The 56,023-nt window shown below is 47.6% G+C and overlaps 3 protein-coding genes across 4 annotated transcripts; all 3 read left to right on the top strand.

Moving 5' to 3' along the window:
- The first annotated feature begins 12,028 nt into the window (after positions 1–12,028).
- On the top strand, positions 12,029–17,582 carry Psme3 (proteasome activator subunit 3). 2 transcript variants are annotated; one of them, XM_021176734.3, is made up of 11 exons: positions 12,029–12,304; positions 12,999–13,031; positions 13,147–13,209; positions 13,440–13,544; positions 15,037–15,085; positions 15,506–15,618; positions 15,808–15,876; positions 15,994–16,061; positions 16,161–16,215; positions 16,321–16,407; positions 17,354–17,582. In XM_021176734.3, the coding sequence occupies exons 1-11, from the start codon at positions 12,263–12,265 to the stop codon at positions 17,432–17,434; spliced, it is 765 nt and encodes a 254-aa protein (XP_021032393.1). In that variant the 5' UTR covers positions 12,029–12,262; the 3' UTR covers positions 17,435–17,582. The 2 variants fall into 2 exon arrangements, with proteins under 2 accessions (XP_021032393.1, XP_021032392.1); XM_021176733.3 differs by lacking the exon at positions 12,029–12,304 and adding an exon at positions 12,778–12,913.
- Positions 17,583–19,277: 1,695 nt separating this feature from the next.
- Aoc2 (amine oxidase copper containing 2) lies at positions 19,278–25,392 on the top strand. The gene is made up of 4 exons (XM_021177782.3): positions 19,278–22,163; positions 24,153–24,438; positions 24,631–24,760; positions 25,003–25,392. Exons 1-4 carry the CDS (start codon positions 20,537–20,539, stop codon positions 25,267–25,269), a joined length of 2,310 nt encoding a protein of 769 aa, XP_021033441.2. The 5' UTR covers positions 19,278–20,536; the 3' UTR covers positions 25,270–25,392.
- Positions 25,393–26,605: 1,213 nt separating this feature from the next.
- Positions 26,606–35,274, top strand: Aoc3 (amine oxidase copper containing 3). Its single transcript, XM_021177637.3, has 4 exons — positions 26,606–28,339; positions 31,507–31,792; positions 32,158–32,287; positions 33,197–35,274. The coding sequence occupies exons 1-4, from the start codon at positions 26,740–26,742 to the stop codon at positions 33,470–33,472; spliced, it is 2,292 nt and encodes a 763-aa protein (XP_021033296.1). The 5' UTR covers positions 26,606–26,739; the 3' UTR covers positions 33,473–35,274.
- Positions 35,275–56,023: the final 20,749 nt, after the last annotated feature.

Genomic DNA, 56,023 nt, shown 5'->3' with positions numbered 1-56,023 from the left:
TTTGACCTTCCTGCCTCTCTCTATCTTCTGAGTGCTGGATTAACAATTACATGACCCAGGCTTTCATAACTCAACCACCTGAGATACAGCCACAGCTATTTTCTTTCTTTCTTTCTTTCTTTCTTTCTTTCTTTCTTTCTTTCTTTCTTTCTTTCTTTCTTTCTTTCTTCTTTCCTTCCTTCCTTCCTTCCTTTCTTTTTTTTGGTTTGGTTTGGTTTGGTTTGGTTTGTTTTTTTTCGAGACAGAGTTTCTCTGTGTAGCCCTGGCTGTCCTGGACTCACTCTGTAGACCAGGCTGGCCTCAAACTCAGAAATCCACCTGCCTCTGCCTCCCGAGTGCTGGGATTAAAGATGTGCACCACCACCACCCGCCCCTAAGTTATTTTCTAAATGTGCAGAAATTTTTTATGTTTCATTTTTTTTTTTTGTGGAAACAAGATCTTGTGTACCTCAAAGTATTCTCAAAATTGCTCTCTGGAGCTAGAGAGAATAATAAAATGCTTACTCTTGGGCTGGAGAGATGGCTCAGTGGTTAAGAGCACTGACTGCTCTTCCGAAGGTTCTGAGTTCAATTCCCAGCAACCACATGGTAGCTCACAACCATCCTTAATGAGATCTGATGCCCTCTTGTGGTGTGTCTGAAGACAGATACAGTGTACTTACATACATAAAATAAATAAATAAAACTTAAAAAATATAATAAAATGCTTACTCCTGTTGAGAGGGGGCCCATGTTTAATTCCCACCACCATCTATAACTCCATATGTTAAGTGACATTTTCTGGACACTAGGCACATGGGTGGTGCACATACATCAATGCAGGCAAAATAACCACACAAAAAATAAAATAAATAAATATAACAATAGAATTTTGTTTTGTTTTGTTTTGTTTTGTTTTGTTTTTGAGACAGGATTTCACTGTGGAGCCCTGAATGTCCTGAAACTCACTCTGTAGATAAGGTTGGCCTTGAACTCACAGAGATCTGCCTCTGCCTTCCAAGTGCTGTGCCATGCACAACCCTCATCCTGTGGAAAGAATGTTTTGTTTTTAATTTTTATTCCTGTATTTTATATATGAATGCCTTTTCTGTATATATACCTACATGCCAGAAGTGAGCATCAGCCACCATGTAGTTGCTGAGAATTGAAGTCAGGACCTCTGGAAAAGCACCGTTCACCACATAGCCATCTCTCCAGCCCTAATTTTTTTTTAGCTTTATCTATATTTATGTTTATGGATGTTTTACCTGCATGTATGCACACCACAGGCGTGCCTGGTGTCCACAGAAGTCAGAAAAGTGTGTCAGATCTGGAGTCACAGAAGATTGCTAGCCAGGATGTGGGAGCTGGGAATCAAGCCCAGCTCCTCTGGGGGAGCAGCCAGTGCTCTTTCATACTGAGCCATCTCTCCAGCCTCTGAAAAACAATTCTTATAAAGTTGCCATGTTACCGGTTCCGGAGATTACAAATACTACCACGTCCAGCTTTAGATGATTTTAAATTTTTATAAAGTCAAATATATCTATTTATTGACTGGCTGACTGGCTGCTTGACTGATGGGTTGAGGGAAGGTCTCAGTTTGTAGTCCTGTATGGCCTGGGACTCTCTACATAGACAGGCCAGGCTAGCCTCAAAGAGACAGAGATAGATACCCCTGCCTCTGTCTCCTAAGCACTGGAATTAAATGTGTGCACCACCACATCTAGTGTATTTCTCTGTTACTTGTATCACTTAAAAAGTTATTCTGCAGAGGCAGGCGGATTTCTGAGTTCGAGGCCAGCCTGGTCTACAAAGTGAGTTCCAGGACAGCCAGGACTATACAGAGAAACCCTGTCTCGAAAAAAACCAAAAAAAAAAAAAAAAAAAGTTATTCTGCTCCTTCTCAAGGCACCTTCTAGGTCAGCAGTTCTCAACCTGTAGGTCATAACCCCTTTGTAGGGGTCAAATGACCCTTTCACAGGACTCACACACACACATCAGGTGTTTATGTTACATTTCATAATAGTAGCAAAATTACAGTTCTAAAGCAGTAAGAAAACAATGTTATGGTTTGGGGTCATCACAACAGGAGGAACCGTATTAAAGGGCCACAGTCATAGGAATATTGAGAACCGCTGTCCTCGGTGATCAGCTAGATAAGCCACCAGCTGTCAGAAACTCATCGAAGTAGGTGATTAACTAAAGTTTCATACTCTCATGAGAAGTTCATGCCACAGGAGTAGCCACCGAAGCCCTGTGCGAAGAGTTGAAGGTTTGTGGTCTTGATCAGAAGTGGAAATGACAAAGTTTTCGCATGAAACCAGTGTTTTTGCCCCACGGCACAGAGCATGTGCAGTTCAGTATGGGTAATTCTGGTTGTAGACCAAGGAGAACTGGGGACAGGCATCCTAGTTGGTTCATGGATGCTTTGTGGACGTTAATCTGAGTGTTCTCAACTTGGTTATTTGTAAGGAGCCAGGGGAGGATATTCCTAGATGGACAGATACTACCGTGCCTTGAAGGTTGGTGTCCCCAAAAGATAAGAGCATCCGGAAGCTTTTCAGTCTCACTGAAGAAGATGGTGTCCAGCAATATGTTGTCAGGAAATTAAGAAGCAAAACACCAAGATTCAGCATCCTGCAACATAAACATTGCTCTGATTAAAAAAATGAGGCCGCTACACAATGTGGCCAAGAGAATGAGGGAAGCCAAAGAAAAACAGCAAGAAGAGAGATCACCAAGAGACATAGGTTGTCCTTGCTGAGAGCTTCTAAGTCTGAGTGCAGTCAAAAATAAGTCTTAAAGAGCCGGGCATCGGTGGCACACACCTTTAATCCCAGCACTCGGGAGGCAGAGGCAGGTGGATTTCTGAGTTCCAGGCCAGCCTGGTCTACAGAGTGAGTTCCAGGACAGCCAGGGCTATACAGAGAAACTGTCTTGAAAACAAAACAAAAAAGTCTTAAAGAATGACTGGTGATTGGGTCCTTGCAAAACAAAACAAGTTATTCTGACTTCCATGCTCTTCTGTTATTTCACAAGGATGTTATCCCCCTGTGGTGGTGCTGGATATCATAAGTCAAATTCCTTGACATTTTTTTTTTCTTTCTGCTAACTAAAAAGTCTTCATACAACTCCTTTCTCTCGGATCTTTCAGCATTTAAGACCCTCACTCCTCGAGGAGACAGAGTCATATCCAAAGAATTCTCACTTGGAGCTAGTGTGTCTGGTTACATCTAATATTTCTTTCTCCTTGGCTGCCATCAAAAAGGCATAGAAAATTAACCAGGTTCTAGACAGGTAAGGGCTCAAGCAGTTATTCGGCCACACCGTAGGGCTCAACAGGGCTCACCATGATGTTGTTGTGCCCTGTGTAAAGATTATCCTTGAATGATTCAAATGCTGATTTCTGTGCCCCCGTCTGGTTGCAAGGTGCACAAGACATTGCAGTGCTTGAGAATGTGCTGTCTCAATGTTGTGTAAACTTCGCTCCCCAGTTATCTCTGATCAGTGAGTAAAAAGCTGATTACCAATGACTGGGTAGAGGACATAATAGGACTGGCCTTTCAATCCCAGCCAGGAGGAAAGAGGGAGAAAGAGAGTTTTCACCATGAGGTGAGGGACCAGGAGTGACCATGAGAACACACATGGAACAGAGAGAGGCAGAGCAATACAAAAATGCAACTATCTCAGGAATTTTGGCTGCGGAGTAGCTAGATTAAATTTGAGGATTAGACTAGGTTAATAACTTGTGAGTTAAAGCTTGTTTTAAAAAAGTCTAATAGTCTCTGTCTCAATTATTTTGGAGCTAGCAGGGTTATAGAAAAATTTTTTACTTTTTTTTTTTTTTTTCGAGACACAGTTTCTCTGTGTAGCCCTGGCTGTCCTGGAACTCACTTTGTAGAGCAGGCTGGCCTCAAACTCAGAAATCTGCCTGCCTCTGCCTCCCAAGTGCTGGGATTAAAGGTGTGCGCCACTAACACCCAGCAAAATTTTACTTTTAAATTTGCACTAACCTAGGGCTTGAAAATCTCTTGTTCCTATACAACCCTGGGACCTGAAACAAGTCATTCAATTGTTCTGTGCCTTGTTTTGAAATCCCCCTTGTTGCATAAAATGTCATATAATAGTCTATATCACACAGGACAACATGGTGATGAAATAAGTGGATATGAGTGAGCCATGGACAGCGAGGCCTGGCACATAGAAAGTGCCCAGTGTGCTGGTGCTGGGGAATTACTTGATTGCCTTTACACGCAATGTGAATCAATATGCCCTAATTCATCAATTCAACTAAGATTTCTTTTTTTTTTTTTTTTTTTTTTTTTTTTTTGGTTTTTCGAGACAGGGTTTCTCTGTGTAGCCCTGGCTGTCCTGGCACTCACTTTGTAGACCAGGCTGGCCTCGAACTCAGAAATCCGCCTGCCTCTGCCTCCCGAGTGCTGGGATTAAAGGCGTGCGCCACCACGCCCGGCTGTCAACTAAGATTTCTTGATGACATATTATGTTCCCATCACTGTTCTAGATCTGGGAGGACACATTAGTAAACTGCTCTAATAGTTTATTTTCTAGAGGAGGAAATTTGACAACAGCCATGTAAAAAGATCATTTCAGATAATGGTGGATGTAATGGGTTGAATTTTGTCCCCCGCAGAACCTACTGAATGGAAATCAATGGTGTGGAAATCATGTCTGCAGCTGATTGAGTTTTAGTGAGTGTATCAGGTTGAGACCTGTGATGCTTGAATAAGAGTGACACCATCCTCCCGCCCCTAGTAAATTCATATATTTGATGTTTGGTCATCAGCAAGTGGCACTGCTTGAGATGGCTTAGGAGGTGTGGCCTTGTTGGAATGGGTATGGCCTTATTGGAGTAGGTGTGGCCTTGTTGGAGAAAATGTCTCACTAGGAGTGAGCTTTGGGGTTTCAAAACCCTAAACCAGTACCAGTGTCTCTGCTTGTGGATCCAGATGTAGAACCCTCAGTTACTACTCCAGCACAGTCTACCTGCATGTCACCATCCTCCCTGCCATGATGACAGTGAAATAATCCTCTGAAATTATAAGCCTGTCCCAACCTGTAGTCATGATGTCTCTTTTGAGTAATAGAACATTGACTAACATAATCCCTAATGCAATATGACTGGTGTCCTTATTTAAAGGGGGGCAATCTGATGACAGAGACAGATACACTCAGAGGGAAGATGATGTGGAGAAACACAAGGCCATCTCCAAGCCCAGGAGCCCCAGAAGTTCTCCAAAGCTAAGCAACTCTCTCAAATAAATGCTTCCCTTCAGCCTTCAGAGCAGGCATGGATTCCCTTGAGACCCTCATTTTGGACTAATGGCCCCTGCAAGTGTGAGACAATACATTTCTCTCTTTCTAGGCAATCCAGCTGGTAGTACTTTGTGCAGCAGTTCTAGCAAATGGATAGATCAGGTACCGTGCATATCAAAGATGAGGCAAGAGGAGTAAGTGAATCCAGGGGCAAGTGAAACTGCCCACTGGGAAGGTCAGGAGGGCTCTATTGTCTGGGAGACCATCCAAATAACACAAAGGAAAGAGATAGGACTGGCTGGCTTAAAAAAAAAAAAGCAGAGCATAGTGGCACATGCTTAGAATCTCAGCACTTGGGAGGCAAAGGCAGAAAGAGTGCTATAAGTTTTAGACCAGCCTGGGCATCATGGAAAGTTCCAGTTTTCCCCAGGCTGTCTAATGAGACTTGTCTCAGGAACAAAAAGCAAAATATTATTTACTCAAAAACAGACTACAAAGAGGAAACTGGAAAAGCAGAGGCAGGAAGTTCATGAGGTATAGGCTAGCCTGAGCTATATCAAGACCTTATCCTCTTCTCACCAAATATGTTTATCTATCCTATGTTGAAGGGCATTTGGTAGCTTCCAGTTAGGGCTACTGTGAATAGCGCTGCTGGGAACACTCTTGTTTGTGTCTTTGGGTGAGCATATTTTGGGGGGTATGTCCCTAGAGAAGAGATTTCTGGGGCACAGATATGTCTATTTAGTTTGGATAGATACAGCCACATCCAAGGATAGTCTGGAACTTGCACACACACACCCCCATGCCCTGTCTAAGCCTCTCCCAAGTTTTCTTAGATAAATTACAGCCGTGGTTATTATATTCAAAGATGACTTTATATGTAATTGTTGTCTTAGTTATGGTTACTACTGATATGATGAAATGCCATGATCAAAAGCAACTTGGGGAGGAACGGGTTTCTTTCACTCACAGTTCTGTATAACAGTTCATCATCAAAAGCAGGGAGGGCAGGAACTCAAGCAGGGTAGGAAGCTGGAGGTGTGGCGCTGATGCAGAGGCCATGGAGGGGTGCTGCTTATTAGCTTGCTCCTCATGGCTTGCTCAGCCTGCCTTCTTATAGAACTTAGAATTATAAGCCCAGGGGTGACCCCAACAACAGAGTTCCCAAGTGCTAGAACTAAAGGTATGCACCTCTACACTTAGTCTAACTTTGTGTTGACTTACTTTATTTGTTTGTTTGTTTGTTTGTTTGTTTGTTGAGACAGGGTTTTTCTGTGTAGCCCCGGCTGTCCTGGAACTCACTCTGTAGAGCAGGCTGGTCTCGAACTCAGAAATCCTCCTGCCTCTGCCTCCCAAATGCTGGGATTAAAGGCATGCACCACCACCGCCTGGCTTGTGTTGACTTACTTTTAAAAGATTTTTTATTTTTTATTTTTAGGTGTGTTTTGCCTGCATGTATGTGTACTATGTATGACTGTATACCATACACATACCTGGTGGCAAGTGGAGGCCAGAAGAGGATGTTGGATCCTGTGGAACTAGAGTTACAGACAGTTGTGAGCCACCGTATGGGTGCTGGTAATTGAACCCAGGTACTCTGGGAGAGAAGCCAGTGTTCTTAACCACTGAACAATCTCTTCAGTCCCCTACTTCCTGTTTTGTGAGAGAAGGGCTCCCTATATCACTGATGCTTGCCTCAAACTCACTGTCTTTCTACCTCAGCCTCCGAAGTACACTGACACCTGCACCCCACCCCATATGTATACAGAGGGCAAACACGCATATCCATACACATGATAACAAGAAATACAATTCTCAAGAGGAAAATGTAAAGTCAGGCATGGTGACAGATGCCTTATTTCCCAAACTCAGGATGCAGAGGTAGTCAGATCTCTATGAGTTCAAGGCCAGCCTGATCTACATAGCAAACTCAAGGACAGCCAGGAAAGATCTTGCTTCAAAAAAAAAAATCTGATGAAATAAAGTTACATATGAAGATGTAGATTTTGACTGAAAGCTAATATCAGGGTTTGGGCAAAGTGGCTCAGTTGTCAAATATTCACTGAGTGTGTATGAGCCCTGAGTTTAATCCTCAGAATTCACATAGTGGAAAGAGAAAACCAGGTCCTGCAAACTGTCCTCCAACCTTTGTGCGCGCACTGTGGCATACAACTGGGTCAGCAATGAATAAATACATACTTTAAATGATTTTAAAAACATAAGTTCGCCTTTAATCCCAGCACTTGTTCAGGCAGAGGCAGGTGGATTTCTGAGTTTGAGGCCAGCCTGGTCTACAGAGTGAGTTCCAGGACAGCCAGGGCTATACAGAGAAACCCTGTCTCGAAAAACCAAAAAACAAACAAACAAAAAAACAACCTAAGTTATCCAGCTGAGGGATAAGGCTCTTCCTGGAGGCGTTTTGTCATTAGGCAACAGGATGTTCTCATCGCCAGCACGCCTGTGAGATTTCCTGGAGAAATTCTAGTTTTATGAGCTACCTTTCCCATATTTTAGGGTCCCTTTACAACTGTCAGATTTGGTTGGTTTTTGATACGGAGTCTTACTTTGTTACTGTTAGCCTGGCCTTGAACTCCTGGGTTCTAGAGATCTTCCTGTTTCACCTCCCAAGCAGCTGTTTTCCTGATCAGGCACAAGGCCCACAGATCCAGCCACAGGCCTGCCTTAGTTTGTAGTTAAGCCAAGATATCTATGTTGGCTCAACTCTCAGTGGAAGACTCAGAACAGGGAGTGCTCTCGTCAGAAGGAGGAAGGGCTAGAAGGGCTAGAAGAGCTAGGGTAATTGTAGGAATGGCCAACCTCAAGTTAACTGTGTTTATTTTTGTCCTTTGGTAACTATATATTTTAGGTTATGTTCTCAGTTGCTTACATATAGCAGAGACCAACCCCCATCAGGCTAGACCAATGAATTCTTGACTTAAAAATTAAAAGTAGCAGCACTTGGGAGGCAGAGGCAGGCAGATTTCTGAGTTCGAGGCCAGCCTGGTCTACAAAGTGAGTTCCAGGACAGCCAGAGCTACACAGAGAAACCCTGTCTCGAAAAAAACCACACACAAAAAAAACCAAAAACCAACAACAACAAAAAAAGTAGGGCTGACTGTAACTCTGGAATCTGACACCCTTAAGTAGACATACACATAGGCAAAACACCCATGTACGTAAATAAAATCAATTATTTTATTTTTTATTTTTAAGTTTTCTTTAAAAATTAAAAGTATAGTACAATTTTGCAGTACATGTGGTCTACCAGTTTGCTCTAAAACACAAACATTAACTCCATTAAATGTGGTCATTCACTCCTTCATAAATTATAATCATCAAATGAGTGGTTTCTCTCCCTTGCCGCGATATACTCTAGGGCCAGAGCTCTGGTTCTGATCTTGGCATACTTCAGAGTTATTAGGAAAAATTCCATTTAATTCATTCAAAACAATTATATTTTGTACAGTAGTTGTTAGAGGGAAAGAGGCAAAGAGAACCACACCAGGTATTGTTAAAGCCCAGTTATTTGCAGCTATGCATGGCAGTGCATATGTGTAAAGCCAACCCTGAGGAGGTGGAGGCAAGACGATGGGGAGTTCAAGACTAGCTTAGTCTACGTAGTGAGTTGGAGGTCACCCCGTCACTACACACAAGCCCTGACTGGTGGTGGTGGTGGTGGTGGGGACGACGGAGCAAGAAATAAAAAGAAAGAGGAGAAGATGCTGAAGTATTTCCTCAAGAACTGGAAGAGGACGGATGCAAAAGGAAGGATGGGCTTCCTCAGGAAGAGAGATGTTTCCTCCAGTGAGAGAATATGAGGCAAGACAGGAAGTATTGGTAGGTTGGCAATTCAGTGCTAAGGTGCTACCTTAGTCCCTTTCTGCTGCTGAAATCAAAGCCATGAATGAAAGCAATTAGGGGAGGAAAGGGTCTATTTCATCTTTCAGCCTAACAGGAAGGAAAGTTAGAGCAGGAACTCAAGGCAGGAACCTGAAGGCGGTGCTTCTGGGTCTCTCCTCTTGGAGTGCTCAGTTTGCTTTCTTATAAACCCTAGGACTACCTTTGCTGGTTCTTTTCATATCAATCATCAATCAAGAAAGTGCCCCCATGGGGTTGCCTACTGGTCAATCTAGAGGAAACACTTTCTCAATTGAAGTTCCCTGTTCCTAGATGACCCTGGTTATGTTGGGTTAACAAAATTAATAATAATAATAATGGTGATGATGATGATAATCTAGCCAGGTCAAGTGATAAGGAACACCCCATTTGCTTCTGTCTTTTCAATGGCACATGATCCAAGACCATAAACTGGAGTTGAAAGGGAAGGAATTGTGAAGGTCTTAGGAAAGGAGAAAGCATGGACTGGAGAGACAGCTCAGTGGTTAAGAGCACTAACTGCTCTTCCAGAGGTCCTGAGTTCAATTCCCAGCAACCACATGGTAGCTTACAACCATCTGTAATGGGATCTGATGTCCTCTTCTGGTGCGTCTGAAGAGAGCAATGGTGTACTCATATACATAAAATAAATACATAAATCCTTAAAAAAAAAAGCATGGCAGTCATTCTGCATATGAGGAAAACTTGTTAAGAGCACAGAGAAAGAGCTCATGAGTTATCGTACATTTGATTGAGATTTATGGACATGAATTTAAAGTAAGGCCAGCCATTCTGGAGCACACAAAAACAAGTGGCATTTACAATTGTTTTCTCAGTAAGTTGATGGATCACTGCCTACAACTTTCAGGAAAAGTATGTCTGCCTTCTTACAATGTACCTGAAGACAACACAAGTTTTTGAGCATGAAGCCATTATTTCAATAAGCACAAACACTAGTTTTGAAGTTAGAATGCTGAAAGACGCACAGAATAGTGGCCCATTTACAGTAGAAGGAAGTTAATTTGGGAGCGAATTCTGATGTTAAGCATCCTGTAGAATGGAAAGTTACTACAGATTCCTGTTAACAGGATGTAGTGTGAAAGGTGAACTGGTAGGAGTGGACAAGGTGTGTGTGTGTGTGTGTGTGTGTGTGATATTTCCACTTGAGTAAGTGGGAAGGACTATCTTAGACTCCTGCTACTGCCTGCCTGCAGTTTCTTTGCATTATGGTCACTTTATTTTCTGGCATTTTTTTCCCAATATGAAGCACCAGTGACAACCAGAAACTTTAAACAGATTATTTATTGTCTATTATCTCAGAGCTGTTGCATTCCATAGAGGAGTCATTGGCTATAAGTGGCTATTGAGTACTACAGTGTATCACACTTCCTGTTGTTGGTTGTTGTTTTTTCTTCCTTTTTAAAAGATGTATTTATTTATTGTGTATACAGTGTTGTGCCTGTGTACATGCCTGCACACCAGAAGAGGGCACCAGACTGCATTATAGGTGGTTATGGGCCACCAAGTGGTTGCTGGGAATTGAACTTAGGACTTCTGAAAGAGTGGCCAGTGCTCTTAACCTTTGAGCCATCTCTCCAGCCTATTTGGTTGTTTTGTTACTTTTTAGATATGGCCTTACTCCAAAGCTCAGGCATTTAAAGTCATTATTTACTGTGTCTACTTGCTTACTTTCTAATGTGTGTGCAGAGGTAATAGGACCACTTGCAGGGGTTCTTTCTCACACTGTATGTGTCTAAGGATTGAATTTACATAGCTAGGCTTACAGGCGAGTACCTTAATTCCCACTATGTCATCCATCTTTTAGGTCCTTGTAGTTCAAGTTTCCTGAATATTTTCCATTTAGTTGGTTGACCCGGTGAATTGGAAATCTAGATACAAAGGGCTGACTGTATTGTAATATAAATTTTATTGAAAGTGGCTACGCCGGGCAGTGGTGGCACACGCCTTTAATCCCAGCACTCGGGAGGCAGAGGCAGGAGGATTTCTGAGTTCGAGTTCGAGGCCAGGCCTGGTCTAAAAAGTGAGTTCCAGGACAGCCAGAGCTATACAGAGAAAACCTGTCTCAAAAAACCAAAAACCAAAACAAAACAAAACAAAAAAACCCAAAGTGGCTATTTAATTTTATGTGGTTATTTAATTTTTTAAAAAAATGTGTCTGCTAGAAGACTTTACCCTATATACATGATGCGCACATTTCTAGTCTCTCCAGAATACTTTTCTGGGGTCTAGCACATACCCCTACTCCATTTGATTGCATGAAATAACACATACTAAAAGATACACTGCCTAATTGTTGAAAGAGGAGATGCTGTCTCAGACTTGCGTTAGGAAAATGGTAACCTTTTCCCCTAGAACTGGGAAGATTTGATTCTAGTCAAGTCATTGGAAGCAACGTGTTGTGTCTTAGATAAACCACGAGGCTGTTTTGGGCGTGAATTTGTCCCTCAGGTATTTGGTATCTGAGGTCTGCACGTTTATGATAACTGTACCAGGAAAGCACGGTGCAATGGAACGCGTCTTCGGTTTGACACTAGCCCTAAGGACGGGAGGCAGGAGTCAGCAGTCACAGCCCGGAACCTTAAACTAGGGACCCGGGCCGCGGGCTTCTCCAGCTCACGTCACTAGGGCGCGACGCCTACTCTTCCAGAAGCCCCGGCACATGAGGTCCCGCGGTGAAGTCGAGTTCCGGGACAATAAGACACATCACTCTTGAGTCTTCGGGAGGTTTGGATCTCAGCATCCCTGTCCTAGGTTGACCACTACAGGGCACAAGAGCCGGGAGCTACAACAGCCCCTCCAGGAACCTGTAGAACTGAGTATCAGAGCGGCTGCGCAGGGCACGTGCTCGTCCTCCCGGGAGTGCCGGCGATTGGCTGTGACGCAACTTCCGGCGTGAGCGGCGAAAGCCGGGAGGGCGAGCGAGAGAGCAAGCTGCCAGCAGGCGGGCGGGTGGCCGGCCGGCACGGAGGGAGGGAACGAGCAAGCGGTGAGCAAGCCAGCGAGGGCGCCCGGGTTCCGAGGGCAGCGGAGATTCCTCAGGCCCCTCCGGTGCCCTCCCCGGAGCCCACAGCACCTCCGGCACCCAGCGGAGCGGACACGGCCCGGCCTGGCCATGGCCTCGTTGCTGAAGGTGGATCAGGAAGTGAAGCTCAAGGTAGCGGCACAGCTCCGGCCTCCTCATCTCTCCCTTCGAACCCCCAGCAGTCGGATCTGCTCCCCACTCCCCATGTCGTCTTTGTCTCCCTGGGGACATCAGCTCTTGAGCTTCCGCCTGGCTCAACCCAGCCCCCCCACGCCTGGAGACGGCATTGGAGAGGACGGTATAGGGTGGCTTTCTGTCCTGCTTCTGGTGATGGAGTGCACCAGGGACTCCTCCGGGGACACGTGTTAAACTCAGTGCTTTAGGCTAGTGACAGGTGGAAGTCCCCTGGCCCGGCCACGTCCCCGCCCCCGGACGCTGCCACTGACCCTGCCCTTGGAGGCTGGCTTACTGCGTAGGATGGGGCCAGGTCTGGGTGGGAGTTGGCACGTTTGTGAGCTCACTTCTTCCAGTCTGGCTTTTGTCTGCCTATGAAATTGAGAGGGTTTCAGACAACTGGAGGGAGGGACAAAGGGAGGTGAGGGGTGGGTAGAAAGGGAGAGAAGGGGAGACAGGTGCTGGCCTGTAACCCGAACATCCTCTCCCGAGATGGAGAAATGGATCTTGAAAAAAATGAAGTATTTGCAGTCTGGGGGCCTCTCACCTTCTAATTATAATTTGAAGGTGAGGGCGAGACAGCTGGATTTGGGGTTCCCCATCCATGCCCTTGTATCACTGGGTGTTAAGTTGCTCTCTCTGTTAATTGTAGGTTGATTCTTTCAGAGAGCGGATCACAAGTGAGGTGAGTGTTGTAAAGGAGAAAAGGGGTGATGGTTAATAGCTGGGGGTGTCCCAAAAAGATTTGTAGGGAGGGACTGTTCCACGTTTATTAATTCAGGTGTATTTTCTCTGTCTAGGCAGAAGACTTGGTGGCAAATTTTTTCCCAAAGAAATTACTAGAACTTGATAGTTTTTTGAAGGTGCGAGACACTTTTATTTCTTAAAATTACTTCTTTGGTCCCTGTCTTTGTGACAGATGGGGCAGATTGTGTGTTGATTCTGTTCTCTTGTGTACTATAAAGCATTCTTTTTTTCTTTGCTTTCACAAGAAATACTCCCTTCTTTCTCCTCCCCACCCCCCCCTCCTTGTTTTTGTTTTTGTTTTAAACTTAACACTAATACTGTTTTGGGGTGAATGCCTCTCTTTCAGGAACCAATCCTAAATATCCATGACCTAACTCAGATCCACTCAGACATGAACCTCCCAGTCCCTGACCCTATTCTCCTCACCAATAGCCACGATGGACTGGATGGTGTGAGTGTCTTGCATTTATGTTTGTGTTCTTAGTATTTTATGTTTTGGTAAGCTTGGGGATGTACGGAGTATGTGGGATTTGCCTGTGGGGTCTGGGGTTCTGTCATAGGTGTGGTGACTGTAGTATGCTACTTTTTGGACCATTAGTTTCAGTTTTGGCAAGGTGAGTTCTGATAGTGAGGCTCTCAATGTTAGCCCAGGTTTTAATTAGTTCTAAACTAGCCACAGGCTTCCTTCAGCTACCTGGCTTTCCACCTGCGTGGGAAAAAGCCTTTTCTGTTCAGTGTGCTGTGCTCACAGATGGGAAGAACAGCTGGTTTTGCTGCACAGCTGCAGTCTCTGTCTTTACTTGCTCTTTGCTTTGTTTTTGAGACAGCATCTGACTATGTAGCCCTTGGCTAGCCTGGAACTCCTTATGCAGGCTAGGTAGACCAGGTTGGCTTCAGACTCATTAAGATTTGCCTGCCCCTGCCATCTAAATGCTAGGCTGTTGCCAGCCAGCACTGATAGTGTATTCGTTGCATGTCTGTATTGTGTTAGAACGCCGCCGATGCTATAGTTTGATCTAGATTCCTGTGGCTTGGTATTTTGTTGCTGTTGCTTGTTGTTTTTTGTTTTTTGTTTTTTTGTTTTTTCTGTCCTAGAAGTTGAGCCTAGGGTCTTGTGCATGCTATATAAATGCTGTACCACTGGTTTCTATTCCTAGCTTTCAGGACTTTCTTAATTATAACTAATTGAGCTGAGTATGGTGGCTGAGCATTCAGCTTGCCTGGGAAAGGAGAGTTGTGTGTTCATGACCAGCCTGGGATACATAGGAAATTGAAGGCTAGCTGGGACACATACAAGATAAACCTGCAGTCAGGAGACACCTTAGTAGTCTGAATCCTTAGCTCCCAACATTACGTCTACCATCAGAAGGTAATGGGCTGCGTGTGCTGAGTGAGGAATTCCTTCATGTTAGAGCCAAAGGATCCATGCATACTCCCTCAGTTATCCCTACCTGCCTTGATTGCTTTCTTCTTATTTTTGAAATGGAACTTTCCCCGATTCTCCATTACTTGAAAAAGTATTTATTTAGTGTGTGGGTAGGGAGTGCTTTCCTTCTGCTGCATTGAACCCAGGGATCAAACTTGGGTCGTCAGGGTTGGCAGCAAGTGCCTCTACCTGCTGAGCCAACCTACTGGCCATTTCAGTGGCTTTTTAGATGTGTTCTTTTAGTTGTAACTTTGGCCTTCCCAACTAGAATACAAGTTTCTTTTTGACAAGAACCTCTTTTAAAAGCTTTGTGTGTGTGTGTGTGTGTGTGTGCGCGCGCGCGCGCACAGAAATTCATATGATAATCTATGGGGTCCAGGAAGGAATTAAACTAGTTTGTATAGTATCTTGTAATGGCCGTGCATGTTGAATGCAAAAATTAAACTTGCTTGTATAGTATCTTGTAATGGGCATGTGTGTTGAGTGCAGACTAATTCTTGCTTCTTCATACTTCTAGCCCACTTACAAGAAGCGCAGGTTGGATGAATGTGAAGAGGCCTTTCAAGGTAAGAGCTGCCGTCTAATCAGTTCACTTCATCTGCTGACTAGCAGCCCTGAGAAGTAGGATGGATCTGGTTTTCACCAGCTCAGGAGGTAAGGTCTGATTTAATTCCCTAGGTCAACACTTAGCAAATCCTCCTGGCTCAGTCATTATTTAGTCTTCTGGAATGCCAGGAGGGTCTGGTTGGATACCAGGGAGGATGCTTAGAGGCAGAAGCCATGCCTCACACTTGTCACAGAGGCCCATATTCTGTGCCTCAGTTCCCCCCTGTAGTAGTTGCTACCTGATACATTAGGGGGTGGTGGAGTCACTTAGAATTGTGACAGAGAAGAGGTTATTACATCTATGTCTAGGGAAGAGGAAAAAGATGGAGGGCGCTCGCACTTGCACTGTCCTGAACTTGTGACCTTGACATATCTTCCAGGAACCAAGGTGTTTGTGATGCCCAATGGGATGTTGAAAAGCAACCAGCAGCTTGTGGACATTATTGAGAAAGTAAAACCCGAGATTCGGCTGCTGATCGAGAAATGTAACACGGTGAGGCAGGGGTTCACGACCCAAAGAGTGGCACTAGAACTATGGAATGATGGGAGGGTTGGCAGGCTAAGGCCCTTGGTTCCTTTGTCTTGGCATCAGTCCCCACCAGCAAGAATCATGTACTTCAAAGCTTAAGTAGGAAAGACCAACGTCCTTCTACATATATTTTGTCTTCTCATTCTCATACAGGTCAAAATGTGGGTTCAGCTGTTGATTCCCAGAATAGAAGATGGGAACAACTTCGGGGTATCAATTCAGGTAGTGTGCCCACACTGCAAACTGGGAGCTCCTTCCCTGCTTTGTCTCTGCCCTCGGTCTGTGCTGCTGCTGTAGGCTGATGGGGAAGTAACTTGACTCTCCTGTTCACCTCCCCAGGAAGAAACAGTTGCCGAGCTAAGAACTGTGGAGAGTGAAGCCGCATCTTACCTGGACCAGATTTCTAGGTAGGGCAGCTTGGGCCGGACCCAGAAACTTGGGCTGGTGACGTGGGAGGCTTGTTCAGGGTCCTTTCAGCTGCTTTTTTTTTTTTTTTTCCCTTCCAGATATTATATTACAAGAGCCAAATTGGTTTCTAAAATAGCTAAATATCCCCATGTGGTAAGTAGGGTTTTGTGATCTGAGGTGGTGTGGCAAGGTAGAGTAGATTCTAGGAATGAGCTGTCTGTGGGCTTTGGAAGACTCGCCTCCCTACTTCCCATGCAGGAGGATTATCGCCGCACTGTCACAGAGATTGATGAGAAAGAATACATCAGCCTCCGGCTTATCATCTCAGAGCTGAGGAATCAGTATGTGAGTAAAACCAGTTCCTGCCCACAGTTGTCCTGCTTCTCCTAGGCCTGTGGTACTAGGAGTCCCCGATGATTGTGTGGTGTCTGCCTATAGTCTCTCTGGAGGCTGCACAGTGGGAAGCTGGCCCAGGGTACAGAGAGCTGTTCATCAGCACGGAGTAGAGAACATGAAGTCACTGAGGGAGTCTAGATGGATGTGTCTGTTCTAGCCAGGTAGGAGCGATAATACCACACATGGATGCTTAAGCCTGGGCCTTGGAGTCAGAGAGATGGCTCTGTAACCAAAGTACTCATGCAGTGAGTGACTGGATTGTTTGATTCATCTTATTTGTCCTTATACAAGGTCTCACTTTGTATCCCTGGCTGGCCTGCAACTCACTATGTTGGTGACAGACTTACAGCTCCATGACTGTCTTTCAAGTGCTGGGATAAACGATGTGCCACCGTACCCAGCCTGATTGTTTCTGTTTTTAATTATGTCTGTGTGTGTCAGTGTGTGCACATCTGAGAAGTGCGGGCACCGTGGTCACCAGATTCCCTGGAGCTGCAGTTAGTGGCCGTGAGAGTTGCCTGCCATGGGTGCTAGGAACTCAGTTGTGAACTCTTGCTCCTGGCTGATGACCCAGCTCTTCAGCTGGAAACTGTGATCTTGATCTTCTTTAAGCTCAGACTTGACTTCAATTTTTTTCTAAAATAGAGTTTGATTCTGAGTAAAAAAACCTAGACTTTTAACATCGAGGCAGCATTATTAAAAGACTTTCTCGTGCTTCTCAGTGTGATCAATGCTTGAGCCAGCTCAGGGGTGTAGGGGGTGGGGGTGCGCCCCACCCCCCAACTGGGTTAAGTGATGAGCGTTGGGTAAGGTGAGCGATTGCTTGGAGCATCTCGCTCTCTTGGTGAGGTAGAGGTTGAGCAGATGAGTGATCTCCTGATCCTTCCTGTCCTAGGTCACTCTCCATGACATGATCCTGAAAAACATTGAGAAGATCAAACGGCCCCGGAGCAGCAATGCAGAGACACTGTACTGAGGCCAGGGCCAGGGGACTTTGTGAGTCTGGCTCAAGACCGACATTGCCTTGGTTTGTTACATGACTATCGTGATGGGGAAACTGGCTGGAAATAGTAATCACACCTCTCTGTTTTTAGTTAGAGTCTAATGAAACTCTCATCTAGTTCTGTGACGTGTTTACCTCTTTTTTCAGGCCTCAGGAACTCTTCTATCTCCTTCCCCAACACCCCCCACCCAGCCTGTCCTAATTTCTGGAGAACTCCAGGTTTGTGCAACATACTGGCACAAGAGTAATTGTGGGTTTTTGTTTTTTCTTCCTTTCTCTCCCTCTTCCCCTGTTTTAGGTTTTGTATTTTCTTCCTTTTGATGATTAGTTGGTTAAAAGCTGGAGGAACTATAGGGAAAGTGTTAGGTGTCTTTTAGGAGCAGGGGGAGTGGAGGTGGAAGGGACATCTCTTGTCACAAGGCTAGTGTCTCCTTTCTGTGGGACTTTGGGTCCTCCCTGCCTGCCCAGGTGATGCCTTAGGGCTTTCCACCTACATCCATCCCGCTCTGAGCCTGACCGTGGCGAGGGATCCCCTAGACCTTCACCTGCATCCCTGCAGCTTCTTTGGATGTTTTTATAACTGGGGTTTTCACATACACATGTGTACACATGTAAACACGCATAGGGACATGCATACATGCTTCCTGCTCCATTATAGAACATACCTTCCTTCCTGCACCACCACTCCCTCAAGCCCTTCACATACAAACATCTCAGCAGGTGATAGTTGTCTTAGTCATCCACCCAGGCAAAAGTCCCAGACCCACCCTCTTCTGATAATGTAGCCGTTGGTGCCAGGGTAAGTTGAAGGAGAACCGAGAGCCGAGCAGCAGAGGGCTCATGAAGGCCTTCCCTCTGTGGCTCAGGTTCTTTTTGGTGTTATGCAAAAGTTGGCCCTCTGGCCCGCACTTGTCTTCTCCTAAGCCAGCATGTGCACTGGCTAGGGAGCGGCCAGCTGTGAGGTCCAGAGGCTGCTGCTCCTCGCTGTGCTTTCCCTTTGGGAAATGTTTCTCGTATTTATAGTATTGTGCTTCCAGGGAAAGCAGTAATTCATGTGTATGTGTGTGTGTGTGTGCACATACACACGTGCACATGTGTGTGTGTGTTCGTGTGTGTGTGTGTGTGTATTAATATGCTGCGAAGGTCAAACCCATAGAACAGTTGCCTCCTCTCTTGAATCTTCCAGAGGTACCACTTGTTAAAGCGTTTGTATTAATCGCACTAGCCCCCAGCTTTTTAAGTGAGAGTTGGTCTCTGCAGTTAGCCTGCAGTGACTGACTCTCAGTGTCTGTTTGACTTTTATTCCTCTCCGTCTTCCAATCCCAAATCATATTTCCACCTGGGATGCATCACTTTCACTCCCAGCATTCTGTAGGAAAGGAGGCGGGATGCTCTCTTCCCATGAATAGTGCTCAGTAACAAACCAATCGCATTTTCGTTGGGCAGTGCACCTATCCACCCTCAGATCCCTTCCAGCTGAGCCCCTTCCCTCCCCCCACCTTGTGTTTCTTGGTTTTCCTTTTGTTTGATTGTCCCTCTGCCCCTCCTTCCTTGGATTGTAATGTAAAATTCTTTTACCATGTCAAGAAATTATTAAAAATACAGGTACTTTGACCTCTTTCTAAAGCTGCAGATCCTGGTGCTGTACTCTGGTGACTGAGGGACATAAGGGTCACACATGAGCATTCAGACACCCATCTTCACAGACACTCTGGCCGCCCTGTCATGTGTGAACTTCGCAGTGCAAGAACTAATGGGAGGTGGTTCCTGCTGTGTGTTGAAGCTCAATTGTGTGAAAGCTGCCTGTCTTCACCAGATTCCAGGTCCTTCCTGGTGATACCCTGAGCTGCCAGCAGAGGCTGCTGTGGTTATGCGTAGGACCAGCAGCTCGGGCTGACCCTGTCTATCCAGTCCTTTTCCTCCATACTAGCTTGCCTCTACCTACATACATTCATACATACATACTTACTTCATACATACTTTTTTGAGGGAACTCCTGGTATTGGTTTATACTGACCCACAGTGCTCATAGGAGGCTTACATCCCTCTAAAATAACATGTCCTCACTTCCCTCCTGACAGTGAGACTCTTCATTGTCTATAGAGGTTTAAGGTCCCAGTAGGGGAGGGGCATCTACTCTATTCTATCCCAGAGCTTAGAGCCACTAGCTACCTGCTCTGCCGGCTGGCCTCCCTCCCTCCAGGGTTACTAAGCACTTGCTGTGTATGGCTACATTTTAATCAAAAGCACTCCACAGAGTACTTTTATGCTGTTTATACATTTATTCAGTTTTTTTGTTTTGTTTTGTTTTTTCAAGACCTTTCTCTGTGTAGCCTTGGCTGTCCTAAGACTGCTCTATAGACCAGGCTGGCCTCAAACTCAAGAGAGATCGGCTTGTCTCCTGAGTGCTGGGATTGAAGGCATGTAGTACCTCTCCCTGGCCGTGCTTTTTATTTTTTAAGGCAGAGTATCACCTAGGTTGACCTATAATTCACTATGTAGCTTAGTTGAACTCACAGCACTCCTCTGGAGCGTTGGTATTATCAGTATAAATGACCATGCCTCGTGTGCCTTCATAGGGGAGAAATTCAGGATATGTAGCTCCTTTAAGGCTACATAACTGGTCTGGATTATTGTATCGACCTGAACATAGCTCAAACTCAACCAGTCTTTTCTCTGACTGCATAGAATAAGGCCTGGGTCTCCCAAGTCAGGGAACTGGGAGTGTAATTCTGCTAAGAGGGGTTTTGTTTTGTTTTGTTAGTACTTGTGTGTTAGACAGGGAAAGGAAGGAGTGTGTATCAAAACTGCCTTCTCAGGTAGTTGAGCACCATCACCCACCCCATCCCTCTCATCTGTTGTAAATGATGACACCTAGTAGTTAGTGACCATTGGCAGTCAAAGTTTAGGGACAGGAGCAAGCTATGTAATGTCTTGAGCCAGAGCACAGGACAGAAAATTGGAACAGAACTACATAAAGCACGATCAGAGGTTTCCTGTCCAGCCCACAGGGTGGAGTTTAGTCCATTTCTCTCCATCATCCTGAATATAAGCCTGCCACAATGTCAGACACGGATGAGCTCTCAGGACTGGGGGAGCTCAGCGCCAGCCATGAATCTCAAGGTGCTGCTGCTGCTTCTGGGGCTGTCTTTCCTCACTGTCTTTGCTCTGGCCTATGTCCTGCTGACCAGGCAAGACAGTTTCAGCCAGTCTCCTCGATGCCCTTCCATACCTCCCAGAATTCATCCCTGGACACACCCTAGCCAGAGCCAGCTGTTTGCAGACCTGAGCCCAGAGGAGCTGACAGCTGTGATGAGCTTTCTGACCAAACACCTGGGGCCAGGGCTGGTGGATGCAGCCCAGGCTCGACCCTCAGACAACTGTGTCTTCTCAGTAGAGTTGCAGCTGCCTGCCAAGGCTGCAGCCCTGGCCCACCTGGACAGAGGGGGGCCCCCACCTGTGCGAGAGGCATTGGCCATCATCTTCTTTGGTGGACAACCCAAACCCAATGTGAGTGAGCTGGTGGTGGGGCCCCTGCCTCACCCCTCCTACATGCGGGATGTGACTGTGGAGCGTCACGGCGGCCCCGTGCCCTATTACCGACGCCCCATGCAGAAAACTGAGTTTGTTCAGATATGGAGGCATTTGAAAGAAGTGGAGCTACCAAAGGCATCCACCTTTCTGGCTTCTGTCTTGGACTACAATGGCTCCACCTTGGCACCTTTGCATTCTACTGCTAGTGGTTTCCATGCAGGCGATCGAGCTACCTGGATAGCCCTCTACCATAACATCTCAGGTCTTGGAGTGTTCCTTCACCCTGTGGGGCTGGAGCTACTGTTGGACCACGGGGCCCTGGACCCTGCCTACTGGGTAGTCCAACAGGTCTTCTACCTTGGGCATTACTATGCAGACTTGGCCCAGTTGGAATGGGAGTTTAAAGCTGGCCGTCTAGAAGTGATTCGGGTCCCTCTACCCACACCAGGTGGAGCTTCCTCCTTGAGGCCTAGAGTCACTCCAGACCCTCCTCTTCCCCCTCTTCAGTTCTCACTCCAGGGTCCCCAGTATAACATACAGGGAAACTCGGTGACCTCTCCCCTCTGGACATTTACCTTTGGTCATGGGGTGTTCAGTGGCTTAAGAATTTTTGATATTCGGTTCAAGGGTGAGCGTGTGGCTTATGAAGTCAGTGTCCAGGAGTGTCTGACAGTTTATGGTGCCGATTCCCCCAAAACAATGACAATCCGGTACTTGGACAGCAGTTATGGGCTTGGTCTAAACAGCCGAGCTTTGGTTCGGGGGGTGGATTGCCCCTATCAAGCCACAATGGTGGACATCCATGTACTGGTGGGCACTGGGTCAGTCCAGCTGCTTCCAGGGGCTGTGTGTGTATTTGAGGAGGCTCAGAGACTGCCCCTTCGAAGGCATCACAATGGCATCGGGGGTCATTTCTATGGTGGTTTGGCCAGCTCAAGCCTTGTGATCAGGTCGGTGTCATCAGTGGGCAACTATGATTACATCTGGGACTTTATGCTACACCCAAATGGGGCCCTTGAAGCTCGTGTCCATGCCACGGGCTATATCAACACAGCCTTCATGAGCGGAGGAGCTGAAAGTCTCCTCTTTGGGAACCGTGTGGGAGAAAGAGTGCTGGGAGCGGTGCACACACACGCTTTCCACTTCAAACTGGACCTTGATGTAGCAGGTGAGTTCTTAGCCTGAGCCTTGAAGGCTGGGAATGGGCACAGGGCAGGAAGTCCCCAAATCAAGGAGTGAGCTCAGAAAGGTTCAGGGGGCATTCGAACCCCTCTGGGTATGGGAAGGGAGAAAGGATTGAGTGCAGCTGCACACTCAACTGGGTGTCTGGCCAAAGGTGAAAGGGGTTCTCCTGCTAATTCCTACCCGCTGAGCCCCTCCCCCCCCCCCCCCCCCCCCAGATTTGCAGTTGTAAAGCTAGTTTAAGTATAATGGCTGGGCCTGGCTGCTTTAGCCTTGAGGGACTCTCTGGGGAATGGACCCTGAGGGAACTGAATGGAGCTGGGGCCCCAGTACTTATTGAGCTTAGGGTGGGTGGAGAGGCAGGGAACTGAGCAGAAGGAACCAGAAGTCCAGCTGAAGAGCTCTCAGCAGGGCAGGGAGGTGAGTTGTACTCGGGGAGGGAGGGAGGGTGTCAGGGCTGGGGTATCTCTGCAGTTAGTGCTGCCTAAGCGGTATGGGGAAGGTCGCCCTACCCTTCCATTGCTATGAACTGTCTACTATTATGGCAACCTGTGATAGGCTGGCTGCAAGAATGGAGGGCAGGAAACAAGTTCATAAAAGCACAGACATGGACCCAGAAAGAAGCAAAATCCAGCAGACCTCCATTTTACACTTGGGGAAACTAAGGCAAGGGAGATGGGGTAGGAAGTGGGGGCCCATGTGTGATGTCTCTGTTGTCTTGTGAAATTCTGTCTTGAGTATGGAAGTCCTGGCATGTGCACATTGCACACTCTACTTGTGCTTGCTTGCTTTTTTTGTTTTTTTTGGTGAGGGTAGAGGAGGTTAGGAAAAATAAGACTAACAGAGTGGCAATAGATTCTAGTCTGACCTGTGTACTGTGAATCTCCAATTGGAAAATTTTCTTCAACAGCTCTGGGCATTAAAGTCACTAGGTTTATAGTGTGAGCATCATGGTCACATTTAAGGGAACCAAATGTCCTGAATCCTCAAGAATGTGATGAGCTGTGTTGGATGATGTAGGGTTTGGATGCAGTGGGATTTAAGAAGCTCCTGTGTGATGGAAAGCTATGAATCATACTTTTGAAAGAGACTGTCACTAGTGTCCCCTGTGCTGAGGGCTGGAGTCCTAGAACTGGGAGGAGTCTACAGGGACTGTGGAAGGGGCTTGAGTTTTCCAGGTGAGTTCAAGACAAATCTCTCAGTAGTCGGTAGTGTTTCCGTCAGCATGTGTGCTTTTCCGTGTATTGAGCAGAGCCATAAAACAGCATTAGTTATATTTGCTGTAGACATTTAGAGAGTGGGAATCAGAAGCACTGTTCTAAGGCCTACTGGGTAGGCTGATGTTAGTAGAACCTTCCACAAGAGCAGAAACATTTTGTATTTAGCCATATGTGGCTGCCAAGCAGCTAGCTAGCTCGCTTTATTTATTTATTTATTTATTTAAGGCTGTAACATTTGGTATCTAGCTGTATGTGCTTCCAAGCAGTTTGTTTGTTTGCTTATTTGTTTGTTTATTTATTTGAGGATGGGTTTCACTCTATATTAAACAGTCTTTTATTTTATTTCCCTGTCTATTTATTTACTTTAAGACAGAGTCTCCTTGTTTAGCCCTGATCACCTTGGAGCTCTCTATGTAGATCAGTTTGGCCTTGACTTTGCAGTCATCTCCTGCCCCTGCCTCCCAAGGGCTAGATTGCAGGTATGTACAATTATCTCTAGCAATACTGAGCTCTTTAAGGACAACTACTGTGATTGGAGAACCACATTTTTAATACACATAGCCACACATGCCTGATGGTTATCCTATTGAAATATGGTAGGTTGAAAAAAGCCAGGCTAGCACTTGCTCAGGCTCATGTCTCCGAGCACAGGTGTTCCCTGCTGCCTTTGGCCAGACCAGTGCTATAGGCAACCCAGGGATCCTGTCTCAACAACCTCACCTAATGTAGAGCTCTCCCTTTCCTTAACCTGACAGGTTTGAAAAACTGGGTGATAGCTGAAGATGCGGTCTTTAAGCCTGTAGCAGCCCCCTGGAACCCAGAGCTTCAGCTACAGCGCCCACAGCTGACCAGGCAGGTCCTGAGCAGAGAGGACCTGGCTGCATTTCCCTGGGGGAGCCCTCTTCCTCGATACCTTTACCTGGCTACCAACCAGACCAATGCCTGGGGTCACCAGCGAGGGTACCGAATCCAGATCCACAGCCCTCCTGGTGTGCATGTGCCTTTGGAGAGCAACGTGGAGAGGGCTCTCAGCTGGGGGAGGTGAGGAGGGCCCTGAGAACCGGGGTAAGGGAAGACCTGTCCCCCTTCAGCACTCACACATCCTGGACCTGCCTTCAAATTCAAAAGGATAACTGGATGGGAAATGGTATCAATCTGATCCAAGGGATTCTAGGCTTGTAAAGCGCTTTGATTTTTTTCCCCCAACACTGCCTTTCTACAATTCCTGGCCAGGTACCAGCTTGTAGTGACCCAGAGGAAGGAGGCAGAGCCTCACAGCAGCAGCATCTATTACCAGAATGACATGCGGAGCCCAACTACGGTCTTTGCTGACTTCATCAACAATGAAACCCTCTTAGGGGAGGTTGGTTGGTTTAGAGATAATGGGAAAAGCCATCTCTTCCTGATGTCTTGGCTGTCCGGCCTCTGTCCAATACAGGTTATCCCTACTAGGCAGAAATTAGTCACAGCAGTGGCACCCTGCTCAGGTTATTAGATATTCGGTGTAGGAATGTGGCTGGCAGATGCAGAAGCCAGGCTGAGGCTGGAGGCTGGGAAATGGCAGCTAAGAGGTGATTCTTAGCCTCCCATTCTCTCCTCCTACAGGATCTGGTGGCTTGGGTGACAGCCAGTTTCCTGCACATCCCCCATGCTGAGGACATCCCCAACACAGTGACTGTGGGAAACAGAGTGGGCTTCTTGCTCCGACCCTACAATTTCTTCAATGAAGATCCCTCTATCTTCTCCCCTGGCAGTGTGTACTTTGAGAGGGACCAGGATGCCGGGCTCTGCAGCATCAACCCTGTGGCCTGCACCCAACAGCTGGCAGACTGTGTCCCCAACTTACCCTCCTTTTCCTATGAAGGCTTATAGGCCTGAGGCTATGCTGAGGCCCCAGGATAGGAGGGATGGAATGTGGAGTGGAGAAATGGCTCAGCGATTAAGAGCACTTGACTGTTATTCCAGAGGTCCTGAATTCAATTCCCTGCAACCACATGGTGGCTCACAACTATCTAATGGGATCTGATGCTCTCTTCTGGTGTGTCTGAAGACAGAGACAGTGTACCCATATACATAAAATAAATCTTTAAAAATTTTTTTTAAAAAGGATGGAATGTACACACTCCTCTGTTCTGTTCCTGAATTTTGGGGTTTTTTTTGTTTTGTTTTTGTTTTTCAAGACGGGGTCTCTCTGTATAGCCCTGGCTGTCCTGAAACTCACTTTGTAGACCAGGGTATCCTCGAACTCAGAAATACCTGCCTCTGCCTTCCAAGTGCCGGGATTAAAGGTGTGCACCACCACCATCTGGCTCTGTTCCTGTATTTTTATCAGCCCCCCCCCCCCGCCCCCAGGTTCCCATCCTCTGTTCCTTAGCAGCCTTTCTGCACTAAAGACCTGGGTATCCCTGTGGGCTAATTCTTGCTTCCTGCCTGTCTTTTGTATCTGTTTCTATTTGAGACAGTGTCTTTCTGTGTGGCCCTGGCTGTCCTGGAACTTGCTATGAGGACAAGGCTGGCTTCACCTCACAGAGATCTGCCTACCTCTGCCTCCAGACTACTGGGATTAAAGATATACACTACTACCCCTGGCTTCTGCTATTGAAATGATAATCTATAAAAAAAAATGTTTTGGAATACTCAAACACCACAAGTTCTATCATTTCAAAACTCACTGGTGTTCACAACATCAAATCAGGCTTCTTACGTGTATGTATCTAAAAGGAATTATGTGGCTATGTATAAAACTGCCAAATTTTTATTCGAGTTTATTCTGCTTGGCTTTTTAAAGTATGTAGAACTTTATCCCAGGAGAATATTAAGGACTCTGGCCAAGGAAATTAGTAACAGTAAGAGCCACAAGGCGGGGCTGGGAGGGTAGGTAGATCTGGCCAAGGAATCTTTCTTGGAAAAGAGGCTGGAAGTGGGGGTTTCCTTGGCAAGACAATACTTCACACTGAATGTAAAGAAAACACCCGGCCCTCATAAGGTGGGAGTTGGGGGAGAAGTTAGTCTGTGGGGCAGACCCGGCTACTTTCTGGCAGTGGATTTCCGTACACAGACCAGGTCCCTCCCCCTTCCCCTTCCCCCAACCCCAGCTCTCCCCCAATCCCAACCCTGACCCAGAGAGCACTCTGATGTGGAAACTGGAGGACAAAGCCATGTAAGGTCTGTGGATATCACTGCAGCCAGCTCAGACCCGCCTCCCAACCCTGGCTCCGGCTTCCCTGCTCCTTCCCACCCTGGCAAAAGCAGACTACAAAGAAGCTCTGCTATTGCCTAGCGCCTGGGAGACCCCAGCCAAAAGGAGTCCATTTCTGGTAGAAGCCTGTCCATCAAGAAGCAATGACCCAGAAGACCACCCTAGTGCTCCTGGCTCTGGCTGTCATCACCATCTTTGCTTTGGTTTGTGTCTTGCTAGCCGGCAGGAGCGGAGATGGGGGCGGACTGAGCCAACCTCTTCATTGCCCCTCTGTTCTTCCTAGTGTCCAGCCCCGGACACACCCTAGCCAGAGCCAGCTGTTTGCAGACCTGAGCCCAGAGGAGCTAACAGCTGTGATGAGCTTTCTGACCAAACACCTGGGGCCAGGGCTGGTGGATGCAGCCCAGGCTCGACCCTCAGACAACTGTGTCTTCTCAGTAGAGTTGCAGCTGCCTGCCAAGGCTGCAGCCCTGGCCCACCTGGACAGAGGGGGGCCCCCACCTGTGCGAGAGGCATTGGCCATCATCTTCTTTGGTGGACAACCCAAGCCCAACGTGAGTGAGCTGGTGGTGGGGCCCCTGCCTCACCCCTCCTACATGCGGGATGTGACTGTGGAGCGTCACGGCGGCCCCATGCCCTATTACCGGCGTCCTGTGTTGGAGAGAGAGTATCAGGATATCGAGGAGATGATCTTCCACAGAGAGCTGCCCCGAGCTTCTGGACTCCTCCATCACTGTTGCTTCTACAAACACCAGGGACAGAACCTGCTAACAATGACTACAGCCCCCCGTGGTTTGCAATCAGGGGACCGGGCCACCTGGTTTGGCTTGTATTACAATCTCTCAGGGGCTGGGTTTTACCTTCACCCCATTGGCTTGGAGCTTCTGATAGATCATAAGGCCCTGGATCCTGCCCTGTGGACCATCCAGAAGGTATTCTATCAAGGCCGTTACTATGAGAGTCTCACTCAGCTGGAGGACCAGTTTGAGGCTGGCCTGGTGAATGTGGTATTGGTCCCAAACAATGGTACAGGTGGGTCCTGGTCTCTAAAGTCCTCAGTGCCACCAGGCCCAGCTCCCCCTCTGCAGTTCCATCCCCAGGGACCCCGGTTCAGTGTTCAGGGGAGCCAAGTGACTTCTTCCTTGTGGGCTTTTTCTTTTGGCCTTGGAGCTTTCAGTGGCCCAAGGATCTTTGATATCCGCTTTCAAGGGCAGAGGGTGGCCTATGAAATTAGTGTCCAGGAGGCCATAGCCCTCTACGGTGGAAATTCCCCAGCATCAATGTCGACCTGCTACGTGGACGGTAGCTTTGGCATTGGCAAATACTCTACCCCCCTGATTCGCGGGGTAGACTGTCCTTACCTTGCCACCTATGTGGACTGGCACTTCCTTCTGGAATCTCAGGCTCCCAAGACACTACGTGATGCATTCTGTGTGTTTGAACAGAACCAGGGCCTCCCACTCCGGCGGCACCACTCAGATTTCTACTCCCATTATTTTGGGGGTGTTGTGGAGACTGTGCTTGTGGTCAGATCCGTGTCTACCTTGCTCAATTATGACTACATATGGGACATGGTCTTCCACCCCAACGGGGCCATAGAAGTCAAATTCCACGCCACGGGCTATATCAGCTCAGCTTTCTTCTTCGGTGCTGGTGAGAAGTTTGGGAACCGAGTTGGGGCGCACACGCTGGGCACGGTACACACCCACAGCGCTCACTTCAAAGTGGATCTGGATGTGGCAGGTGAGACATCATGTAGGTTCCTCACCAAACAAAGATTGGGGTAGGGGGCTATGCTTTCTTTCAGTCTGGCTGGGAGAGGAGGGGCTGTTGAGTTTCATTTGGATCTTAGCTTCCTGCAAAGCTGCCAGATTCTATACATGTGACCTCCTTACAACATCTTGGGAAATGGCTAACCCCAGGGAGAAGGCTAGATCCCTGGGGTCTACGTGGGCCTCCGTTCAAGCAAGCAGTTGCTTGCTTTCCAACTCAGCTCTGTCCGACCTGTGGTGCAGCACTGGAAGACATTTTGGGTCTGCAGAGTCCCTGTGCATGCAAGTCAGTCTTGGAAGAAGTATTGTTCTCCATTTCCTTGGGAGAGAGTCTCTCCTCTTCCCTGATCTCTTTCTGGGCACCGTTCACTTCAGGGCAGGGTACCTGGATACAGTGGAGAGTGGAGAGTTACAGATGGCTGCTGGAGTTTGTGATCACAGAGACAGCCAAGGCTCTGAGATTTCCTGAAGATCATTTCTCTCTTTTTTCTTCCCTACATTGAGCCATCACCCAGTTGGGGTTTTGTTTGTGTGTTTGTTTTCTATTCTGACTATGAAATCTCTCAAAACTCTCAGTAGGTCACAGTGTTACCCTCTGTCCCTGTTAGGCCACTTTTTTTTTTTTTTTTTTAAAGGATTTTCGAGACAGGGTTTCTCTGTGTAGCCCTGGCTGTCCTGGAATTTACTCTGCAGATCAGGCTGGCCTCAAACTCACAGAGATCTATCTGCCCTCTTCTGCCTCCAACATTAAAGATTAAAGATGTGCGCCACCACTGCCTATTGGTAGACCATCCCGGATGCTCTCAGTTCCAGGGTCCACTGTGTACAGAGAGCTGTCCCACACATGCTAGCATGCTGTTTCCACATACCACAGCTGCTGACTTCCCAACACCTGCAGGATGTCATCTCCAGAAGGTCTTTCCTTCTGCTAGCTCTAGTCCACCCTGAGAGCTTCTCTAGTGCACTGCGGTGGCACTGTGGTAGCAGGACCAACATGCTCCCAGGTCCTGGACACACAACCCATGGCATCTCTTTTTTAACATGGGCTTCACTCCTAACTAGAATGGCCTTCCAGGACTTGTCTTGATGATATCCTTTAAGGGTAGACAGAAATGGTGTCTTAGGAGTTGGGAAGGTCCTGTTCTGTGGGCAGGAACGGGGTCCCATGTCCGCTCGGGGCGCTAGGGTTGCTGGGCAAGGCAGGACTCAGAAAGTTTTGACTGTGCACACCCCCTGGAACCGCCAGGTGGACGTTGGTCTGTGAGAAGCTGCAGGACCCCGCTCCGGGGTTGGGAAAAGATGCAATCTGGGATCCCTGTGGAACTGCTGGAGTTGGGCTCCAACTCTTGGGCACCATGGGCACCACTGGGTTCCAATGGAAGAGCCAGTTTTGGGATTCCCTGGGCTGCACGGAGGCCAGGAATGTCAGGTTCTCCCTCTCGAACGCCACTGTATGTCATGGAAGAGCTGAGAACAGAGTGGGGACCCTCGGGCAGTCTCTGGCCTGGGGGCCGAAGGGAAAGGGGCAGGGAGTAGAGAGCTCAGGCCGGTTATGAGAATGCTAGGCTCGCAGCGGCTTAGTGGTGAGCAGCTTGGCTGGCTGGCTGGCGGCTGTGGTGCAGGGAGGCCTCCCACTGGGAGGTTAGACGCGTGCAACTCATTAGGGGAAGATCTGCTCCATTGCTCCAGCATGGCGGATCCCAATGAGCAGAGATGGTCCATGGTTTTAAGGTGTTTATTGTAGAAAGGCAGAGGGAGAGAGTAGGGAAGTAGAGGCCAGCCATAGCCACGTGGAGAGAGGGAGGAAGGGAAGGCGGAGAAAGGTGGTAGAAGGGAACAAGAGTAAGAGCAAGAAAATAAGAAGGGGGGGTGGTGGAGCAAGCAGCTCCTTTTATAGTGGGCTGGGGTATCCTGGCTGCTGCCCGGTAACTGTGGGGGTTGAGTTCAGACAGATTACCAGGAGCTTGGGGCATTGCCTATGTGACTGATGGCCACACACCTCTCTGCAGGGGGCTGTGGGAGGCTGTAGCTGCAACCAGGAGCCTGGGAGCCAGGAGGTGTGGCCGAACACCTGTCTTCCCTTAAGGTCACCAGGGTCACCAGGGTTCCGTGCCTGTGCTCCAATGGAAACCAGGCTATCTGAGCACAGCTCACAGCCCCACACTATCCCTGCCTGTGCTATATTCCTGGAATGCTGTCCCTGTCTCACCTAGACCTCCTCACCATGCAGGCCTAGGCTGTGTCTTCTCTGACCCCTGTGTGCCTGTGAGAGCCTGAGGGGAGGGAGGGCATTTATTCAGCTCTGTTCTCCAAGAAAGAAAGATGGATGGAGCCTGGTGTGGTGGCACACTCCTTTAATCCCAGCACTCGGGAGGCAGAGGCAGGCAGATTTCTGAGTTCGAGGCCAGCCTGGTCTACAAAGTGAGTTCCAAGACAGCCTCGCCAGGGCTATACAGAGAAACCCTGTCTCGAAAAAAAAAAAAAAAAAAGAAAGAAGGAAGGAAGGAGAAAAATAAGTAATAAAAACAATGATTGAATTACATGAATTACATCTCAGAGTCTTTTTCTTTAAAAATAAAAATTATTTTTGGCCAGGCAGTGATGACACACACCTTTGATTCCAGCACTCAGGAGGCAGAGGCAGGCAGATCTCTGAGTCTGAGGCCAGCCTGATTTACAGTGTGAATTGCAGGACAGCCAGGGCTACATAGACAAACCCTGTCTCAAAACAAAAACAGAACAGAAGGATTTATTTTTCATTTTACTTGCGTGTCTGTATGTATGTGCGCATCAGTTGTGCAGGCCACTGGGAACAGAGGTGTTGGACCCTCCTGGAGCTGGAGTTCACAAGCTAGAGCCTGTGAGTGGCCCAGCGTGGGTTCTGGGGCATGATCCCAGCCCGTGGAAGAACAGTAGGTACTCTTTTTGTTTGGTTGTTTGGTTACAATTTATAGGTTAATAGTTTTGCCTAAAGGATTGGGGAGATCTTAGGACTGGGAGGGAAGCAAAGAACACAGTCAGTCTTGGGCTGTCACTCTTAGGGCTGTCACAGTCAGCCTTTGGTCTCACTCTGCAGTCAGGTAGATGGCAGAAATTCCCACAGTGGTGGAATGACTAGAGCTTATACACTTTACCCAGGGCTGAAGAACTGGGCCTGGGCCGAGGATATGGCTTTTGTCCCCATGAATGTACCTTGGCGACCGGAGTACCAGATGCAGAGGCTGCAGGTGACTCGGAAGCTGCTGGAGACAGAGGAGGAGGCTGCCTTCCCACTGGGGGGCGCCACCCCACGCTACCTGTACCTGGCCAGTAACCACAGCAACAAGTGGGGTCATAGGCGGGGCTACCGCATCCAGATACTCAGCTTTGCTGGAAAGCCCTTGCCCCAGGAAAGTCCCATAGAGAAAGCCTTCACCTGGGGGAGGTGAGTGGTGGGTGATCAGAGGGCGTGGGGAAGTGAGCACGTGGTCGGAGCAGGAGCGAGGGAGGGATACTTAGAAACAGTTCAATTGGCTCTGTGGATGCTGGGGTTAGGGTAGGGATGTCATTTCCCCTTGGAGAACTAAAGCCAGGAAAGAACTCTTTTCCCGTTCAGGGCTGCGGATGTGGGTTGTACCATGAAATGGCGGGGGTGTGACATGGCCCTCCAGGGTGGTGACAGGAATTCTACAGCCCGGTATTACTCTGTGAGGAGCTATGAAAGCTGGGGTCAGAGCATTAAGCCTGCTTCCATCATGAACTGACATCACGGGCTTAGAGACAATGGAGACCTAACCAGTGCTCCTCTAGGTATCACTTGGCTGTGACCCAGAGGAAGGAGGAGGAGCCTAGCAGCTCTAGCATCTTCAACCAGAACGACCCGTGGACCCCCACTGTGGACTTCACGGACTTCATCAGCAATGAGACCATTGCTGGAGAGGTGAGCTGATGATGGGATGGGCAGAGATGGACCGCCATGATGAACTTCACTTTCTCACGGGTGGGTCCTCGAAAGCCATCGGAACTCCACAGAGGTGGAGCTGACTCCTTGCCTTTTATACTTTAGCAGATGTGACCATTTCCTTTAGGGCAGTGGTTCTCAGCCTTCTTAACACTTCGATCCTTTAATACAGTTCCTCATGTTGGGCTGACCCCCACCCCCCCAACCATAAAATTATTTGGTTGTTACTTCATAACTGTAATTTTGCTACTGTTATGAATTGTAATGTAAATATCTGATAGGCAGGATATCTAACATGCCATCCTGTGGAGTCAAGACCCTTGGGTTGGGAACCAGTGTTCTAGAGAGACTCTTCTAGAGTAGAGAAGTCATGTGCAAACAACTGCATCCTTCAGACCTACAGCCCTCAAAGTGCCAGCTTTGGAAATTGAGTCCTTTTCAGGCTTGAGGATTCATACAGGGCTGGAAGTTATCAGAGAAAACCACAGACCACAGCTCCCATCCCTGCCTTGATGGGTGTATTATCCTTCTAAGTCTTGGCCATCCCTGCTCCACAATTCTCTGTGTTACACTTTGAGGACTCTTAGAGAATGAGGGAAGGAAAGCTGAAGTGGCCTGTAGTGAGCGCCCTCTGGGGTGGGTGGGTGAAAGGTGTCAGTAATGGGAAGCACGAGAGATGGAGATGCAAGCCAGCCTCCCTCTGGGAGACAGTGGTTGTTTCCAATATGCAATGAGCTTTTAATGTTTATCCTTCTGGGACATCCAAAAGAGACACTGTTTAGAAAGATCCAAGATCTATGGGCTTGTGAATAGATTCCCTGGGAGGCGGCTGTGTAGAGAGGGTGTGTCTGGCCAACCTCACCATCCTCATTTCCTCTCTCCTGCTAGGACTTGGTAGCCTGGGTGACGGCTGGCTTTTTGCACATCCCTCATGCAGAAGACATCCCCAACACGGTGACCGCGGGGAACGCAGTAGGCTTCTTCCTCCGGCCGTATAACTTCTTTGACGAGGACCCCTCCGTCCACTCTGCTGACTCCATCTATTTCCGGGAGGGCCAGGATGCCACGGCCTGTGAGGTTAACCCCTTGGCTTGCCTGTCCCAGACTGCCACCTGTGCCCCCGAAATTCCTGCCTTCTCCCATGGGGGCTTTGCTTACAAATAAGTGTCCCCAAGATGGACAATCTAGCCAAGTGCTGGGAAGTAACGCAACAGCCGGGCAGTACACAGAGCAATCCGATCGAAGGTCTGGTTCCTTCTGTCCCCATATCTTTGATGTCCCCTCTCTCTTCTGCTGCCCTCCTTGTCTCTCCCTCTCTGCTTGGAGCATCCTGAGCCCATGGAAACCTGATACATAGGGACACTGAACTTTGTTGATTGTGCCTGTACTGAGTTCCTGCCTTGGGAGAATAGCCTTGTTGGAGCCTGGAGTAATGGCTATGTTTTGTTTTGTTTTGAATATGGCTCCTTTTCCCCACCCCACCGCACCCCCTATTTGGCTTTCATTAAAAGCTTATGATAGCTTTGAGGACTCTGCAATGAGGATAACTCTCTAGAGACCCCAAAGTAGGGTCTCTCTGAGTCTCTCACATCCACAGATTCTTCATCTACATTCCTTTCCACTTAAGCCTCTTTCATTTCCAATCTCCCTCTCCCTCCCCACCCCCTCTCCTTCCCTCCCTCCCCCCTCCCTCCCCTCTTCCTGGAGTTCCTGCTTGCTCATACATGCTAGGATTCCTACTCAGTCCAAAAGCGATGTCCGATGTCCGTTCTAAGAGTTCTCTGAGCCCTCATTCTCAAACTGCAGTCCCTTCTCCTGGACCCGAGTCTGTGGAAATCTCAAAGAGGTAATGCAAAGCCTCATGGGAGAGGACCAGGGTTTTCTATCTTCTAACGTTCGTCACATATCAGGAAGGAGTAGGGCTGGTCCCTGCTGTAGCCCTGCTTTGCCCTGCTTTGCCCTTTTTACAAGAAGATGGAGGTGCTATGATTATGACGAATGGTTATTTTATTCTATGGCTCTGCTCCACTCTGGCTCTGGTCTCTGTGCAGTAGCCTGCAGGAGCCAGCTCGGGACAGTGAGATAGGTAGGGTCCATGTGTGGGCATCAAAGGTGAGAAACAGAAAACTCTGGGAAACACCCCCACCTCCTACCCACCACCCCCAGGCGCCTATCACGGGGTCTGCCCAATCAGAAGCAGGCATGCAAATGAGCCTGAGTCTGATCTGCCTTGGTGGGACCTGTTTCAGGGTTTCTCTTTGCTGCTTGTCTTTGCTGAGCTCTGGACAGGGGGTGGTACACATGTGACTCAAAACAACAGATACATCATTCCCTAGCAGTCTGGCCAGCCCCATGGTTAACTAATGTTATTACTGTTGTTAATGGAAGAAAGGCTGGAAGGATGGCTCAGAAGGCTGGAAAGTGTGTGCACTGTTCTCGCAAGGGGCCCAAATTCCGTTCCTAGCATCCTTATTAGGTGCTCACGACAATCTATAACTCTAGCTCCAGGAGAGCCGATGCCCTCTTCAGGGGCACCTACACTTAATGCACATACCTTCACACAGACACATACATATAAATAAAAAATAAAAGGACTCAGCCTGGCACGGTGACACATGACTTTAATCCCAGCATTGGAAGTCAGAGGTAGACAGATCTCTGAGCTTGAGGCCAGCCTGGTCTACAGAGTGAGTTCCAGGACAGCCATGGCTATGCAGAGAAACCCTGTCTTGTAAAACAAAAACAAACAAACAAAAAGAGAGTTCTTTAAAGACAAAAGAAAAGCTAAAAATGAGTAGGCTATATATAAGTGTACATTTGTTTATTTCTGTTGCATTCTTTGAGAACTGAGTAAGACCAGTGACCTCTGAGGAGGAAGACGGGTGAGAGGGAATCCGGTTCTGTATGCCCTTCTGAACATCATGGATTGGAACCATGTGATCATATTGCCCCGTCAAAATAAATAAGTGGGCTATACACTAACTGTCTTGTCTTGTCTTTTAAACATGCTGTGTGTGACAAGGGTGTGGATTGCCTGAGTTTTTGAGACCTAGAGAAGTAGGTGGCCTGCTGTACAGTCCTGGTCTTTCCTTTCTTGTATAAATTCGGGAGCAATAGCTTCCTCCATCCCCATTCTTTCTCTCAAAGGAGAGAATAATGAGAAGCAATGGAAATGGGGGCTTCTGATTGGCCAGATGCCCAGGCTAAACCAAGAGGTGAAGTGGCAGAAACAGTGTTGGGTGCTGCTCAGTTTCTGACCAGAGAGGCGACACATTCAAGAGATCAGACACCTGGAACATTTCCCGGACTTCTCTCTGTCCCGCTCCAATCTAATGTTCTCCTAGAGGTTGATGTGGAACCATGGTTGGGGAGGGAGTCAGTCAGCGGAAAGAAAGCAGACTCCAAAGATCAAGGAGGAAATCTTCAGTAAGGAGCAGGGCTAACAGTGGCTGGCTTCATTTATAACATGGTCTGGGGTGGGTAGAGAAGAATGAAGGACAAGCAGATGCTGCGGTGAGGTGGGAGCCAAAGGGCATGTGCGCTCAGTTGTGAGTTCTGACTTCACTACACCACATCCTTCCAACCTAAAGAATTCAAGTCTCCTTTATAAGCACATCTTTTTGTTCCCACCAGGGCTGGCTAGTTTTATGTCAACCCTACATAAGCTAGAATCGTTGGAGCCTCAAATAAGAAAATGTCTCCATAAGTCTAGGCTGTAGGCAAGCCTTTAGGACATTTTCTTAATTTGTGACTTATAGGGGAGAGCCCACTGAGGGTGGTACCATTACTGGGCTGGGTCTGTAAGAAAGGCTGAGCAAGCCGTGGGAAGCAAGCCAGCAAGCAGCACCCCTCCATGGCCTCTGCATCAGCTCCTGCCTCCAGGTCCTGCTCTGTTTGCGTTCCTGTCCTGACTTCCTTCTATGAGGGGCTGTGCTGTGAACCTGTGAGCCAAAAAAAAAAAATCGTTCCCTCTCAGCAATGTTATCCCTAATAAAGACACCGTTCTTTTTTGGCCCCTTCTCAAAGCTGGTGGTAGCATCTGGGCTGGTGAGAAAGGAAACAGAGGAACACTACTTGCCACCACCAAGTTCACTTGAAACTCATTCCCAGGATGCCCAGCTCTAGACTGAAGAGCTAGAGCATCTATAGGTGGTAGTGTGGATGTGTATGTATGAGCAAGCACACAGTTCTATTAAAAAATATGATCCATGTGTCTATGTCTCACCACCTTCCTGAGCTCACCGATGGCGGTGGGGGTGGTGGGAGCAGACATCTAGGTCATTGGAACCTCAGCCCAACTCAAGCCAGGAGGGTTACAATGAGCCTCCAGTTTCGCTGGGTGTGGTGGCACACGCCTTTGATCCCAGCACTCAGGAGGCAGAGGCAGGCTGACTTCTGAGTTCGAGGCCAGCCTGGTCTACAAAGTGAGTTCCAGGACAGCCAGGGCTACACAGAGAAACCCTGTCTCGAAACAAACAAACAAACAAACAAACAAACAAAAAAGACTCCAGTTTCCTGCTATATCTGGTCTCTTCTGTAGACCACTGCCATTGTCTATAGTGTTGGCCTTAGATTCATCAGATAGCAAGGAGTGAAGAGCAAGAGGAGTTTGACATCCTGGTGGATTGAATGAACCAAGCAACGTTCAGAGCTTTAGGATGGAGGCCTGTGGTCCTGAGAGGAAGTTGGGCAAGGGGATCCCCGAGACTGAACAGGGAGAATGGCTAGACCTTCTCTGGTGTCTTAGTCAGGGTTTCTATTCCTGCACAAACATCATGACCAAGAAGCAAGTTGCAGAGGAAAGGGTTTATTCTGCTTACACTTCCACATTGCTGATCATCACCAAAGGAAGTCATGACTGGAACTCCTGGAAGCAGGAGCTGATGCAGAGACCATGGAGGGATGCTACTTACTGGCTTGCTTCCTCTGGCTTGCTCAGCTTGCTTTCTTTTAGAACTCAAGATTACTATCCCAGGGATGGCACCACCCACAGTGGGCTGGGCCCTCCTACCCTTGATAACTAATTGAGAAAATGCCTTACAGCTGGATCTCATGGAGGAATTTTCTCAAGGGAGGCTCCTTTCTCTGTGACAACTCCAGCTTGGGGCAAGTTGACCCACAGAGCCAGCCAGCACATCTGGGAATGAAGACTCAGACACCCACTGCGGGGCATACAAGAGAGGTCTGAAAACTCCAGCTTGGGGCAAGTTGACCCACAAAGCCAGCCAGCACATCTGGGAATGAAGACTCAGACACCCACTGTGGGGCATACAAGAGAGGCCTGACAACTCCAGCTTGGGGCAAGGTGACCCACAAAGCCAGCCAGCACATCTGGGAATGAAGACTCAGACACCCACTGCGGGGCATACAAGAGAGGCCAGATGCCTCTCCCCCAAGTTCAGTTCCAGACTCCAGCTCCATGCACCTAAAGGGATTCTTTCTTGCAGTAAAGAGTTTCACAGAAGTCAAGCATAGTGGTTTATACCTATAATCTCAGCACTGAAGAATCAATGGTTATTAAAGGATCTTGAGTTTAAGACTAGGCAGAGCTACTGTTAGGATTTGAATATATAATGCAACCCCATGAATTAGTGATTTGAATATTTGGTCTCTAAAATGGTGGTGCTGTTTTGGGAGGCTCTAGAAACTTAGAATATGATGTCAAACTGGAGGAAGGAGGCCACGGGGTGAGCCCTTGGAAACTCTAGTCTCTGGCTGCTTCCAGTCTTGCTCCCTCTGCTTTCTGGTCCACCGTGATTCACAGTGCTATGCTTCACCACACTGTCCTCACCACGAGAGACAGAACCTTCTGAAGCCAGGAACTAAAATAAGTCTTTCCTCCTTACATCGATTTTGTAAGGTCTTTTCTATCATGCTCCCCCCTCCCAGTCTCTTGCACATATGAACGCTCTTGCCCACGCGCACACACAAGTGCAACAATTACAAACCTGTCTTTTTTTTTTAAAGATTTATTTATTATATGTAAATACACTGTAGCTGTCTTCAAACACACCAGAAGAGGGAGTCAGATCTCATTACGAGATGGTTGTGAGCCACCATGTGGTTGCTGGAATTTGAACTCAGGACCTTCAGAAGTGCAGTCGGGTACTCTTACCTGCTGAGCATCTCACCAGTCCCCAACAAACCTGTCTTAGTTAGGGTTTCTATTGCTGTATAAAGTACCATGACCAAAAGCAACTTGGGGGAAGAAAAGGGTTGTTTTAGCTTATTGTTCTTAGCTTATCATCCAGAGAAGTCAAGGAACTCAAGATAGGAACATGGAGGCAAGAACTGATGCAAAGCCTGTGACAGACACGTGCTTACTGGCTTCCCCCCCCCCACCCTCCCCGCCATCAGAAAACACAGACATTTACACTAAGATTCATACCAGTACCAAAACTGACAGCTATCAATTAGTGATGAAAATAACTTTCCTGTTGGGAGTCCCCATAACATGAGGAACTGTATAAAAGGGGTGCAGCCCTAGGAAGAAGGCTGAGGACCACGGTCCTAGAGGATGGGATGTCTACATTGATCTCACAGAGAACTAAAGGTTGCCTGGAGTGGAGGGGTGAGAGTGTGAAGACACTCGAGGACAGACAGCAGTGTGTTCAGTTGCTGATCAAAGGATGACCCTTCCCACCAATCAATCCCCTTTCTAGGAAGCTGACTTCCCAGTAAGTGGTCAGATCGCTCGTGTACACTTACACAATGCTCAGGGTGAGTTGGAAAAAAACATAATAAGCCCTGGAACGTGTAGAGAAGCCCCTCCCCAACCAGTTTTTTAATTTTTATTTTTGACAGGCTCTCGCTATGTAACACTGAATGGCCTACAACTTACCACATCAAACAGACTGGCCTTGACCTTACAGAGATCCACCTGCCTCTGCCTCCCGAGGACTGGGATTAAAGGTGGAAGCCATTATGCCCACTGGTTTCTTTTCATTAATTCACACCGCCCCTGTCTGTGGAGGCAAAGCCTCCACTTCAGCAACTCAGGGATATTCTGCTGTCTTCTCGCTGTGTTTGTTTACTCATTTAGGTTTTTGAGAAAAGGTCTCAATATGTAGCTCAGGGTGGCCTGGCTTGCTACACAGCCCTGCCTAGCCTCGAATGTGTGGTTCTCTCTTCTTAGCCTCCTGAGCCAGCTGGAAATCTGTTCTTCAGTCTCCAGATACTGACAGGCTCTTCCCTGGGGACCTGCATCTTGTCAAGCCTCGCCTGGCCACGCAGCTCCAGTGGGCCGGAGTAGCTCTGTCTTCACCTGCACACACCCCTTCCTCCAAAGGGTCCTATACTGCATGGGTCTGGTTGCTGTTCTCAGGAAATCACCCTTCAACCCACTGCCCTTCCAGTGGTGATCAGGGGCCATGGGTCCTACTTTGGCAAATGTCAGCATGACATCTTCAATGGGAAATTGGGGAACGCTTCCTGCTGCTTCCGGAGCCCCTTCCTGCCTCCCAGTCCCACAGTCCCTCCTCCTCTGCCTTTGTTCTTTCTTTCTTTTTTTTTTTTTTTTTTTTTTTTAAAGATTTATTTATTGATTATATGTAAGTACACTGTAGCTGTCTTCAGACACTCCAGAAGAGGGAGTCAGATCTCTGTTACAGATGGTTGTGAGCCACCATGTGGTTGCCGGGATTTGAACTCTGGACCTTCGGAAGAACAGTCGGGTGTTCTTACCCACTGAGCCATCTCACCAGCCCAGCCTTTGTTCTTTCTAAGAAGAATTTCCAGGGATTTCTAGACGCTCTTCCCAGGTCTGTTCTCTTGGCCTTCCATTTTTTCCAGATATGGTCCTGTGTACTTCAAACTGTGGATATGAGGTGTTGGCTTTCTTAGGTGTCTTTGTATTAAAACTATCCTGTTTCACAACAGCACGTTGCCTTAACCTCCTTACACGTGCTCATATACACACATGCACACACATACATCCACCTACATGCACACCAGGCATGTCCTGGTATGAGCACACAAATACAAGCCTATACACACTCACACACACACACACACACAAACATGTGTGCACATGTATCTATGAATACATGCATGTATAAGCACACATATGTATAAATAAACACACACAGATGCAAAGATAAATATGGGACCAAGCATACACACATGCATGTACACACAAAAAATGCAATACACACTGTGAACAAATGGCCAGAAATATAAATGTATATGGTATATACACAGACATACTTATGCATACAAAATACAAGTGTACACACACAAACTAACATAATCACACAAAAACATGCACATACATGCTCACAGATGTACACACATATTTTTACTCACACATGAACACACAGATATACATGCACATTAAACACAAGTGCATGCACTCACATAAACCCATAAACACATACACAAATACACTTACACGTACACATGCATACCCTCAAACACTAACATACACAAACATACATGTATGAACACACATAGACACAGAGTCATAACACACAAACACACACATGTTCACACACATAACCACAGATATACAAGCATGTACATGCACACACAAATACATGCCTGAACAAACATGCACAATCTCACACACACACAAACACACACACACATTTTCTTTCTAAATCTCTTTTGCTTTTCTTTCCTTCCTTTCTTTCCTTCTTTGTTTCTTTTTTTTTCTTCTCTCTCTCTCTCTCTCTCTCTTTAAAAAAAAACAGGGTTTCTCTATGTAGCCCTGGCTGCCTTAGAACTTCCTATGTAGACTAGGCTGGTCTCAAACACACAGGGATTCTGCCTCTGCCTCCCAAGTGCTGGGATTACAGGTGTGCACCACCATGCTCAGCCACTTTCTTTCTTTCTTTCTTTCTTTCTTTCTTTCTTTCTTTCTTTCTTTCTAAGAATAAAAAAACACAGCCGGGCAGTGGTGGCGCATGCCTTTAATCCCAGCACTCGGGAGGCAGAAGCAGGCAGATTTCTGAGTTCGAGACCAGCCTGGTCTACAAAGTGAGTTCCAGGACAACCAGGGCTACACAGAGAAACCCTATCTCGAAAAAAACAAAACAAAAAGAATAAAAAGATATGGGCTGGAGAGACTGCTCAATGGTTAAGAGCACTGACTGCTCTTCTAGGGATCCTGAGTTCAATCCCAGCAACCACATGGTAGCTCACAACCATCTGTAACGGGATGCAGTGCCCTCTTTTGGTGTGTCTGAAGACAGCTACAGTGTACTCATATACATAAAATAAATACATCTTAAAAAAAAAAAGAATAAAAAAATACAAAGTAAAATAGGTTCTTACCCTGAAGCTCAGACAAGCCTAGAGCTGATGGCGTCACCCAGACTGTCTGGAAGCCTTAGTGCTGGGATTACAGACATGCACCCTAACTCCCAGCTCCAAAACCTGCTGCTGCTGCTGCTGCTGTTGTTGTTGTAGTTGGTGGTAGTGGTGTGTGTGTGTGCAGGTTTATTCAGAGACCAGAAGAGGGTGTCTGACCCTTGGAGGTGGAGAACAGGCAGGCGTGAGCTGCTGTGTGGTGCTGGAACCAGGGTTCTCTGCAAGGGCAACCAGTGCTATTAGCTGCTGAGTCTGTCCCTTCAGCCCCTAACAGTTTTCTCAATAAACGCCAACTCTGCTTCAGAAGCACCCATCCTGATGTTGCTTTCCAAGGCACTGTGATGGTTTGAATGCAAAATGTGTCGTCGTCGTCCCCCCACCCCACCCCCCACCCCACCCCCCACCCCCCACCCCCGCCCCAAATAGTCTCTGGCATTTCAGCCCTTGCTCACTAGGTGGCCCTGTCTGGGGAGGCTAAGGGGTGAGGCCTTACTGGAGGAAGTTTGTCACTGGGGCATGGGTTTTGAGAACATAAAGACTTGTGTCATTTAGAGTCTATTCTGCTTCCTGTGTGTGCTCAAGATGTGAGCTCCAGCCACCATGTCTGCCACCGGTTGCCATGGTGACCCCATCATTATGGACCCCAACTCTCTGGAACCATATCTTAAAGTAAAACCCTTCTATAATTTACCTCGGTCATGGTGTTTTATCATAATAGAAAAGGCACTAACACAGGGATTTAAGTCACTAGTGATGGCTTCTTCTGGTGCAGAAATTCCCGGGGAGCGGGGGTGGGGGGTGGGGAGTGGGTGGGGGGCGGAGCCACGGCTAGGTTAAAGATTCTACAGAATTGACTAATTAGAATGTTATGGTGTGGAGGGAGAGTTAGAATGTTGCAGATCCAGAGTTAAGTTATCCTGGGCGGCCTTCAGTTTCTTTAATAGACACTTTTGTGTCTGACCTAACATCTTTGCAACTGTAAGGCAAACCCTTTTGAATAGTAGTATGGTTGCTTGATCCAGTAATCCCAGCACGTGAAGGGTGGAAGCAAGAACTTCAGGAGCTCAAGGTCATTGTCCATCACACAGTGAATGCAGTACCAGCCTGGGATACCTGAGACCCTGCCTCAAAACAGAAGCCACCCAGTCAACCAAACAAGCGAACAAACTCTTTTAGCAAACCACTGGCATCCAGCTACTCAAAAGCTAAGAACAGTATCGGGGGGGGATAACATCTGAAACCTGTACCAGAGATCCCCTTACTTTGCTGAATCCCCCACACCTGAGACTTCCACCAGTGTATTTGACAATGTCCTGGCTTATGACTTTTCTTAGGTCGGAAACTCCGTGAAATGGTTTCCGAGTTGGGATATGCTACTTGAGGCAACCTAAACTTGTGCTCGGCAGCAGGGTCACGCATATTTGGCCCAGGAATAAACTCTTCTTCTTTTGATATGTTTTGTATTCACACCTAAAGAGAGGTCTCTGATAAAAGAACCCGGGCTGCCACAGGGGCAGCGTGAGGCTTCATCTAGATGACAAAAGGAAGGGCCCTTTCCCAGGTCTTGATGGCTGGGTGGTGGAGGGTGGTGGAGGGTGGGCGGGGCTACAGGCTCCTCCCTGAAGCTGGCCCTTCACCAAGCTTTGGGTGGGTGGGAAGAAGGCAGAGTTTCTCCTCCGCCAGGGAATGGGCACACACACTCAGTCTTTACTTGGGAATCCCATGGAATTCCCCAGTGAGTTGCTTTTCCTGTGTTGGAAAAGCGTTTTCCCCCACCCCTCCCATCAACCCTTACCCTCTTTTCTCTACGGCTCCAGTTCTCTGACCACATCTGTCCTCCAGACCCACTCGGGACTTCTCTGGAAGGAGAAACAAGAGGAGTCAAAGAATTGCTCATCAGAGATGACAGAATCTGTCACGTACACTCATCCTGTCTAGGACACTTGGATTTTTTTGTGAAGACCAAGTCTTCTCGAGCTCAGGCTTGCCTTGAGTACTCTAGGTAGCAGAGAATGGCTTGGAACTCCTCATTCTCCTGAGGGCTTGGGTTACAGGTGTGCACCGCCATGCGGGGTTTTGTTTTGTTTTGTGCTGTGCTGTTAGGGAAGGTACCCAAGTTTCGATCATGCTAGGCAAACGCTGCACTAACTAGGCTACACCCTCAGCCATGTTTCTAAACCACTTATGGAATGATTTCTTTGTTTGCCACATGCTCACCAGAATGTTCCAAAAATGTGTTTTCAATTAACAATATTTATCATATAGTCCTAACCCCCTACCCTCCGCCCCACATAGCTGCTTCAGAAGACAGAAGTGACGTGAGAAAGACAGAAACCAGGTCTCAGCTTCCTGAAGGACAGGGAGGGCTGCTATGTGGAGAGGGGGGTGGGGGGGACTGTGTGGAAATCCCATCCCATTTGAAGTTTCTGTTTCTAACAGCCTTGAAAGGAACTCATGCCCACAGCTCTTAAGAGCAAGGGAGAGGATCTGCCAACAAAGTTCCAAAAGTCCAGCTAGAGGCATAGGCTTCCGGGAAGCCTTATCTCTAGAGGAATTTTAATCCAACAACATGGCTGCCTGGCAAGGGATCACATCCAAAGACCTAGGCTTGTGTGATCCGGCAGGAATGCAGACACATCGCACACCTTTAGTTCCTCTGGCTGAGATGTAGACATGCCCTTAGTGTACATCTTTAAAGTAAAATTAGTTTGTAGGAGGAATCGCCATGTTTGAAAGTGATGTCGAATTGAGAGGTAGACAAAGAGACAAATCAGAAAGATTTAACAGGAGGAGTCAGAGATGGGATGCACCTAGCTCTCACAAAATAGTAGAGGAAGCCGGGCGTGGTGGCGCACGCCTTTAATCCCAGCACACGGGAGGCAGAGGCAGGCGGATTTCTGAGTTCGAGGCCAGCCTGGTGTACAAAGTGAGTTCCAGGACAGCCAGGGTTATACAGAGAAACCCTGTCTCAAAAAACAAAAACAAATTAGTAGAGGAAAGAGAAGCTATTTAAAAGAACAGACAGGAAAGCGAAGATATTTGAGAACAGCGCAGGGAGAGTCCGTGGGGAAGCAGTTCATTCATGAGTTCTGTTCAGTTTGTGGAGTTCAGTGCAGGTCAGCAGAGGCAGTGGGAGCCAGAGAATAAGGAGCCAGAAGACTGGAACAGCTTGCCAGATTTAGTTTGAGGGCAAGCAGAGCAAATCAGTGAGAAGCTGAGAGAAGCCAGATTGAATCAGTCAGCTTGGAGAAGAGTTTGAGCCAGAGCAGCTGAGTTGAACCAACCAGCCAGAGTTCAGAAAGAGCTAGAAAGGGTGAGCTTATTCAGCAGTAAGCCGCAACATTTACATCTGGTTATTTAAAAAGTTACTTTTACACTTATTCTCCACACTGAGATGCAGGCCCTCATCTTCCAGCAACAAGGCTTTGAAGAAACAAGCATCCATGAAGGCTTCCCATGGTCTTATGTCTTCTGGCCTCTCCTGCCCTGCCCACTTCACAGCAATTAGGTTGATCTCTTGCCTTTGACTAGAACAGTCTCCCATTCTGTGTCAGTGAGACACATTATATTTAAGGTTCCCCTCGACATCTTTTCCTGGACATGTTACCAGGTCAAAAATGAGGACCACCCCTCCCCAGTATGTGAGGAAATTAGGTCCCATCTCTGGAACCCTCAGCCCCTTTGTCCAGGATGTGGCTGTCCAGTTAACAGGGATGGTGGAGCTAAATTTGAGATCCAGGGACAGAGGGCAGAGATTAAAAAAGATGCAGGGGTTTGCTGGCAGATGAGACATACTTCATTCCTTTGATAAGCACATGCCCCCTTGATTCCATTTTGTAGAATATTACACAAAACATTGGCAGGCTCTTGAAGCACAGCAATTTGGATACCTTGGTCACAAGGTATCCGCCGGGCGTGGTGGCACACGCCTTTAATCCCAGTACTTGGGAGGCAGAGGCAGGCGGATTTCTGAGTTCGAGGCCAGCCTGGTCTACAAAGTGAGTTCCAGGACAGCCAGGGCTATACAGAGAAACCCTGTCTCGAAAAACCAACAAAACAAAACAAAACAAAACAAAACAAAACAAAACAAAACAAACAAACAAACACCCAAGGTATCCAAAGTCAGAAAGCAGCAAGAAAAAAAAAAAAAAGGATGCTGGTGCTTGACCCTCCTCTTATTTCTATGTAGTCCAGAACCCAAATCCAGGTAGGAAGTCCCGGGGGTGGTGCCCGGGTCTTCCCACCTCAATCAAAGCACCCTTTCACAAGACTGCCCCGAAGCTGGATAATCCCTCACCGCTGTATCTGGCTTATCTCCTAGGTAATTTCAGATCTGTCAAATTGAAAGGAACATTAACCCTCAAAGAGGATTTTCTGATCAAAAGCACTGGCTAGTATGTTGTTAACCTGGAGGTCAGTGGCCCAGCCACATCTGACCTGTGACCTGTGACCTGTAACCTGGCCTGCTTGTCAACCATGCTCAAGAGGACAGGAGGGTTACAGTTACCTAGTGCATCATGCCTGATCCTCATCAAGGAAGTAGCCAGCGTCAAAGTTGCTTAGCATTTCACATGCGCCTATCCAACGCTCCCCCAAGCCTCCACGAATGGACATGGCTCAGCCTTACATACAGCTCAGCTCCTCCCAGGCTTCTGCTCATCCTGTGTGTGAGTCACTGAAAGTCACTGGAGGATTGTGATGGCTGGGGACAAGGACCAGGAGCGGGGAGCCAGGGGTAGTGGTGGAAGGACAGGACTGCGGGGGCAGAAATGTCAGAGAGGGCTTGAAGTGCTTCTAACTCGAGGAAGAAAGGAGGGGGTGACGGAATCCAGCTGTGTGCTGCAGTCAGCTAGCTCCCAGCTGTTCTCCAGAACACACCTGGCACACATGTGGCTCCCCACCCCTCCGAGTGTGTGGCTTGATTTGGAACAGGACATAAATGACCTCTATGAGTCACTTGAAGTCAAGGTTCCTCCCCCAACCCCACCTGCACCTGTCCTGACCCCAGTGCTTGCGTGCTTTGTCTATTCTGGCTAGGGCTTTTTTTTTTTTTTTTTTTTTTTTGCCATCCAGAGGCCAGAAGAGAGGCATCCTTGCCAAAGTCCTTTCTGTCCCTCACCCTTGCTCTTTCCTATTCAGAACCAGAGCCTGAGGTGGCTGGAGTCTAGCTACGCATGTCTTCAATCTTTCTACCTATTGAGGTTTCTGGTGAGAGGCCTAGGAGAAGGAAGAGTAAGGGAAAGAATTGAGAGGGAGTCAGGTGGGCCTCTGTCCTTGTGGCCCCTTCACACTTCCTACTCTCCAGCCCTGGACACCCCCTAGCCAGAGCCAGCTGTTTGCAGACCTGAGCCCCGAGGAGCTGACAGCTGTGATGAGGTTTCTGACCAAGCACCTGGGGCCAGGGCTGGTGGATGCAGCCCAGGCTCAACCCTCGGACAACTGTGTCTTCTCAGTAGAGTTGCAGCTGCCTGTCAAGGCTGCAGCCCTGGCCCACCTGGACAAAGCTTCCCTACCGCTGCTGCCCACCCTACCCCCATCCCCCCGCCTTCGTCTGAGAGGTGCTCTTTTATCAATGGAGTTTAATAAACTCTCATAATATGACCCAGCCAGGCCCCCAGTAACAGCAGCAGAGCAGCAGAGTCCTATGGATTTATTTTATCAGCAGTTGCACAATTACTGGAATTCTCCTAGTCTATTTTTCTAACGCTAGACTGTTGTCTACTTCCCAACTGTGCTACCCAAGGACTTGCAGTTTGAATCGTGTTATTTCTGCTCCATCAGTCCGTCCTCAGGGGGCATTCCACTCAGGCCCATGCTCCTGGTCCATCCCGCCTAATGGAGACCTGCCCTTTCCATCTTCTTTCTCCTATGCTCCTTTTTCATCTTCTCGCCTCTCCTTCCTCGTGGTCCCTACCTGCAACCACCAGCCCAGTAACTGAAACTCTGCCTCATTCTATTCTCCCCAGTAATTGGCTGTAGCTATTTTTTATTTAACCAACAGCTTTAAATTGGGCAACGAAGCTCACAAAGCGTCACCTGGTGCATCTGAGGATCTGGTTGTCGGGGGCAAGCAGCTCCTGGGCGCTGGTATTTAGCTAAAATTTGAATATAGAACAGCATCAGACCAAATCCAAATACTCTTTGGTGCACATCCCAAGCCCAGTGTGAGTGAGCTAGTGGTGTGTGTATGTGTGTGTGTGTGTATGTGTGTGTGTGTGCGCGCGCATGCGCACGCGTGCGCATGTATATATGCCATAGTGTACGTGGACTCAGAGGAAAACTCCACAGAGTTGATTCTCTCCTACTTTTTTTTTTTTTTAACATAAATAACCCGTTTATTGCAGGCTAGGCAAGTCTCAGATGGCAAGGCTTCTACTGGTCTTTCAGTTCCTTCAGTCTTCTGATGGCAGACTTCAGTGTGACTGCAGAGGTGGGGGTGTAGGTCCAGGCCCCGCTGGCCACAGTTTTCATGCATGAACCCCAGTGCCAGATTCCGACGCCTCGGCTCTTCATCTTGGTCTTGCCACAGAAGGAGCAAGAGTACTTGGCGTGCTGGCTGATTTCAGTTTTCTTTACCATTTTTCCGGAGGGAGGCACCATAGCGGGTCCCGTTTAGCCATGTCGCCGTAACTGAAGCCCAAGCCCGAAGAGCTCTCTCCTACTTTTATGCTGGTTCAAGGGGTTGAACCAGGCTGAGCAGGAAACACCCCATTAAACGCTGATCCCAGGCCTTGCTTCTCTCTTGGAAATAAACCAACTGTTTCTTGTGATTAGGTGAATAAATAACCTGGTCTCCAAGTAGCACTGCATCGAATCCAGATTCTCTCTTTTAAGATGATCCTAGATGTACAGATGAATTCAGATTGCGACTCAGGGCTTTTTTTGAACTGAAGCAGTTCCTTCCAGAAATGGTTGAAATGCGCTAGCAGACATCAGGGGACCAGTACTGACACGTGAGCCCAGACACGGTTCTCATACCTAACTTTCAGATTAATCTTTCAGGTTTTAGTTTTTGAAATAGGGTCTCTTGTAGTCCAGGGGGCCTCCCATTCACTAGGTAGCTTTGAGTGACCTTGAACTTCTGATCCTACTGCCACTACCTCTGCAGAGCTGGGTGCAAGCACACACCACAACATCAGGTCTGTGCAGTCCTGGGGATTGAATCCACGGCTTCATGCACATTAGCCAAGCGTTCTGCCAATAGCGCAATACCCCCAGCCCCAGAAGTAGGTACAATGTAAGTGAATTCCTACCTTCCTTCTCTCCTACAATCTTTCCTTGGCCAACTGCTCCTTTAAATCTTCAGAGCTTCCCACACATAGGGGGTCAGCCCTTTAGTCTCCAGCCTACCTGGTGCTTCCTGACGCTAACTACGCAGACCCTTCTATCCAATCACCTCTGCTCCCCCACTCCATGTGATGACACCTTCCTCATCCAGTAAAACTCAGCTCAGACACTGATGGCTCCTGCTACTTTCTCCCGAGTACACAGCTGCCAGCTTTCCCTGATTCCTGCCCGTGTCAGTCTATACGCTCTGAGGGAGGTTCAATACCCTGACTTGCCTACCTGTGTCCCCTGCTTAGAGTTCCTCAGAGTGGGAAAATGCTTGTTCTGCAGGCATAAGGACCTGATATAAGCACACCATGTGCATATATCAGCTACAGAGGCCAGAAGAGGGCATCTGATCTCCTAGAATAGGAGTTACAAACTGAAGGGGCTCTGGCAGGCCCAAGCATGACAAACATCTCTCACAGGCCTGGTCCTTCCCCCATTCTCTCTGCCTTGCTAAAAACCATTAGATTACATTCCTAGGGCTAGCCACCATGGGTCTATCCCCTTATTTGGCCACTTCCTCTTCAGGAGGCTGACTACCAAGGTCCAGCTAGCCAAGTATTGAAATCCAACAATCAAAAGTCCCTTTGGCTCATCTTATTAAGATGCCCAATCAAAAATAAGCACTTCAACCAAGCCGTGGTGGCACACACCTTTAATCCCAGCACTTGGGAGGCAGAGGCAGGTGGATTTCTGAGTTCGAGGCCAGCCTGGTCTACAGAGTGAGTTCCAGGACAGCCAAGGCTATACAGAGAAACCCTTTCTCGAAATAGAAAAAAAAAAAAGAAAGAAAGAAAAAAAAGCACTTCATCCTAACATGGGGGTTTCTCCCCTTTACCTTTATAAATCTCCACTCCATTTGCCTACACCACAGTTCTGTCTCCTCTCTATCCAGAGGCAATCCCCACTGGTCCCCTTCCCTTTCCCTCATCCTCGGTCTCCTGTCTTTGCCTCATTCCCTGCCCTTTGTCTCTCAAGATAACTCTCCTTTGCGCTGAGAACTTGCTCTTGAAGGGTCCTGTGCCAACTTAGAAGTCCTTTCACAAACAGTTGTCAGCTGCTGTGTAGCTTCTGAGAATCAAACTCCTGAATTCCTCTGCAAGCTGCAAGTACTCTTATTTATTTGGTTTGGGTTTTGTTCTTCAAGATAAGGTTTCCCTGTGCAGTTCAGAGTGAGTTCCAGGCCAGCCAAGGCTACACAGAGAAACCCTGTCTTGAAAAACCTAAATAAATAAATAATAAATGCCAGATGGTGCATAAGGATAACCTCTGATCTACACACACACACACACACAGAGACTTGCATGCACACACACGAGTTGGAGGTTTTGTTTTTTGGTTTTTTGTTTTGTTTTGTTTTTCAAGACAGGGTTTCTCTGTGTAGCCCTGGCTGTCCTGGAACTCACTTTGTAGACCAGGCTGGCCTCGAACTCAGAAATCTGCCTGCCTCTGCCTCCCGAGTGCTGGGATTAAAGGCATGTGCCACCACGCCCAGCTTGAGTTGGAGGTTTTGAAGCAAGTCCAACTGTCCTTGGGGCCAGTGCCCAGCCTGGCATTGCACCCATATGGAAGCCCAAATGCATCTCTATTGAAATTGGAACAGGCAGTCATCATGGTCATTATCAGAATCACATCACTTCTTTGTCTTAAAATTTGAAAAGCCATTTCACATCCATTTTCTGATTTGACTCCCTCAAAAAGGGTGGAAGTCCAAAGATCCCAGGTGAATAACCCACTTATTTTTTTTTATTTTTTTATTTTTTTGCACTGTCAGCTTAGGACAGGACATAAGGCCAAAGGGCAATACTGACATGGCAGGCCCAAACACTTCCTTTCCAGAAGACACTGCTCTTACCTAAACTCCTGTCCAGCAAAGGTCCCAGGAAGGAACTGAAGACAAAAGATTCTGGGAGGTGGATACGAGCAAGTCTGAAAAGCAATTCCCCCAGCTAAGAAGGAACCCTGAACTTGGAGGTAGACCCAACAGGCTACAGAGTAGGGGCATGGACAGAGGAATTGGGCCACAATTTTCTCTTCCAACTCATGGAAGCTGTGAGGGGAGGAAGGGAACGCTTTGGAGGCAGCGGTTCAATGTGTTGCTGTTTTCTTGCTCTGGACAAGCAGAAGTGATGGGGTGCAGGGTTTAGGTTAGTGGTTATGCTGCCTCTGGACCCACACTGCTGGGATTGGATCCAGTCAGTGTGACCTAGGACAAGTTATCTAACATCCCTAGTACCTCAATTTTATCACCTGTGCAGTAGGGAGAGTAATAAAACCTACTTCAGGATTTGTATGAGAATCAAGGGGCTGGAGAGGTGGCTCAGCATTGGCTGCTCTTCTAGAGGTCCTGAGTTCATATCTCAGCAACCACATGGTGGCTCACAACCGTCTGTAATGGGATCCGATGCCCTCTTCTGGTGTGTCTGAAGATAGCTACAGCATACTCATATATATATATATATATATATATATATATATGTGCATGTTTTTTTAAAAAAGGGAATTAAATTAATCCATTCATTTTCTTAAAATAGTCCTAAACATCGTAAATGTTCAGTGCATATAGCTATTATTTAACATTTTATTACCCGGAATTTATAGACTATTTTTTTTTCTTTTTGGTTTTTCTTTTTTTTTAAAAGATTTATTTATTGTTATATGTAACTATACTGTAGCTGTCTTCAGACACACCACAAGAGGGTATCAGATCTCATTACGGATGGTTGTGAGCCACCATGTGGTTGCTGAGATTTGAACTCAGGACCTTCAGAAGAGGAGTCGGTGCTCTTAACTGCTGAGCCATCTCGCCAGTCCCCTCTTTTTGGTTTTTCAAGCAGGGTTTCTCTGTGTAGACCAGGCTGTATAGGAACTCATTCTCAATTAGGCTGGCCTCTGAACTTAGAGGTCCACCTATCTCTTTCTCCTGAGTGCCAGACTTAAAGATGAGGGGGCACCACCACCTAGCTATAAACTATTTCAGTAAGTATGTAAGCAGTCATTTTAAAAACTTAGTGGCATAAAACAACAAACCAATTTACTTTACCCACAAAGGGTGGGCAGCCTGGGCTAAGCTCAGCCAAGCGGTTCTTTCTCCTGGATTGTCCTGACAATGCTGCAGCTATCTGGTTAGCGGACGGGGTCTGGGTTGTGAAAGTAGCTTTATTTATGTGTCTATGGCTGCAGTTATAGCAACATGACTTTTGGAGGCTTGCCACTGTGGTCTAGGATGCCAACCACAGCCCAAAGTGAGCAAGCTCTAGTGAGAAAACACTTTCTAGGGCTTTTCCTGTATCAACTCAGTAATGTGTGTGTGTGTGCATGCATGTATATATGTACATGTGTGTGCACGCATGCATATATGTACGTGTGTGTGCATGCATGTATGTATGCATGTATGTACGTATGTGCCTATATATGTGTGTGTGTGTGTTATACATAAGTACATGTACTTGTTTGTGGAGGCCAGATAACCAGTGTCTTCCTCAATTGCTGTCTTTTTTTTTTTTTTTTTTTTTTTACAGTTATTTGTTTTGCATCGGAATGGATACATTGTCGTTGTGTGAATGTGGAAGTCAGAGGGTAATTTGTGGCAGTTGTTTATCTCTTTCCAACTTGTGGGTTGCAGAGGTTAAACTCAGGTCTCTGGGCTTGACAGCAAGCAATTTTACCCAGTGCACCATCTAGTTGGCCCTCCACTTTATTTTTGAGATAGGGTCTCTCACTGAAATTGTTCCTTGCTAAGTGGCTACTTGTCCCTGGCTCTGCCCCAGCTCTGGAGTTACAGAAGCACACTGTATGGCTGACTTTTTATGCAAGTGTTGGGGATTCAACCCAACTCATGACCCCACACTTGCCCAATAACTACCCTACAACTAAGCCATTTCCCCAGCCTCCTGCCTCTCCTTTGCCAACATCCCATTACCCAAGGCAAGTCACAAGACCAGACTCAGATTCAAAGGATAAAGATGTAACTTCATGTCCTGATAAGAAGTGAGGCACCGTCAAAGGCAAAGGGCCCAGGGCTAAGGCTAAGAGCATGTTCTCCATCATCCAACCAACACTCGCACTGAGCAGAGCTCAATTGTAGAGACTGAAGGAAATGCTGGGTTGGCCCTCGAGGCTCAACGTAGAAGGAGAAGACTCAAACCATGAACAGAACAACTTCAGTGCATGCTTCAATGTGATTGGTGCCCCAAGATTAGGACCAGTTAAGTGTTACTGGGGGTTGGGTCAGCTCCTTTAGTCAGAGGGGAGGGTCACAGTGTTGAGAGGGCTTACATAGCTTGACCTTGAATATGGTTAGAATATGGACATGTGCAGCAAAAGGAAGTGACAGTCCCGATGGAAAGAGGAGCAAAACTAGGGCACAATGTCTATGAGGTGTGGGGACCTCGAAGAGGGGCGATTAGGGAACAAGACTGGAAAGATAACCTGGGATCCAACGCTGTGTGAACTTGACCTTGAGCTTCATTCTGTCGGCCATGGAAGCCACTGAATGGTTTTTGCACGGTGAGTGGAAAGAGCTATTTTATAAAAGGCCTGTCTTGTTAAGAGTTGGATGGCCTGGGGTGGGGCGTGAGAGGGGAGTGGACATTCAAAGGGTGGTGAAGGACCTAGGGGATCTAAGTAGAAGGGTTGTGCAAGCGTGAGAACCTCAGATCCGGTCTCCATCATCCATCCAAGCTGAGATTTCACCTGTGATCCCAGCACTGAGGTCCAGAGTGACTACAGGTGGGTCCTGGGAATCACTTATGAGCTAGCTAGTCTAGCCAAACTGGCAAGTACTGCCTTCAGTAAAAACCTGTCCCAAAAAACAAAGTGGAGGGACTGGAAAGATAGCGCAGAAGTTGGGAGCCCTTGCTGCTCTTACAGAGGACCCAGGTTCTGTTCCCAGCACCTATAGATGGCAGCTCTCAACCATCTATAATTCCAGTTCCAGGGGATCCAATGCTCTCTTCTGATCTCTGTGGGCACCAGGCACACACATAGTACACGTACATACAAGCAGGCAAAACACTCAAGCACATAAAGTAAAATAATATAAATAAAAATAATAATTTAATGTAAAAATAAGGTGGAGAGAAGTAGAAGACAGCTGACATTGACCTTTGACCTCTGGCTTCCACATGCACATGCAGGGGCCCGTGCACACTCGCACACACATGTGCACGCACATGCATACGCCACACACCCCAAGACAGGATAAATAAAAGGAAGAACGTGTAGGAAATGTAAGGGCAGGAGAGCATGAAAAGATGTCGCAGATGACAAGAATGCCAGGCTCGGTACTGACAGGAGGGCGAAGAAGAAAGGTCTCCGTTCCAAGGCAGGGAAGGCTGGAGGAAAATCAGATCTGGAAGGAACTTGTGGTGTGGGGAGTGTGGTGGGACATCTGAGCAGTGTCTTCCTAGAGGCTAACACACACAGACTATAGAAGCAGACAGTGGAGTTTAGTGGCGCATCCTTGAACACAGCAAACAAGACGTCAAACTTGTCCCATATGGGTAGGTGATTAAGGGAGAAGCCAGATGCTCGGAGGCCAGTGAGATTTGATAATGAAAAGGTCACAGTCAACTTCCAATAGAGCAGATGAAGTCAGCGTCACTTGGAGTTCAAGGTGAGGGGAGCAAGAGGCTGCTTGCCTCTGGGTTCCTGTTTGGAGAGCTCCCCTGGATTCTTGTGACCTCTTTCTGTTCCAAACCTTTCAAAGAGAAGGTGCTTAAAATGTCACTCAGTCCCTGGCTCCCAAGGCGGGGCCTCGTGCTCCAAGGCTCTGTCATCAAGCTAAATGGTAGCTAACTAAGTGCATCCCAGTCCCACATTGTTTAAAACCAGCCCCACGTTGTTTAAAACAAAAGGACTGCCCTTTCCCAGTCTGCCCTTTCCCAGTCTGCCCTTCCAGAGGGGAAGCAGGTTAGACTCTCCTGTCCCTGCTTCCCCGTCCTCCATCCACACCATGGGCTCCGGAGACTGGGTGGTAGAAGGGGTCCAAACCCTGTCTACCCTAATCACTGTCTTCTCTCAGGTCTAACACCTTTAACATGTGGGGACACTTTTTCCAAGGCCTGGGATTTCCTGCCCCTGGCTGCCGTTTGTTGGGGTACTCTTGAGCCCAATGGCCCTTCTCCTTGCAATATGTGCATTGGTCCTTTTCAAGTGATTTTCTGTCTCTCTTTGGTTGGAGTCTCTCTTCTCTGCTTTTGCTAACTACTGTAGCCAAGATTCTCTGTAAATTCCTTTCCTGACGCTTTTCTTTTTGTCATCTCCCTTTTGTCCTCTTCCTTTCTCACTTGCTGGCTGTTTACTTCCTGGCTGAGCCCCTCTGTGTTTTTTCATGACTAAAAATAGGCAGCCGCCAGCCACAGGGCCTCCCTAACCTCCGTGTTTGTTTTCATAATAACTTGGGACCTCACCTCTTCCCTTCTCAGCATCTATGAACTCTCAGGGTGGTGGGGTGTTAAAGTTGTCCAAGACTCCTCATTTCCTGTTTCCAGCTAGCATCCTGGAAAGAGCAGGACACAGTGTACCATAAGACAGGGGTGCTTGCCTGAGACCAAAGGTTCCAAGCTAATGGAATAACTCATGAAAGATGACAAGGACAGAGTTGAAGGCACAGAAAGCTCACTGTGTATGGCAGGTGCCAAGTGTGTGTGTGTGTGTGTGTGGGGTGGTTTGCTTCTCTTGAGTCACGTGACCATCAGCTCTGACTTGCTTCCAGTAGCCTTAGTGTCTGCGTGTCCTGGGATCATTGAGGGAGGACTGGCTTCCCTGGACATAAATTTAACCCTTTGTATTTTGTACTTAACTAAGTGAATTTATTTTTTCATTTGTTTGTTTGTTTTTAAGACAGGGTTTTCTCGGTGAAGCCCTGACTGTCCTGGACCTCACTCTGTAGATCAGGTTGGCCTTGAACTCAGAGATCTGCCTGCCCCTACCTCCCAGGGGTTGGGACCAAAAGGCACACTCAACCACCGCCTGTGACTTCCATTTTTATGAATACATCTATTAATTGTACATGTGTGGGGGCATGTGCGTGAAGCTCAGAGAACAACTTGCATAGTCAGGTCCCTCCTT

This window comes from Mus caroli, unplaced genomic scaffold (genome assembly GCF_978045245.1).
Source record: "Mus caroli unplaced genomic scaffold, Mus_caroli_1 scaffold_13, whole genome shotgun sequence".
Classification (NCBI taxonomy): domain Eukaryota; kingdom Metazoa; phylum Chordata; class Mammalia; order Rodentia; family Muridae; genus Mus; species Mus caroli.
Note: the sequence above shows the minus strand (reverse complement) of the source record. Positions and strands in the feature narration are given on the sequence as shown.

Excerpts from the sequence above, each read along its gene's own strand:
- Psme3 (XM_021176733.3), top strand. The coding sequence starts at position 12,839 with ATGGAGAAATGGATCTTGAAAAAAATGAAGTATTTGCAGTCTGGGGGC. Across the intron at positions 13,032-13,146 it reads GAGAGCGGATCACAAGTGAG|GCAGAAGACTTGGTGGCAAA; the intron begins GTGAGTGTTGTA and ends TTCTCTGTCTAG. Across the intron at positions 13,210-13,439 it reads AACTTGATAGTTTTTTGAAG|GAACCAATCCTAAATATCCA; the intron begins GTGCGAGACACT and ends CCTCTCTTTCAG.
- Aoc3 (XM_021177637.3), top strand. The coding sequence starts at position 26,740 with ATGACCCAGAAGACCACCCTAGTGCTCCTGGCTCTGGCTGTCATCACC. Across the intron at positions 28,340-31,506 it reads AGTGGATCTGGATGTGGCAG|GGCTGAAGAACTGGGCCTGG; the intron begins GTGAGACATCAT and ends CACTTTACCCAG. Across the intron at positions 32,288-33,196 it reads ATGAGACCATTGCTGGAGAG|GACTTGGTAGCCTGGGTGAC; the intron begins GTGAGCTGATGA and ends CTCTCCTGCTAG.
- Aoc2 (XM_021177782.3), top strand. The coding sequence starts at position 20,537 with ATGAGCTCTCAGGACTGGGGGAGCTCAGCGCCAGCCATGAATCTCAAG. Across the intron at positions 24,439-24,630 it reads AGGGCTCTCAGCTGGGGGAG|GTACCAGCTTGTAGTGACCC; the intron begins GTGAGGAGGGCC and ends ATTCCTGGCCAG. Across the intron at positions 24,761-25,002 it reads ATGAAACCCTCTTAGGGGAG|GATCTGGTGGCTTGGGTGAC; the intron begins GTTGGTTGGTTT and ends CTCCTCCTACAG.